The 72,089-nt window shown below is 39.2% G+C and overlaps 2 protein-coding genes and 2 long non-coding RNA genes across 10 annotated transcripts in view; 1 reads left to right on the top strand and 3 right to left on the bottom strand.

Moving 5' to 3' along the window:
* The window catches only part of LOC131253500 (putative wall-associated receptor kinase-like 16), a 9,294-nt gene extending 1,086 nt beyond the window's left edge, over positions 1 to 8,208 (top strand). Inside the window, exons 2-3 of the mRNA XM_058254526.1 lie at positions 203 to 364; positions 6,971 to 8,208. Coding sequence (XP_058110509.1) covers positions 203 to 364; positions 6,971 to 8,160 — 1,352 coding nt within the window. The 3' untranslated portion in view covers positions 8,161 to 8,208. The remainder of the gene's footprint in view (positions 1 to 202; positions 365 to 6,970) is intronic.
* Positions 8,209 to 16,322: 8,114 nt separating this feature from the next.
* LOC131253498 (aspartate--tRNA ligase, chloroplastic/mitochondrial-like) lies at positions 16,323 to 19,484 on the bottom strand. Of its 5 annotated transcripts, none has more exons than XM_058254522.1 (7): positions 19,080 to 19,484; positions 18,700 to 18,778; positions 18,483 to 18,580; positions 18,180 to 18,258; positions 16,801 to 16,857; positions 16,550 to 16,621; positions 16,323 to 16,459 (listed from the first exon to the last, which is right to left on the bottom strand). In XM_058254522.1, coding segments are annotated over exons 3-7 (267 nt in total). In that variant the 5' UTR covers positions 18,485 to 18,580; positions 18,700 to 18,778; positions 19,080 to 19,484; the 3' UTR covers positions 16,323 to 16,402. The 5 variants fall into 5 exon arrangements, 3 of the variants coding, with proteins under 3 accessions (XP_058110505.1, XP_058110506.1, XP_058110508.1); XM_058254523.1 differs by having other exon boundaries at positions 18,483 to 18,778; positions 19,080 to 19,149; positions 19,409 to 19,480; XR_009175213.1 differs by having other exon boundaries at positions 16,801 to 16,912; positions 18,483 to 18,778.
* Positions 19,485 to 19,979: 495 nt separating this feature from the next.
* On the bottom strand, positions 19,980 to 29,006 carry LOC131253499 (uncharacterized). 2 transcript variants are annotated; one of them, XR_009175216.1, is made up of 4 exons: positions 28,841 to 29,006; positions 21,504 to 21,577; positions 20,201 to 21,424; positions 19,980 to 20,100 (listed from the first exon to the last, which is right to left on the bottom strand). It is a non-coding gene; the product is annotated as an uncharacterized LOC131253499 (long non-coding RNA). The 2 variants fall into 2 exon arrangements; XR_009175215.1 differs by having other exon boundaries at positions 20,201 to 21,577.
* Positions 29,007 to 29,708: 702 nt separating this feature from the next.
* LOC131254085 (uncharacterized) lies at positions 29,709 to 31,443 on the bottom strand. 2 transcript variants are annotated; one of them, XR_009175488.1, is made up of 3 exons: positions 31,020 to 31,408; positions 30,133 to 30,880; positions 29,709 to 30,018 (listed from the first exon to the last, which is right to left on the bottom strand). It is a non-coding gene; the product is annotated as an uncharacterized LOC131254085 (long non-coding RNA). The 2 variants fall into 2 exon arrangements; XR_009175487.1 differs by having other exon boundaries at positions 29,709 to 30,880; positions 31,020 to 31,443.
* Between the last annotated feature and the right edge of the window lie 40,646 nt (positions 31,444 to 72,089).

Below are 72,089 nucleotides of genomic sequence, written 5' to 3'. Positions count from 1 at the left end.
TTGATCAGATTGTTCTAACAATCTAATCAATAGCTTTAAAAGCTTACATTTTAGATACAAACTAGATGTTCCAAACAGTGGACCCAACCTCAAGATTGTCAATATCTCATACAAGTTGCTTTGATCTAACAATCCTAACCATCCAATTAGCATAATGTAAATTATTAACCTTTTCTTATTGCTTGTGATGGCTGGTTTGCAGATATCAACGAGTGTGAGGAGAATCACGAGAAGAAACTTTGTGAGCATAATTGCATAAATTCGCCAGGAGGTTACCATTGTTCCTGTAAAAAGGGCTACAAAGTACTCCAGGATGATGAAAGATACTGCACAAAAAAGTCACACGAAGTGGCCCTTGTTCTAGGTAATCCCTCAATTTCATAATAGTTCAAGAACTTGCGGGTCAGCTAGAATCGTCGAGACAACTCTGCTTGAGTTAATATCTATCGACTCAACAAGTATTCTGTTTTATTTCAATTTGTTTAGTTTGTTGTTGAGATTTTCTTTTCTTTTAGTTGTTCTCGAGTTGAGTAGTATTTCATGAATTCTTTTTCTTTTTCTTTTTACTTGATTTTTCAAAGTGTCATTTTATAGATTTATTTCAATGAAAACCCATGCACTCTTTGGTCTAATTAGATAGAACCACCCAAAATAATAGTTAAATAAATAAATAAATAAAGTAAAAGAAGCAAGCACCCATTATTGGGAGGTTTTTACTTTATTTTACGAACATCTGCTGGTTGGTTGGTAACCAGTCGTTACTGAGCTTTTTCTTTTTCTTTTCTGATTTTTCTGACAACATCTGATTCGCTGGTGTGCCCCACCACCTGCATAAGTGGTGCGTTGACATCACCAACTTCTGTGGGCCCCACCATGATGTTTGTGTTATATTCACACCGTTCAATCATTTTACGATATCATCCATGCCCTAAAATGAGGCAAATCCAAAGCTTAAGTAGACCACACCACATAAAGTAGTGGAGATTGAAGATCTACGATTGAAAATTTCATATAGTACTCTGAAAGTCTTTCGATTTTTGGAAGGCACGGAGAATCCCACCTGATCATTATAAACTTTTACAAGCGTGACCGATCTTCTTATATTCCGGTCATACCCGATGTATCTGCTTATTTTGACACCTAGGTTAAAGTTGTTCGATTTGAACTGAGCCCTTACATGGTTCCAACACGCTTACATAATAAATAAATAAATAAATAAAACTGACCAGTTAACACCAATAGAGTCAGCTGTTGATATTCCAGTACCAACAGCTACTCCAACAAACATCACACCCATGTGAAATCAGCAGTAGAAAAATAGAAAAGGGAAGAAAATTTTACAAATTAGTACCTCATTAACATAATATTAAAATCCTAGTGCCTCTTTAAATAATTTTTTTATTAAGCATTCAATTTGTTATCAAATGGATACTTTCCTTTGGTTTTCTCAAGCGTTTAAAGAATGATCGTTCTTTAAATGATGAAAGTGTTCGCTAATTAATAAGGTTTCTTAATAAAAATTAAATAGGCACCTATATGTAAATATCATTAATTATGTATTATAAAAAAAAAAAACGAAAAAAAAAATAAATCTGTGCAAATGTAGGGATGTAGTCACTGGTTGGTGTTCTGTGGGACTCACCATGATGTATCCATGCCATCCATCCATTTTTCCAAACCAATTTAGGGCATGAGTTAAAATAAAAATTTAAAAAAAAAAAAAAAAAATTTAAAATAAATCCATATCTCAGGTGGATCACACCATAGGAAACAGTTGTGATTGAACAATCACCATTAAAAACTTCCCACGGCTCACCTTAGTGCACACCATAATGTCTACTTTCCATTCAAATCTGTTGGTTAGATCACAGCAGACCTGGATGAAGGAAAAAAAAAAACAGAAAAAACAAATATGGGCTTGATTCCCAACTTTTGTAGCCCACCTTTCATCACCATTGTTTCTTGCGCGCGCGGTTGTCCACCTGAGATTTGGATCTACCTTATCTTTAGTTTCATGCCCTAACAGGATCTAGAGAATTCGATATACGCTGTGGATTAAACATATAGATCATGGTGAGGGCCACAACATAGTACGCAATCCAAGTTAAAGGCACCGCTTTGGCGTCCGTACCTGATTCGGATTGCCTCTGCCATCGTTGGCAGTTGGGAAATAATGTAGGGCCCATAGAAATGCCTGTCACAAATCCACTCCGTCCATCAGTTTTGCAAGACGAAAATAGGGTATGATCCAAGTAGATTCAAAATTCATGTGACCCATACCACATAAAACAGTGGAAATGCAAACTTCCACCCTCGAAACCTTCCTGGAACCGACACGATGTTTATAGGTTAACCAAACAGTTCGTAGTGTTATTGCCACTCAAATAAACTATAGGCACAAATATCAACTGATGAAAAACTTCAGTGGCCCCTACAAAGTTTCCAATAGTGGGCGTTCAGCTCCACTCTTTTGTATGGTGTGGCCCATATGAGTTTTCAATCTATCTGATTTTTAGAATATTACCCTAATCTTGTCTTGCAAAACTGACGAACAGAGTGGATTCCTTATGAAAATCTCTTTGGGCCCCACAGATTACGACTACAGAGAGTCCCGGGAGCATAGGCAATCCGCGTGCATCTTTACTGCAATTTAAAGATTTCTTAGTTAGGTGCGACTTCGGCTTCACCCAAAATGGTGCGTACTTAACATCGGACCTACTTTTATGTGTGTATTGTATATCCATGCCGTCCATCCATTTTTTAGGCTCCCTTTAAGTCGTGAACCCAAAATTTAAGCAGATTTAAATCTCAGGTGGACCATACCCTAGGAAATGGTGCTAATTGAATGCCCACCACTAAAAACTTCCTAGGGCCCACCTTAACGTTTACTTGCCATCTAACCGGTTGATAAGGACACACGGACCTGAAGGGGAAAAAGAAAATATCACCTTGAAGTTTTTAATGGTGGGTTTTCATCACCACTGTTTTTAATGATGAATCAGGAAATTAACAGTAGTGATGAAAGGTCCACCTGCAGGGAAACAATGGGAATGAAAGTTTTGGATCAAGTTGATATTAGCTTCTTTTTTCTTCTTTTTTCTTTTTTTCCTTTCATCCAGGACTACTTGAGCATTGGATCCGCCTCATTTTTGTGCTGATGCCTTAAATAATATGAGAAAAGGGATAGACTTCTTGGATGTACAGATACATCATGGTGGGCCTGCCCACAGAACTGCCCGTTCGGAGCTAGGGATGGGTGGATGAAAAATTATTATTATAGTGGGCATCGTGGTGGGCCCGCAAAGTTTTTAATTGTGGGCATTTAATCAGCCCCGCTTCCTATGGAATGGCCCACCTGAGATTTATATCTGTTTAACTTTTGCGTTCATGGCCTAAAAAGAGCCAACAAAAGTACGGATGGGCAGCACGGATATACATACGTCAAGGTGGGCCCATGGTTAGGGCAATGGCGACTAATCTATAAAGCTTTAACGTGAGGGGAAGACATGCGGATTGCCTGTGCTCCCGGGACTTCATGTAGTCTAATCTGTTGTGCCCACATAGATTTCTGTAACAAATCCACTCCGTTGGTCAGTCTTGCAAGACAACAATTCGATAAAAATTAAAAATTATGTTGATCCAAAATTCAAGTGGGCCACACCACACGAAACAGTAGGGATTGGACGCCTACCATTGAAAATGTTGTGGGGGCACAAGTTTTGCATCAAAATGATATTTGTGCCTATGAATGGTTTGAATAGCCTACAAACTTCATGGTCGAGTCCAAGAAAGTTTGGACAGTGAACATTTGCGTTCCCACTATTTAATGTGGCGAGGCCCACATGAGTTTTGTATACGCCTGAATCATGCCCTGTTGTGGTCTCGCAAAACTGATGGAGGGAGTGGATTTGCGACTGACATCTTTGTGAGCCAGCATCGTTCGCCACTACATGAACTGTGACCGAGGGCACAAGCGATTCGCGTTCCACAAAGACACCAACGCGGAGCCTTTAACTTGGATTGCATGCCGTTTTGTACAATGATCTATGTACGTGTCTAATCCACACCATCTATCCATTTTCCCCGATCATTTTAGGAATGATCCCAAAAAAAAATGAGGCAGATCTAAATCTCAGGTGAACCACACTGCGTGAAACAGTTGTGATGAAAGCCTGCCATTAAAAACTTTTCGTAAGCTACAAAAGTTATGGATAAGGCTGTTTTTTGTCTTTTCCCTTCATTTAGATCCATGTGACCTAATCAATAGGTTTGGATGGAAAATAAACATTATGTTGGGCATTAAGGTGGGCCCTAGGAAGCTTTTAATGGTGGCCATTTGATGTAGAGTGGGTCACAGACACTTTCATGGCCAAGATGGACCAAAGAAGGCCCGATTTGAGGTGGAAGTGATCCGAACCGTCAGAACATTAAAACAATTGTATCTCACATACCAGAACGAGTTTTTCGATGTTCCATATATGATTTTGGGGTAGGAGAAGCTACTTTAGTCAACCAACACAGCTATGTTGGGTTGCCCATGCTCGACTTGGGAGATTACAACGGATCGACGGTCAAAAGTCTATTTTATTTTTGCTTTTACAATAAATAGAAAGTTTTAATTTGATCAAGTTTTATCAAGTTTTAGGAGTCTTGCCCAACATGAAAAGGGCTTAGAAATAGGAGAATAACGTGGTTAGGCCAAATTGAACACTTACTATTTTTGTTGAAAACCAAGAAATCTAGTAGGAATCATGACCATCTATTCATAGTAAGTCACGTTTTCAAGGTGTTTGAGTCTGAAACTTCGTCTTGTGCTTGAGTTCCCTATTTAAAGGATTGTAATTTCATTTTTTTATCATCAATCAATTTATTTCAAATTATTAAAAATTATTTCTATTTTCTTCCCCCTCTTTTTGACTCTGACTCTCCCACTCCAGTCGTTGCTTTTCTTTATGTTACTTCGAAAGTAGCTACTTCAGCTTCAGCCACTTGAATTTTCAATATTCCTTTTTATTTCTCATCAAACAAATGGCATCTTCTTCTTCTGGAAATCCTAGCTATTCTTAGCATCTCTGTGGGAGTCTAGAGAAGCTCCGTGGATTTGAAGTAGTTATCCATGAGGAAGATGGTGATGATCCTCATCACATCCTTGCCTACATCATTGTTCAGTCCCCACTGTTTCCTATGTGGTCCACCTGAGATTTAGATTTGCCTCACTTTTGGGTTCATAACCTAAAATGATAAGGAAAAATGGATATATGGTGTGGATTAATGGGTCCCACGAAGCATCGACCAATAAGACATCAATAATGATATTTTGCTCTAGTTTCCTATTTAAATCTTATTAAGCAATCAAATTAATTGGTGAGCATTTTCATCATTTTTGGATTAAATCATTATTTAAACTTATGAGATAGAGAAAACTAACCAAAGGTATCCATTTGACAATAACTTCATTATTAAGGTAGCTTAACAAAAACTTAATTAAAAGAGTTACTAGGATGTGAATATCATATTAATGAAGTACTATTTTGTAAAATTTTTGAAAAGAAAATAATTATTTATCAAATATTTTGTTAAGCAAACGGAAGAAAATTATGGACAAAAATATTTAATGTTCTTTGTTTTTTTTAGATATTAACATTATCATCGTTATCGTCCAAAGTTGGATAAGCTTGCGGTTGCACTTGTAGGCACTTCGTATACTTGCACCAGTAAAGAGGTATAGGATCACGAGGGCGCCAGTGTTAGTCGGGGACCCTCCAATGCCCAAGTTAGTTGCATCGGTTTATCGCAAGAATAGCACCTGAGTCAGGAATTTTTGTGCAAACCTTCCTCCCAATGCAGGAGGTGTAAATATACGATGCTTAGGTGGTTTTTGCATCTCAGTGGGACTTGTCAGATACGTTGGAGGGTCCGAATTTGATTAGGACCTACCCCCAAGATTATTATTTTTTTCAAACATTTTTTTCTATTTCATAAGAGGGGCAACACCGAGCTGTACAACTCTAAAACTAATTCGGGCTGAGCCACCGACAAAAAATAAAAAGGTCGGCCTACCTATCTTGTAGGACTGAAAAGAGAGGGAAAAGAAAGACAACGGGAGGCGATTAAACCTCATGAAGGTAGCCTAATCCTACCTTGTTTAGAAACTGCTGGCCCTTGACGATCGTTGGAAGGGAGTCCTTCACTCGAAAGAATCTTTCTATTTGGGTTCCACTACCCAGACAGGCGAGCCCATTTGCAACCGAGTTGGCCTCCCTTGGGGTGTGGGTGATACGAACCTCCACGGTTCATCTCAAAGCTTTTATCCTCTTCCTCCAGTACCACAGGGGCCAGGACCCTTAGATCTCCTTAGCGAGGGCTGCTACAACCGAACTCGAGTCGGTGAAGACATCCAAGAATATGATATCATCTCAATCGGCATGATCTTCGGCTAGGATCTAGTCGAGTCTATCCTTACTCGGTATGATGCGGGATTTTTTCCGGATATCCCTCGTCCGAGGTCGAGACCGGTCTGATCCGCTCGGTCGGTAAGTTCTGTCACTGAGCTCTGAATTCAAGCAGTTTATCTCAGCAGGTGAGTCTCTCCTCGAAGCTCATTTTTGGGGTTTACCCTTGGAGCTCAGCTCAGCTCACCTATGTGGTCATATGTTGGTGGTTCAAGGAGCCTATTCAAGAGATTCTTCACCACATTAGTACGTCAGTTTGGTTTTCCCCGTAACAATCACCATCATCACTAATAATTGGGATCAGCTAAAGACCATTTTACGAATAATTTATAGTGTAGCAACAAAATAGCTATTTCCTTTCACTTTTACATTTCTTGCATCTATAATTATAATTTTATTTTTAGTTTTTTTTTGTATTTTTTGTATTTGTATATTTTACAATGTTTAAGTCTCTACTTTGGAGATTTTTTAAGTTTTCGGCCAGTTGTCTAAGTGAATTATTTTGAGTGTGAATGCAGGCATTGGCTTAGGCCTCTTGTTTCTACTCGTTGGTGTTTGTTTGTTGTACTGGTTGTGGAGGGAAAGAAAACTCATCGAACTCAGAGAAAAATTCTTTAAGCAAAATGGAGGTTTGTTGTTACAAGAAAAGATATCTTCCCACCAAAATTTTGCTGAGACATTCAAGATCTTTACCTTAGATGAGCTTAAAAAGGCAACGGATAACTACCATGAAAGCCGAATTCTAGGACAGGGAGGTCAAGGTACAGTTTATAAAGGAATTTTACCGGATCATAAAATAGTCGCCATTAAAAAGTCCAAAATAGTGGACAAGGCCCAAATTGAGCAGTTTATAAATGAGATCCACATCTTATTCCAGATCAACCATAGGAATGTGGTGAAGCTCTTGGGGTGCTGTTTAGAGGCCGAAGTTCCCTTATTAGTATATGAATTTATTTCCAATAAAACCCTTTCTCACCATATCCATGACAAGAGCCATGGGTCATTAATTTCCTGGGAAAACCGTCTAAGGATTGCTGCAGAAGCTGCAGGAGCACTTTACTATTTGCACTCTTCAACCATGACACCAATCTTCCACAGAGACGTCAAGTCTGCAAACATACTCTTGGATGATAGTTTAACGGCAAAAGTGTCTGACTTTGGAACATCTATATTCGCACAGTTGGATCAGTCTCAACTTGCCATGCTAGTGCCTTGCACGCGAGGGTACTTAGACCCGGAGTGCCTTGTTACAGGCCAACTAACAGAAAAGAGCGATGTATATAGTTTTGGAGTAGTTCTTATGGAGCTCTTGACAGGGAAGAAGCCTGATTCTTCCACTCCATCCAAAGAAATAAGGACTCCGCTCATGTATTTCCTTTTATCGATGAAAGAGAATCGCCTCTTTGAGGTTTTGGAAGAACAAGTTCGGAACGAAGGGGAACATGAACAGCTCATGGCAGTTGCTCAGCTTGCTAGGAGATGCTTGAAACTTAAGGGAGAAGACCGGCCCACAATGAAGGAAGTGGTGATGGAGCTCGAATCGCTTAGAGGGTCTTATGAACATCCTTGGAATCCAGAGAATCATGAAGAGACTGAGATCTTGCTAGCCGAACCTGTGCAAGGTTATGCTAGCAATGCGACCGACGAATACAATACAGACAGCCACTTTGTATCAGCAATGGAGATCGCCACATTTCAATTACGATAGATTGGTATGGTATTTTGTTCAAGTAAGATTAGTGTTCCATGGCTAGCACTTTCCCTATTTGTTTTGATAATTGAAGCAGAACATTTATGCTATGCTTATTTCAGTTTCTAAAATGGAAAATTAGTTTATGCAAATTAACAAATTGTGGGTAAAAATATGGGTGCCTCTTATAATATATGATATTTGAATTGTAATGAATGTTTTATAAAGAGCAGTGGTATATTGTATCAAGGAACATACCGTTTTTGTACTATATATGATATAGGAAGTGGCACGTCAGATGGTTATAATTGAAATTTTGAACTAGTTTTACTGTGAGCATTATCTGAGCCATCATAGTCCACAAATCAGGTTTTGGGAGTGACTGTACACAGTGTCCTTTCATTGAATCATGGGACATGTGATAGATGGTGGAGGGTGTGGCTCTTGCTTCAAGTACACTCATATTAGGGGCACGATGGTCCTGATTGGTGATTTAAATATCGATATTAGTATTGATCAATACACTGTCCAGTATCACATCCTGACCATACAAAATCAAGGGGGAATAATCAAAATCTCCTCGATCGCCTCAAGTCTCGTTGAAAAATTCAATCAAATTTCCAATGTTTTTCAAATTTATTTTTTTTTTCCAAAATAACTATACCTTTTATGATACAAGATATTTCTCATGTGATACGAACATATTTCTATATCCTAAGGGTGCAATATATGCATGTTTATGTATTATTATAAGGGTGGGATACATGTGTGCAATACATGCATCAATATTGATATTTAAATCACTAATCCTAATAATAATTGAAAGATTCGGAACCAAGCTATTACAACTAGCTTTCTTCGCACTCTCAGCATTCCGGGGATCAAAGTCCCTCCACCCAAGCAGCCTATTTCGGAGGTAGTGAGGTGGTCTACACTCCAGTTGGGGTGGATCAAACTTGATGTGGACGGATCCTTGAGAGGGAACCCGGGCCAATCAAGTGAGGGAGGCATGGGAAGAAACCATCATGGGGACTTTTCGCCATCAGGTTTGGCGCTGGGTCTTCAGGGCGGAGATGAGGGCAATTCTGGATGGTATAACACAGGCTGCCTGCTTGGGCTTCTCGAGAGTGGAGGTGGCTAGCGACTCCAACTCGATCGGTAGTGACTGCCCTATCGAGTAGTCGAAGTGACGGATCATGTGGTACTGGAGGAGGAGAATAGAAGCCTTGAGAAGATGTTGGAAGTTAGAATCTCTCATGTTCCTAGCGAAGCCAACGTGGTGGCTGATGGGCTGGCAAGAATGGCCAGCTTGTACCAGACGAAATCCATTTTCAGTTCACTTCAGTTCCTTCTGTCCCCTTCTAGAGGCCAGCTCTTCCTTGATAAAGTGGGATTGGGCTACCTTCGGGAGGCCTAACAGCTCCTTATTCTGTCAATTTCTCTTTTCGTACATGATAGGGGAGCCGGCTTCCTTTTGTCGCTGGCCCTCCCGAACCACGCATTGTACAGCGTTGTGCTCATTTCCTCGTGAAATAGAAGCAGTCTTAGTTTGTTAAAATAAATAAATAAATAAATAATAACGAGCAGATGGTTGAGATTGAGATGAAAAATAGTCAAAAGTTTGAAATGAAAATACAAATTGATAAAATTAAAAATTTTAAATAAATAAAATAAAATAAAATAAGCTACCACAACTAGCAGTATTGTTCAAAAAATGCTTTTCGGTTCAACCAGAGCTATAAACACCATATGTGTGCAACCAGCAATTGCGTACACTCCCAACAATTGCTTGAAAGAAAATTAGAAAAAATAAACCAAATAATAAAAATGTACCAACACAATCACAATCCACAAACGACAAGATCTAAGTGGTTCACCACAATAGATTACATTCACCAGCAAAACAATAAGCAAATAAATATTGGGGAGTGTGAAGCACGCAAAAATGAATCAAGCAAAGTATTCCAATTGCACAATCAAGTCTAATCACAAACACACTAAATTTAACGTGGAAAAACTCTTGTGGGAAAAATAAAACCAGTCACAAAGCAACAATTATGCACTATGAAAGCAGAAATTACAAGAGATATAGATTACCCGATTTGAACAAGCCTCGAATCTCCCAAAGATATACCCTTGAAACCCTAAAAGGAATTAGAAAGCTCTCTTATACCCCAAATCCTGATTACGCCCATATATATAGCATATACAGGAATCATAGTCGAAATTGGAAACAAATCCCACACTTACGCAATTTAGCGTGCGTGCTCGATGGCATCGACAGACTGTTGATGGCATCAAACACTCTCGACATCTTCGAGTAAGACACCAAAACATTTCAGCAACTAAACATAGATTGTTCAAATTTTTCGAATGGTATCGAACCCCTTCGATGCCATTGAGTAGGATAGCACAAATTGTTCAACAACCAACACAGGATTTTCGGATTTTTTTTCAATGGCATCGAGTAGCTGTTTGATGGCATAGAGCAGTTGTCGATGGAATCAAATGGTGTGTCAATGACATCGACAGACACTGTTGCTGAAAGAAATATTTGAGACATCAACAACAATCTCCACCATGTCTTCAATCTTCATTCTTCTTAACTCCTTGTCCTCATTTCTAATTATGCCTTGCATCATAGTTCTACCATCGTTTCTCGTGCATCGAGCCATCTTTGATTTTCTTCGATTGCATCGAGCCATCTTCGATGGCATCGAAAAAGTGCCTAGTTAGTCCAACGACCAATTGGAGAAATCTAGAAATTATTGATGGGATCGAGCATTGTTCAATGTCATCGAAGGTGGCATCGAACAGTTTGTCGATGTCATCAACAGGCCCCATACCTGACTCGATTTAAGACGTCAAAAACAGCAGTATTCAAGTGTAAAAATCTTCTCACCTAAGTGTAAAATTGTATTTTATTTTTTTATGTCCTTTTTTTACCTCGAGAAAAATGAACCTCGGATGACTCCCACATAAAACACACACAGACGTACACAAAAAATAAGAGGAAGAAGAAGAAGCAATCCAGCAACAATTTCCCTCAAAGCAGAGCCTAGCAAGACCCTGCAATACAATCACCCACGCTCCCTACAACTTACGCTAACCCCAGAGTGGCCAAGCCTTAGGCCTAGCTACTTTGAGAGTTTGGGTCTATAACTTACGCTAACCCCAAAGTGGCCAAGCCTCAGGCCTAACTACTTTGAGAGGTGACCCAACCTTGGATGATCTACTTTCTTTATGAACAGATAATTTTTGGTGCATGCATCTGATCTCCCGTGCATTTCATTACCGCTCACCGACACATTAAGTCTAGACCTTGAGATAGCATCTGAGACCACAATGGCACAGATCTACCCCTCCACACCAATCACTAGTTTTTATCCATTCCTCTCGTATATCGTCATGACACCCTTAATGATAGGTTTTGAAAAACACTTTTCATGCCATTCCCATTTAGGTCCGATTCGGATCCCTCCGTTGTTTCATTTTCCTCCTGAACCTTTTCCTTGAAATGAGAAAGAAGATGGTACACTCGAATTTTATTATTTAAGTGCTTATTGCTTGCCAAAGATCCTACTTCTACAATTGGTAAGACGTAATCCATGTCCTCTGCCACCTCCCTCGAAGAGCGTGGAAAAACCTGAAGTTAAAATGCGACTTAAGTCTATTGATTTCCCTTGTGCGATACTGAAAAGCCTACGAAGTAAAGCCATGAGCATGTGATATAGCATCAATGATAATGTTAAGGTCAGACTCGACAATGACATTAGTCAAGCCCCTTCAACACCTGTTGTAAAACAGATGTCTTAAATCTTGTTTACCACGCTACTCGACCAGTCGAGGGACTAGCTCGACTAATCGAAGGTCACTTCAACTGGTCGAAGCCCGTTCGACTCGAAGTCCAGCAACAATGTATTTGGGAATTCCGGGATGCTCGACCAGTCGAAGGGTCCTTCGACAATCGAGGGACAGGCTCGACCAGTCGAAGCCCAGGCTCGACCAGTCAAGGGTTACGCAGACGGTGCGTGGTTTATGCGCGGACTGCATAAATTTGAGACAGTTTCTAAGGAGGTGCGTAAGTGGGGTTTCCCCATTTATAAATAGAAGTCCCTAGGGCCATTCTCAGGCATGTTAAGGTTTCCTAAAGGGGTTCCAAGGGTTCGTAAAAGGGTTTTAGAATTATCAAAGGGTGTAGCAAGGGTGAGATTCGAGGTTGTTCAAATTGGGTAAACCCTTTCTCTTTGTAATTTAAGCTTTCATAGTGGAATTCTATCGCTTTGTGCCGTGGTTTTTTTCCCGCAAGGGTTTTCCACATTAAATCTTTATGTTCTCTTGTGATTGCTTAGTGCTCTTGGATTGTTATCCTAGATCCATATCTGTGTGATTTCGCAGCACAAATCCCAACAAGTGGTATCAAAGCAATTGTTGGGGCACAGATCTGAATTTGAGGGATAAGCAATAATGGTAAGCACTATTGAGAAGTACTCAGGGAAAAATAACTTTGAGTTATGGAAGATCAAGATGATCGGTTCCTTAATCAAGCAAGGTGATGTTTTGTCTGTGTTTACGATCAGACACTTTTATGATGATAGTAAGGGTGAGTAAATTCTAGACACAGGGGCATCCTTTCACATGACTCCTCATCAAAGTTGTTTCGCCGGCTACAGGGAGTGCGATGTTGGACGAGTGTTTATGGGCAATGGCATTGCCTGTAAGGTTGTGGCTATTGGTATAATACGCATCAAGATGTTTGATGGGGTGGAGCGTACCTTGACTGATGTCAGGCATGTTCCTGATTTAAAGAAGAATCTGATTTCTCTTGGTGTACTTGAGGCAATGGGCTGCAAGTTCACAGGTATTAATGGTGCTCTTAAAGTATCTAAGGGGGCACGGGTAATCATGAAAACGTAATGACTTGGTAATCTTTACAGGTTGATCGGGAGCACTTTAAAAGATGGAGCTGCAGTGGCTGTAGCGGATTCCACCTCTGCACGTGTGTGGCATGTTGAGCATGGCCACATGAGCGGGCAGGGTAGGAAGGCTAAGACGCACGGACAATGATACAGAGCAGGTGGAGCAGCCACCTTTGAGAAGAATCACACAGCATAATCGCAGGATATCGGCGAGGTATATGGATGACTCCAATATCGCATATGCTCTCGTTACAGACGAGAGGGATCTGTCTACTATTCAGGTGGGTCTTGGTGAGCCTGGTGCTGAAAAGTGAAAGATGATTATGGACAATGGGGTGGACTTGTTGTACTAGATCGACATATGGGAGCTGGTGGAGCTTCCAGTGGGCCAGAACGCGGTTGGATGCAGGTGGATCTTCAAGAGGATACAGCATAGATGCAGAGCGAGGTTGGTAGCGAAGGGTTATGTTCAAAGAGAAGGGATCGACTTCTCAGAGATATTCGCGCCAATGGTATAGCAGGTGTCTATTAAATTCGTGATTGGCACTGGTTGGCCAATGCGATCTTGAGTTAGAAAGGATGGATGTGGAGTCTGAACTTCTGTAAGGGAAATTGGAAGAGTGGATTTACATGAAGCAACCAGAGGGCTTTGAAGTTTAAAGGGGCTAAGAAAAAAGTTTGCAGGAGATCGTGGTACTACCTATCGCCTAGGCAGTAGTTTGATTCCTTCATGATGAGTTAGGAATTGTATGCTAATGACATGCAAATTGTCAATTATGACATGTCTAAAATCAATGTACTAAAGACTCGGTTAAGTGGGACATTCAGGATAAAGGATTGGGGGCTGCAAAGGTGGTTATCGACATTGAGACTAAAAGAGGAGTAGGTTTTGGTAATCACAAGTAGAATACCTTGTGTAGGTATTGATCAAGGATGTGACAAACCAGACAAAGCTGGAGAACGTTCCCTATGCATCTTTCCTCAAGTTTTCTTCAGGACATGTCCCAAAACAGATGAGGAAAAGAAGGATATGTCTCATGGGCCTTATTCGAATGCGATTGGCAATGCATGCCATGGTCCATATTAGACCGGTTATTTCACAGACTATCGGTATTGTGAGCAAATACCCCGACAAGCAATATTGGGTAGTGGTGAGATGGTAAGAAGACTACATCTTTACTTTTGGGAAGATAGTGACAAAGTTGGTTAGATATGTGGATTCAGATTATACATGAATTCCAGAAAGTCGACTTCAGGTTACTCGTTTGTGCTAGCGAGTGGAGCAATTAGTTGGATGTCCATGTTATCCGAAAGGTACTTGAGGAATGAGGCGTAACTCTAGAAAAGATTCACACCAGCATGAATTTGGAAGGCATGATCACAAAGGTCGTTCCTGTAGAGAAGTTTAAGTTTTGTGCGACTTCTTTGGGCTTGGCGATGGCGTAAAAGAAAGACGGAGATACATCAGAAGCATTGATTGAAGCTATGATGCAATGCAGAGATAAGAGAAGAGATCAAGAAACTACATGGTTAAAGATTGAAGACATGGTAGAGATTGTTGTAAAACAGATGTCTTAAATCTTGTTTACTGCGCTGCTTGACTAGTTAAGGGACTGACTCGACTACCTTTGACTGGTCGAAGCCCGTTCGACTCGAAGTTCAGGAACGATGTATTTGAAAATTCCAGGATGCTCGACCAGTCGAGGGACATGCTCGACCAATCACGGGTTACGCAGACGGTGCATGGTTTATGCGTGGACTGCGTAAATTTGAGGTGATTTCTAGGGAGGTGCGTAAATGGGGTTTCCCCATCTATAAATAGGAGTCCCTATGGCCATTCTCAGGCATGCTAAGGTTTCCTAAGGGGGTTCTAAGGGTTCCTAAAAGGGTTTTAAGGTTATCAAAGGGTGTAGCAAGGGTGAGATTTGACATTGTTCGAATCGGATAAGTCCTTTCTCTTTGTAATTTAAGCTTTCATAGTGGAATTTTGTCGCTTTGTGCCGTGATTTTTTCCCACAAGGATTTTTCACATTAAATCTTTGTGTTCTCTTGTGATTGCTTGGTGCTCTTGGATTGTTATCCTAGATCCATATCTGTGTGATTCCGCAGCACAAATCCCAACAATATCATCATCCTATCCAACATTGCTCAAGCTTCCACTACTATGTTAAAGACTCGCTCGTAAGTGTCCCAACCTGCCTCTAAAAACTCTAGCTCACTTGAGTTAATCGCTGAGTCAAAGGTGCAACTCAAGTGTGGATGATACAAAAGTAGTTTACAACACCACATACAATATTCAAGCCATAATAACCAATATAATTATCAAATAATTATTATCAACCATCTAATAATCATCCATCCCAAAATGAAAATATTTGAGTGCAGTCATCCATATCGCCACATTTACGCATATATAACCATAAATATTATTCAAAGCAAAAATAAAAATAACATTCTTTATTCAAACATCCAATCAACAGGAGTATGCTTCTCAAATGCATTAGTTTGCTTTCGAAGTCTCCAAGTCTTTTCCAGAACTTGGATAATTTTTCAATCAACAACATAAGCTAACAGCCCAACAAGTAGTTATGTGCATGATTTATAACAAGATTAATATACAAAAATAATATCATATAAATCATTATGTCAATTACTAAGGTACAACTACAAGTTGAATGACCAAGGCCATGACCGCGCACAGTGTCTAGTTTGTTAGCACCCATTTAACTGAGACCTACACAAATTCATTACATATAAGAGCATACTCGTAAGATACTACAAGACAATACAGTTTTCCCGGCGGCCAAAACCGCAGGTAAGAGCCCACCAAAATGCCAGTATAGATCCTTACCGGCGCTAGACAAGCGCCAAGAGAAGGATATGTCGGCAAATGTTTTGCGCCGCTAAGTCATTATTACCGGCACTTGTCCGAGCGAAGGTAATTGTGGAGTCTTTCTCGACGGGCTCTCTGGTTTCACCGACGCTTTTGCTGGACGCTGGTATTTCTGACAGAAGCGCCGGTAAAAGAAGCGTTCGACACTCTAAGCACGGAAAAGCGCCGAAGAGCTCTATATAAGCGCCGGTAAAAATCTTTGTACAGAATTCAAAGGCCCCTAAGCCAATAATTTTTTTATTATACATAATTTAATTGAAACCTGTATTTTTTTAATATCTGAAACATAAAAAATGTTGCAATACAATTTAAACAAAATCCATATTACTTCACAATAAAAATATATATATATATATATTATTTATTACAATAAATTGAAAATGGTCTTAAATATTATTATTTTTAAAAAAATAAAATCCTCTATATGGTACTCCCAGCACGAGTGGCGTCAAAAGGCTGAAGTGCTAGTTTGTAGGCCTAAATTTAGGCACAATTGATTAAAATCCTGCACACAAGGAAAACAAAATCATAAAGTAGCATTCAACAAAAGAGCTCTAAGGAAAATAATGGAAGGTATAGAGAAAACCTCAAATACCTGAACTCGTGAAGGTACAAGGTAATCTCGAGCACCTTCAGGTGTAGATCTAGATAGGATTGTAGTCTCAATCTACCTTACAACCATGAGAAACTCGGGTCAAGAGAATGCAACATTAACCTTCCCAAGTAAAATAACAAGGCATAAAGCTCCAGTAAGAAAAATGGAAGACCACTAAAGCATATACCACAGCTGCAATGCAATATGATAAATTCAATTTTTCAAATACAAGAAAGTTCGGGAGACAATACCTCCACAAAATCATGCACATCCTCTAGATACCGTCGGATGAGCTTGACCACACTATGCTGCAACAAAAGGTTGGAGAGCATTGGCCACCGGCGTATATCAAGGTATTGACATCTAGAATCATTAGCAATGCACGTTGAATCAAGTAAAGCAAGTGATCACAATGCATGATTTGCAACATGCAAATAGAAGATTTTAAACCATTTTTCAAAGAAGACAGAACCTGCAAATAGATGAGTTTAAAGGACGGCAAGAGAAACCCCCGACCAAAGCTCATGGCATGTATCTTGTCTATTCTGTTTCTGCAGATAGCCAAAATCTAATGTTTGATAACATGGTTGCACGGTGTGGCTATTAACTTTGTGCAGAGCGATGACATTAGGATTCTAAGGGACATAGAGCAGTATTACAGCACTCAAATTGAAGAGATGCCTATGAACGTGGCTGACCCGATATGAGATCCAGCTGGTTTTCAATTAAACAAGGGCCTGGCTCCTATTTACTGCCATGGATAGTGTGGAAGGCTTGTCTTTTTTGTGCTTTTATTGACTAGGGGTTGTGAATTTGGTGATGGAGATAGGTAAGAAGATCAGAATTGGGTTTGTGATTTGATGCTTTAGCCAGGTTGATGATTCTGGTACTACTACTATTACTCTCCTTCTCTGGTGTGTAAAACAAAAGGAAAAGAGCATAGTGATTATCCAATGATGGATTCCCACAACTGTGGATTCCATTTTTAGGGTCTTGTTTGAATAGTAGGTGGAAATCTGATTTTTATAGACATGATTCCATTTTTGGGGTCTTGTTTTAATAGCAGGTGGAAATTTGATTTTTGTGAGATGATGCTCACCTTGTGTCATCCTGCCAGTGTTTTCCACTATGGAGTGGTGGCTTGAAAATCACAATGATTCACAGTTGAAATTATATAACCTTGAACGTTGAGCATGGCCTACACTAGCCTGACTTGTGTAGGCAAACAGGTTGTGCCTACTGTCTAACTCAAGGGCACGTTGTGGATAATGTGCAACATCCACCCGTTTGTCAGGTGTGTTGCCTCATTTTCATCACCCTTTTACTAAAAATTGAAGGCTGCTAATTAATTCATTTTTCCCTCTTTCATGAAATTTCTCATCACCGATCATAAATAGATAAATGAATCTTATGTGAAATATAAGAGTGCCGAGTGCATTTCAATCATGGCCAATCATGGCAGCGGTTTTAGATAGTGACTTGCCTAAACAACAGAACCAATACGATTCCCCCCTACTCTTTCTGTTTTGGTCCATTCCTGGTCTACTGATTCATTTCAGATGATATATAGAAACATGGATTGAATAATAGAGTGAGATCCACTGGTATAATGCCAAAAGGGGGTCCATACCTTTTCAAGACAACCATGAGATGTCACTTCCACAAAAAGGCGATGCAGGTCGAGTGCCTTTCCTCCTAAAGTCGGCACCCTACAAGCAAAAAACAGAAAAAGGAAACAAGAAGGAAATGAAATAAATATTGATTCAGATATTCACAAATTCAGATCGAGATAAATTTGAAGAGAAGTCGGTATAGACATCTCCAAGGATTTCAAGAGGCACTGCCATGTGAAAAGGAACCTAGGGTTTCAAAAGAGCGAATGATCTACAGATCAAATAGATGAGAACTGAAATTTCTAAGAAAGCATGCTTACATTTATATCACAGACGTGCTCACATGTGTGCCCATCCATATGCCCTTTCCCATGCATGCACATTTGCATTGTGCAGGAGCAAGTGTGAGAGCAAAAGCCTAAACAAAGAGCAGAAAATAAGGAGTTTTAAGACCCGAAACATCTAGAAATCACAAAATTCCAAAATGGGAAAAGCACATTATATAGAGAAGCCATGCAACTATAAATAGACAGTTACATGCTCATTAGTAATAGATTCACACAAAACTCCACGATATTATAGATTGGTCATATCTCCACTTGAGGACTTCCAAAAGCTGCATATTACCAAAAAGACAGTTTTAGCATACAGGATGCAAGAGCTTTAGGGAAAAAGTGATTTTACTTGTGATTGGATATCGCCAACTATCAAATCTCTATAATAGTTGAGAATCACTGCAAGACATGGATTGGTGGAAGTGTGTTTAAGTGGCATAGTTTCGTGGGCCATACCATGGTGTATGTGTTATATCCACCGTTATCCATCTTACATGATCATTTTTTTATTTTTATTTTTGCTTGTAATAGAATTTGGTGGTCACAGTTTCCATCTATCTCTATAGAGTGAGAACCATTTACCTCCTCCGTCAACACCAAGAGCAACAGGACTGCCCTGCAGAGACCACAGCAGCAGAACCACTAGAAGAACCTGAGAAAACATAACATGATCAGGAATACAGCTGTATAGATTGATTTATAGACATTACATGGTTAAGAAAATGAGGGTTAGGGCTTTTTAGAAGGGTATTTATATGGGATCGTTATCCGGCGCCTGATTTTAGTTAGCGCCGGAAAACTAGCCCCCCAAAGCGTCAGCTCTACCTGCTTTTGTTGTAGTGATAGTGTGGTCCTCCAGCACCATGTATGAAGAGAAGAAATGTGTGACAATATGGATGTGAGCAACTTACTTGTAAACGACAATTAATTGGCAGTGAGCTATTGCTGCCTCCGATAAATCAGCAGATATTTCGGAAAACCCTGAACACGAAAGTAAGGTGTAAGTAGAGTCTGTGAAAACAGCCCACCATATTAATCACAGTATCGAAAACAACAGAACACAAGATCTGTGAAGATCAAAAAGAGGAGATAAGGGAGAGTTAGTAATGAATTAAACTACATAAAACCATGGACATCGAACCTAACTTGAACTGTTGGGCAGCTGCCTACAATGCAAGGGAACTATAGGCAAATGGTGCAATAAAATTTGGGGGAGAAAATCTGTCAGAATGGCAAAAAGAGACATTTTAAGGCTCCTTTGTCAACACATTAGGATACTTCATGCAACGACTCAATGATACACAGATTTTCTGCATTTCAACAACTTTAAAAGGACAGTAAAAAAACAGGTATGGAAGAGTAAAAATCAAAATTACATTAGTCTCCATGCATCTCAACCAAATGCTACAAAAGTCTACATGCATGTCTGTTTATCTATTGAATTAGCAAACCTTTACAAGAAGGGTGTAGCCATGAAAGATGAAAGGTTTCCTCCAAAATGGAAGACGAGAGCCAAAAGAACAACAGTTGGAATTCCCACAATGTAGAAAGTTCTGAGGTTAATGAGAGCACCAGTCTTTTGCCACCTGCATCCTATAACAGGCTGTGACTGATTCAAATTGAGAATCTTCACAAACATGAAAGTGAAAATGCCTAAAAGCTACTATAAATATGATTGTCGTGAGCATAAATCCAGAACTCACTAAGTCGACTCAGTTGAATTCCCACATTGATGATCAAAGTTTGAAATTCCAAGGGAAATAAAGAAGCAGTTGGAAGCTGAAAACTACAACAATTCTTCCAAAGCATCACCAAAAAACAGAGGCTAGAAAAGAACATTCACTTTGTCTCCAACGCAATGTCTGACATTCAAAAACCAATTTAGAATATCAATATTTTCTTCTGGGCAAACCACTCTTGTAAAAAAATAGAACAAACTGTATATCAAATGAAATGAAACTCTGACAGAACACTTAATAATCTATCTGAAACACATCCTCAGCAAAGTAATTAAGGTCAGGGGTGCTAAGTAAGAATGGATGCCATGTCAGTTGTACCTATTGCAGAAACACCACTGAACCTTTCTTACAAAATAATAAGTGAGAGAATTCTAGGTACTTAAACAATAAATCTTGTATTGAAAGAAGCCAGGCCAATGGTTACAGTATATTTCAGGGAACTTTTTAGCGTATGCTGGGTGTTTGGCACTCATATCAGCTGACTTCGGTTATCCTTGATATCAAACCGTAATGTCGTGCATTCAATAAGAAAGAAGTATGCTAGAACTCCCCACAATACTGACTCTTCCAATCTTTAGTAGGATATTCTCTTGATATGATGCACATGCATGCACATGAACTGATTTAGTCAAAACTGCTAAACAATACTAAATTTTGGCATCCTTAGGCAATAATTTTATGATATGACATCAGTGAAAAACATCAGTCACTTTATGTTTTAAAAATAAAAAAGAACAGTCACTAAAAGTGAATCACATGTCAAGGGACAAAGCCAGGTGAGAGCATACATGCGACAGACTGATTCAACCCCACGTTGCTTTTTGCTATTTACAGGACATGGTTTTAACCATGCTGAGTAGATTCAACCTTGTTTGTTAGTGGTGGTTAGAACTTCTTTTTCTTAATAGATAAACCCATTTCTATTATTTGGAAATATAACCACTACATTACTCAAAGTATAAAGGGTGGGGAAGTATAGAAAGCATAGTTTAAAAGCTTTAAAAGCCGTCTCCAGCTTATTATTAGAGCTGATAGAGATAGTGTCGTGTGTATAAGTGATTCAGAATTCAATCCTGATTGTCTTACCATGTAAAACTTACTCCCTTTGAAGCACTCAAAGCTAAAGAAAAAAGTAAATAAATAGAAACCTTGAAGAGCTACCAGGTTTCAGATTTCATCGGGACTAATCTGCATAAAAAATTGATTTGATCACAACTCAGTCAAGACGGTGGAAAAACTCTGAAAAACTAAATGAAGGCTCCCAAACCTTTGAACTGAAGAGCTTTAACTTCAGTTCCAGGTCACAATATCACCAGCAAGCTTGCAAGGAACAATGGCCAGCTGCAAAAAGATGAACTCAATTAAGAGCGAAAGCTTTTCAACCTCTCATTGTGCGGGCATGGTCGTGTGAGATTAGATGAACTCAATTAAGAATAAAAAAAATTATTAGAAAGAATTACAACTTCTTTTCTACCCAATCAATTAATCTAGAAAATTGCAAATCACCAAAATCACTCTTTCAAGTTTCAATACGAGATTCCCAAAATGCAAATAGAAGAAACAACCCTGTTGAAGACCTCCAACTGATCAATAGAAGCATCCTACAAAAGAAATTTTGAAAGATATTTTCATGCATGATAATGTTTCTCTGCAACATTAGCAGAATAAGCTTATTCTACAACTAGGCAGATTCCTCTGTGACATTTGTAGAATAAGCTTATTCTACAATATGTGTGGAGCCCATCATGATCTGTGCAAGGTTCCACTGTCCATCATGTGTGCCCCCCTCATTTTCCTTTTGGAGGACAAAAATCAGGCTGACCCAAAACTCAGTATTGGAAATGCAAAGAAACATCAAGTGCCCTACCACCTGCTGCACATTGGGATAGAACTCAAGTGTCCCACAATCTGATGCACATTGGGATAGAATGCGTCCATCCACCACAAAGCCAAAACACTCAAACATACCAATTCATAATATTTTTCTCAAAATTATACTGATTAATCGTTAAATATCATGAAGTTTCTTGATGATAAAGATTTTGAAAGGAAAAGGACTTACCAAAAAATGAAGAAATTCTGATTCTTCTTTCCTACTCCCTCCAACTAACAACAGCTGAAAAAAAGAGGGAGTGCATATGGGTCCCACACGTAGATGTAAAATAAGCTTATTCTACAATAGTTGTAAAGGAACAAGTCGCAATGAAAAACAGAACTGAATCAATCAAAACACTATCTTCAAAATACCTGCAGCTAAAAAATGTTCACACATTCTTTTTTCTCCTTACACAAGTCACAATTGTGCAGCAATCATACATGCTAGTGTAAAACGAATGTCGGAAATAATCTGATAAAAAACTATTTTCCGCAATTTTAATCTTACAGCAATGTACAAAAATATCCGGCTTTCGCCATAATGGGTGAGGTACTCACTTAGAACCGGGTGCATGCTTCCCATTTGAGTTAAAGAATTTGTCCCCATTTCAGCCATGTGCTTGGATAACCAAGCATGATAACTTGACCTTTCCACCAAGCATGATAACCAAAAATGTGTGGTCTGAATAATGAACGGATTGAGGCAGGCTCACCTGATGAGTGGACCGGAAGAATCGGCACAGTCCACTCACTAATTTCACAAAAGAACAGGCTGTAAATAATCAGGAAATCCTCACCTTCCGGCCATGACAGAGGCGGAGTTATGGGTACCCTTGTACATTTAGTTCCAAGGGAGAAGGCAATGTCAGGCAAGCTGCACCACTGCCAAGTGCAGCAACTCACCCACCATACATATGACATACAAGCATATGCTAATCCAGATCATCCAAATCAGCACTATTGTGGATGGAGCATGACTCTTCCTCCCTCCACCAGATCATCCAAATCAGCACTATTGTGGAGGGAGCCTGTCCCTCCCTTTCTCTCTGCAGATGGCTAAGAATCTTAAGACTATCCATTCAGTGTGATTGTCCAGCTTTGCTCTAGCCAAAATGCAGCACACAAGTTGGATAGCCCAAACTTATCATCCATGTGCGCCACCTGGATGGTGAACGAGTTCTACAGCTAAGCAAGTTGTGATTTGCCTGACATCACCCAGACACTTAATTTCAAATTCATACTTACAATTGCAGAAACAAATTATTCTAAATTTTAAAACAAAATCGGGAAACATCCCCATACTGAAAGGTGTCTGGAAAAAAAAAATTGAAAAAAGGAAGACTAATTACAAATATCAAGCAACTGATCAAAATATTTCTCCAGTTAGAAATGTCATTTGTCTCCTGATATTGTTACAATCATTTCCATTTCAAGTCCACCCTAAAATGACTGTAATTACAGTTGGGGACTTGTTATTCACTCCAAACAGAGAGTGGCCAATTCAAGCTCTGAGCAATTAACTTCCTTCCAATTTAATCATGATCTAAGTCAATCACATCCACAACAACCTAGAAAAAAGAAAAAATGATGTCCAATAAAATTATAACCACCGTTATCCACATCACCATGGTTGCATGTGGATATGCTAGTGAATTGGATTGCAATAACTAGAGCAATAGAGAGAGAGGAATGACCAACATTTTACCAGTTCTCTCAGTGTTTAAAACAAGCATCCCTCAAATGACCAGCATGTAATTAGTTCTGTTAGCATTCAAAACAAAGTACCATGAAATTGCAGTTGCATCCCTTTCAAGTCCAACATGCAATTGGGTAAGTATTCCTTCAATACGAGTACTAATGAATGTAATTGGAATTTCATTTCTCCCACTGCATGAACTAACCCATATCACGAAATTCTGCCGATTGCCAAAAAAAAAAAAAGATCCAAAAATTCCAATTTCATACAGATTAGGAGCGATCCATCAACCCATTTCCTATTTTACAAAGGACTTCATTGAATCATATTATTCTGAAGCTTCAGCAAATCCAAATCGTAATATCTTACGGCATACATACATACATATTCATTGATCTAGACCATTCTTATTAATGAGGCCAAATTTTGGTGGGCATAGGATGAAAATTACACAGATGTAAGTAACTATCCTAACCATTCATTTGGTGGGTATCAAGTATTTGGATAGAAATAAATTAGTTAATGGTCCATGTTCATAGGAAGAAATCATCTAACTAGCATTGTCCAACCAATTGAAACCTACTAATTCGATAAAACAAAATTAGTTTAAACCTGCTGTGATAAACTCACATTCCATGTTGTACCTCCCATCATAAGGAAAAAAACCCTAGAAATCGAACAAATGATGCTGATAAGAATGATGATAACTATAGATCATGTACCTTCCCTTCTATGCAAAGCAGAGCATAGAAAAAACAAAACCCTAGAAATCCAAGGAAGCAAATGATCCAGTGAATCTCCTCCTGTAAAACCCCAAATCCAAACAAGTAAACAAAACCATTAAAGATTCAAAAAGAGAGATAGAGAGAGAGAGAGAAAAAAAAAAACCATCGAGACCTTCTTTGCTTGCCGCTCTCTCAAAACCTGGAGCAATCTCTTCAGTTCAAGCAGCCTTAGGTAGAGAAGATTTCAAATAGAGAGTTGGGTTTTAGGAGATTTGTGAGAGGCAGAGAGAGAGAGAGAGAGAGAGAGAGAGAGAGAGAGAGAGAGAGAGAGAGAGAGAGAGAGATGGAAGGGAATCAGGGGAGTAGAGGGTCGGGGAGAGAGAGAGAGAGAGAGAGAGAGAGAGAGAGAGAGAGAGAGAGAGAGAGAGAGGAGAGGAGAGACGCTTCTTGGGACCAAGTCGGGAGAACGAAAGAAGAAAGTGGAATGTAATTGGTGGAGAGATCGACGGAGGGCCAGACAGGGGCTGGGAGAGGGATGGGAGAGAGAGAGAGAGAGAGAGAGAGAGAGAGAGAGAGAGAGAGAGAGAGAGAGAGTCGGGGTGGGGAGAGTGAGAGTCAGGCGGGGAGCTGCTAGGTTTTTATATATATATGTATATAGCATATGCTTGCCAGCGCCCGTTATTACCCAGCACCAGTAGAAGATAATCTCCATCGTCGTCTATGCCCCATATTCTTGTAGTGAGACTTGCTTGTGGTTTCTCTTGTACAATGTGTGACTATACAATCTGGCGATAAGTGACCTACTTAGAAGTTATCCATTCTTCCCCAACCTTGACCTCAGTCGAAAGAGGCCCTATTGGTACCAACTCGGGTCTAGTTAGATACTCGCCCAAGAATTTTAAGGACATTCATTCTCCTAGTTGTTTGGTATTCTAAAGAATCAAACATCGTATAAGGCAGTTGCATACTTAGTAGATATCAATAATAATCAAAGGTAAAGAAATACATGTACATGATATACTATGGGATGTATAAGGAAAAAATCCATCCATGTAAGTGACTACTTACCCAACATGTCCACTTTTTTTACCACTTAGGCTTCTTAATCATCTCTCCTAATGATCTGTCAGCTAGATTTCGATTTTCTTTCTTTCGATAATTTTCTCTTTTGATTCATGCATAAAATTAAATGATCTAGTCAATGCACTACCTATTTAAAGACTTCCATACTATACCATAAACAAAATCTACAATTATCAATAATCTAATTGTTGATCAGCAAGGCTGACCCCTGATCATTAGATCCATGCTAAAGACGATCCATTCTACTAACAATATATCTTCTTTATTATAATATGAACCGTTCATTAAGTCTAAAACTTACAGTTGGGTCAAGATCTTGCTTTAAGATATTTTGGATGCTAAGATCCATCCGATCCGACCATTGTATTTCATGATTCTCCTCAATTTGCATTTATTGCTTTGGAATTTATGTGTTAGGTCAGGTGGATCTTACTTTCCTTATATTAAACCTCCCCAATAGATGTCTACACTTATATTAAAAAGTTGGATTAGGCCCACTTGAAATATTAACGGTCCAAGTTGTTCATTTTGTCTCTTTTTTTAATTTCCATGGCTTACATCTAAGATCGGTCTTGTGATTGTGGTGGTCACAGCCAAAACATGATCTTATATGATTTAAATCACAAGACAATTTTAATTAGATATCCAAATCTATCATTGGAACTTAGCGTAGGCAGTGGGGCCCACTTTTGATGTTCAATTTAAAGTGGAGTCCACTGATCTATCACTGGATCATTGGTAGGTGATGTAGGAGGTGGTACAGATACATTCCTAGCATGGTTGGACCAAAAGAAAGCGGATTGTAAATTGATCATAAATTTTGATCTGGGTATCGTTACGGGCGCACCTGACCGAGTATTATGAACTGAAGCAGAACGAGAACTTGAGGACAAGTTCATTTTTGAAGTAGAGGGGACTGATGTAGAGCAGTTCGCAGACACTTTCATGTCCAAGAAGGACCAGAGAAGGCCCGATCGAAGGCAAAAGTCATTAAAACCATCAGAACCTTAAAACAAGCATATCTCGCAAACCGGAATGAGTTACTCGACGTACCATATATCATTTTGGGGTAGGGTGAGCTACTTTACCCAACCGAATTTGTGAGATTCATCAAATCGACGGTTGAATTTTCTGTTTATTTCCGTTTTTACTATTTTTAGTAAGTTTTGGTTTGATTGTAACTCTTCATCCATTGGGCTTTAGGAGTTGTGTCCAACATGAAAAGTGTTTAGAAAAATTAGGAGAATAACGTGGTTAAGCCACATAGGACACTATAAATAGCAGATTTACTATTTATAGTAAGTTACGAATTTTAAGGAATTTTAGTTATAGTTTAATTTTGAAACTTCTTCCAAGGCTTGGTATCCCTATTTAAAAGGTTGTAGACTCATTTATTTCATCAATCAATCAATTTATGAATTTTCATGAATATTATTTCTATTTTCTTTCTTTTTCCTCCTAGATTAGAGAAGTCTCTATGAGGAGTCTAAAGAAGCTTCGTGGATTCGAAGTAGTTATCCTTGAGGAAGACGGTGATTGACCTCATCACGTTCACCCATACATCAATTAACTGATGTAGGGCAGGTCGCGGACACTTTCATGTCCAGGATGGACCAAAGAAGGCCTGATCGGATGTAGAAGTCATCAAGACCGTCAAAACTTTAAAACATGCATATCTCGAAAACCGGAATGAGTTATTCAAGGTACCATGTATGATTTTGGGGTAGGATGAGATACTTTATCCAACATAGTTGGGTTGCCACGCCGAATTTGCGAGATTCCATCAGATTGATGGTCGAATTCCCTATTTATTTCCGTTTTTACTATTTTTAGTAAGTTTTGGTTTGATTGTAACTCTTCATCCGTTGGGCTCTAAGAGTTGTTTCCAACATGAAAAGTGTTTAGAAAAATTAAGAGAATAATGTGGTTAAGCCACATAGGACACTATAAATATTAAATTTAATATTTATAGTAAGTTACGAATTTTAAGGAATTTTAGTTATAGTTTCATTTTGAAGCTTCTTCCAAGGCTTGGTATCGCTATTTAAAGGGTTGTAGACTTGTTTATTTCATCAATCAATCAATTTATGAATTTTCATGAATATTATTTCTATTTTCTTGCTTTTTCCTCGTGGATTCGAGAAGTCTCTGTGCGGAGTCCAGAAAAGCTTCATGGATTCGAAGTAGTTATCGTTGATTCTTAGATTAAAGTTAGATTTCAAATCTCATTTTGGTTTTCAAATCTAAACTCAAAAGTAGAGTCCACCTGAATTAAAATGCACAATATCAAAGGATTATATTCAAGGACACAAATTGGTTATCAATCAAAACATCATATCTTGCACCACCTTAATCTTAACAAAATCATATCTATTAAATCCAACAAAACTTATAGTGGAGCCCTTTAAGATGGTAGTGATCACACAAGCCCACACAATCATTATGTCTCAGAATCTCAAATGATCAAACATATACTTTATATAATCACGTTTCACGTGTCTAATAGTTGATGTTATGGTGGGTCATCCACTAAATCCACAGGCTGATTAGTTAATCTTAACATTTGGGTAATCCAAATACGTAGAATGAATTGGGTTTTCTACTTTCACAATGTGAAGCCCATCAATAAGATCGGTGTTGATCCATACCATTAATCAATGGCCAAAATCTCATATCTATCCAGATCTACCTTAAATCACAATCTCATATCCACATGAACAAAATACTTTAACATATACAAATTAACATATACATACTAATCATCATATTTTCATCTCAAGATCATGTGGTGGGGCCCATTACAGGATTAGATCCAAATGGGTCCCACTACATCAAATCCACCATCTATGCAAACAATCCTACTGTCCAAATTGATTCTAAATCCATGCTTTATAGTCTACATGCATGATTTGATTATTCAAAAATCAGACATGGCCCACGAGATCTTGGAAAACACATATCTAATACACGAGAAGCACATATTACATTATCCACCCAAGATATATCAAAAGATCAAGTCAATTAAGGAACGGGTCCCCCAACATCACAAAGAAAAGCACCCCTTTTTGTAGTCAAGAGATGGGGTATAAGTGGGGCCCACTGCTAATGTGGTAGCACCCTAAAAGAGGCTACTCACATGGCCCGTGTGGGGCGCAAAAGGGTACGGAGCTTGGGAGATTTCAAGAGATTCTAGCCATTGGATGATAAAAGAACTCAGGATAATACCTCTTTGGAATGTAGGGAAGATGATGGACAGTTCTATCTTTATAATGAGGTCTGGCGCAAAAGGGTATGGAGCTTGGGAGATTTCAAGAGATTCTCTCTTGGTAACGAATGGAGAGAGTAGATTTAGGAGAGATCTTATTGATGGGAGGATTTAGGAGATATCTTAGTGATGAGAGGGATTTTAGGTATAGTGTAGGGTAGGGTGTAGTTTAGTGTATATGTACATGTCATTCTTAAAGTGGGTCCCATATAGGTGGTCACCGGACTCACCATCATCTGAAACGTCCATCTCCACTCTAGAGATGTTTACAACTTACTAAATTTCATCTTATAGTCAAATTAACTCAAGAAGATATGGATCATAAACCATTCAAAGTTCTGACCCATAGCAAGGGTACTCACTCAATCCTATAAGTGAAAGAACATACACATGTGTGCGCGTGCCATTCATGTGAATGTTAGGTAACTGTAATTTAACCTAATCAGAGAGTGTCATCTCGATGCTCATGATGCCAATGCTTAGGAAAAAAGACTTTGGTAACTCAAAAGTATACTATGGATGATAAAATTAAGGGTCATAATGATGAGTCAAGCACATGGAAATGGTCAATCGTCATTTAGGAATGGTTTCAAACCGTTCCTAAATGAGGCGTCGCGCAAAACAGGAATGGTACAACCGTTTTGAGTACCGTTTGAAACGAAATTTTAGGAACGGTTTTAAACCGTTCTGGTGCCAACGGTCACATTTCAAGCACAATTTTTAGAAACGTTTTTGAATGCCTATTAATGTTGCCAACGGTCAGATTTTAGGACGGAATATTAAGAACAATTTTAAACCCCTTTGTTCATTGTATGAGAGAGAGTGGGGTATGTAATCTACTTGTATTATATGCCAAATAATTACACAAATAAAAGAAAAAGACAATAGAATGATTCACACAATAATCTTTTCCTTCTTTTCTAGTACACATTTCAATTTCAATTGAACATTTCATTTCCAGGCTTCTATAATCCAACGATTCCTTGCTCTTTTCTAGAATGATCACTGCCTTCAGAAATGACATCCGCTACAAATCCTCCTCTTCAATGTCTTCTCATCCATCCCCCACAACCCGATCGATCACTTCCGCCAGCTTGACCTGCACATCCTGATGCTTCACCAGGCTCGCCATGATCCACTCCAAGAGACTAAAAGCCCCAAAAATAGTTACAATGACAAACCACCATATATGAACTAAAATAACCAAAAAACAAAAACGATAAACAAGAGGAGAGAGAGGGCTCCTACTGACCTTGTAACACCTCCATACTGTGATGTTCTCTGCCCAAATGTTTCAATGGACTTCCTATGAACTAGCTTCTTCTGGCCCACCTCCCCACCCCCTCTCTTCTTTGTGTTCATGGCTACAAAATCAGCCCCACCATGTGATAGCTACTGTGCAGCAGCTGTAACACAGCTAGATTGAGAACCAGGGCTCATAGACAAGCTCAAGGACTGCAAATCACCATACCCCATTGCACCACCAATAGACCCTGGTCCATTATTCTATCTATTGGGACTACTACTAGCTGAGTCACATTCGATCGTCTCATTGTGAAGATTCTCCTGCACCTGTTAGGAGAGAGTTGGTTCAAGGCTCTAAAAAGGCAATAGGAAGGCCCAGAAGGATGTGAGTGGAGCGTGTGAGAGAAAAGACTTGCTGACCTACAGTTTAACTAACGATATGGTCCTTGATCGAGTGAATGGCAGAACAGGATTCATGTAGCCAAACCCAATTAGTTGGGATAAGGTTTAGACAATGATGATTGGCATTATGTCATTCCTGGCACCTATTGACTGCAATATACATCTTTAACTCAAAACAGACAAGCACCAAACAACCTGCTACAGTGGTATTTATTGTCTCCATCCAAGATTTCAGTAGCCGTAAATTGTGCAAGTGCTTCTTCAAGAGTTCCAATATCCCCATGTATCTCAACAGTTAGATCCATCATCCGTTCATGCTTCTCAGACTTGCCTTGGCACTTCATGCACCTTATCTGCAATAACCATTCAACTTTCCAGCAGCTATTCAGTACTCGATACAAAATTTTGTTGCAGAAACCACGATGACTCAAACTAAAAAAGAATACAAAGATCTGATGAAAATGCTCTCGATCTCGAGGACCATGGACGTACCTTAGATCGAAGGTAACCCCCGAAAATCAGTTGTATAAGAGTAGTTTCCCCTGCTAAAGGGTCCGTTGCAATAATAAGTGAATACTAAGTGAACTTGAAATAACTTGCAATGCTCTCCATTTAACACTATCATCCTGCACAAAAGATTTCATTTAAGCTTGACGTAATGTGATTCATACAAGTATCAAGCTATCGAGTTTACAGTAAAGTTTCAAGCAGCACTATAGCTCTCTGACGAATTTCTCATTCAAAATACCAAGACAACTTTTCAGCCAACTCTTGAGGATCTAAGAAAGCCTACATGCACACTTTTCAGGACATATTTCAGCCAAACTTGATTCAGATGGAAATTTACAAGACTTCACTGGGTTTATTTTGCTGCATGACCAGCATAATGAAGCAGCATACGATATGACAGTTAACATCTATCCATCACAATCTGTTTGTGACCTAATACAGTGGCACCTGGAAATAATTGGCAACCCAGTAGAAACTAACACCCGAGAGAAATAAGACATTATAGTAACACAAATGAATCCAACGAAAGAGTACAAACAGAAAATAATCAAAAGATATTCATGGCAAATCAATGCAATACCATCCACATAAGTGTTACAACTTGTATAAACAAAGAAACGAGGATAAAAACTTCCCACGCCCCCACCTCTTCAATGAAAAGAAAACGAATAATATCCTTCTAAATCGTTTCTTTTCTTACCCTCTCCATGACTATTGGACTTCTTCTCTCCTCTCTCTCTACCCCCCCCCTTTTATGGGGTGAAAAAGAGAAAAGAACCCCATTCAGTGAATATTTTTTCCTATTTCGACCCTACTTTCTCTATTGAAGGGTCCCACACTACAAAAATGACAGCCCCAAAAGGTCTCCAAACTTCACTTGGAGCTTCTTTTCCCCCGAAATAGAACGTAAAATCCCGTAACTCCTCTTCCTAAAATGAGTTATTGTTTTGTTGCCTGGACTCCCTTCCAGAACCACTTCTTCTAATCTATCTCATTTTTTGTCATTAAACATCCCTAAATGACTTCTCCACTCACATGACACTTGTACATGACATCAACCTCCCAATAAACAGCACACCACATGTCAGCCCTGTAATCTCACCCAGACAGAAAATAAGAATAACAAGGATATTCCATAAATGTTGATTCAAAAGAAAAGAAGAAAATGTTTATACAGTTCTTAGAGTTAGTGAGGATGCATGATGTCCTACAGGTTTGAGTTAGTGAGGATAATCTTTCTTCTACGTTTTGTTCCATAAATATTCCTTTTGACTCTTGGTCATTCCCACATTTATTGATTAAAGAAACAGAGAATAGAAGTAAACCCCCAAAGTTCCTCCGTTCTCAATTTCTTTCATTGGATTAGCGTATTCCTGATTTTACAATGGCAGAAAAGATCCATTTCCTACAAAGGAGAACAAACCCACCAGTGCAAAGTTCTTTAATTCATGTTGAAGAACCATTTAAGAATAGGGATGGATGGCAATTTACACCCCATGATTAAATAACTTACCAGCCAACTCAGAATGGTTGAACAAAACCCAATTCCAAGAAAATGTTCCCTGATAAAAGCATGCTGATGCACATGAGTCACCTTCTTATTCACAACTGCACAAATATTGCCACCTGGTAAGAAAAATCAGACAAAAAAGAAACAAAGATGGCTCTCTCCAGCTCCTTAGTTGTCCAGCAATTCAGCATCAAAAGAGTTTTCAGAATCCAAAAGCATTACCCTTGTCTTGATCATATTTATCTTTCTTAATAGAATCCTCCCAAAGTTTCCATTGACATATCTACATCGCGATAAAGAGGAAAAAAATGCTCTTAAGTAATCATACACCACTACCGATGATAGACAAAAAGATAAAACAGTTCAAGTTAGAATGTTAGGACAACAAGGGCTCTGACATGACATGACAAAAAGATAAAATTCAGAATTTCAATCAAACTAGCAAGGCTTTAGCACTAGCACTAGCACTAGAACATGTAGAGAAGGGCTTTAGCACTAGCACTAGCACATGTAGAGAAGGGCTTTACTCGGAAATCTCTGGTGGAGTTGTTACTGCTACTGTTATTGTTACTGCTCAAACTTCAAGCGTAGGCTATCAAGAACATGAGATTTACAGTGGATAGAATTGAATTGTGCTGGTATTGGTAATGTGTTGCAAAAAAAAAATTGTATGGTGTTCAAATGATAATTTGAACCCTGACTACAACTGCCTATTTTCAATATCAAAAATGCTTTTAGAACAAACCTCTTATAATGACAAAAGAAGTCCAAATCTGAGTATTTGCATCAGTGTAACATAAACTTAAGGAATAACCTAACACTTAAAATGACAGACAGTGTTGGCTTACCTGTGCAAAGTGCTCGAAAATTCTCTACAGCAATGACAAAAACAAATAGAGATTAGGTGACATCCAAAAGCCATATGAGAAAGCACTGGAAGTGGAACAATCAACAAAATGGCAATGGGTTGCAACTTGCAAGGAAAACAAAATTGCAGAACAAAAGTAAATGAACTGAAAAACTTGAAGACCATGTCTTCCAAAAACTAGTGTACGTGCTAATTTAAGCACAATTTTACCAAAATCTAAGCTGCCCATCAACTAGACCATCGTGTAGATCTTCTGGCCAAATTTCAGGCTGGTCGATTCATGGTGGTTCATAGTGTACAAAATAGTGGATTGCTAAGATTAAAAAAAAATAAAATCTTTCTTTCTCTCTCTAGCTACGCATTAGTTTTATGACATGCATTTGCCCTTTTTTTTATTGTGCAAAAAGAATGCACTGCATTTCGTAAAAACTATTTCATTTTAACCATTCTGCAGCTTGCTAGAAATTGGATTGTTAGGATGTGTGCAGTAACTTACAAATAAATGGTTTTGAACATCAAGAGATTCATGCATGGTGGAGAGGAAAAAATCAGAAGTAGTCAATAATGGGAATATGAACTAATACAGATGGGCAACCGCACATACTCAAATGACGACGGAAATCGTTTCAGAATTTGACTTATTTCAGCTAACTACAATACCATGCCAGCCAAATTACATAGCATGTTCGTTTGTTATTCCCGAATTACACCCCATGCCTCATAAAATCCCATATGTCATTTTCATCAAAATCTAAACCGTTCAATCAGTTGGATCCATCTGGAGAAAACGTAATAGAAAAAGTTGAATTGATCCACTCATCAAACAGTCTAAATCATAGGAAAAATGGAAAAACGTCAATATGGTATAAAGTATATGAATGGCCCACCTGATGAGTATATGAATATAGAAGTTTTGGAGTATGATTACCATAGTCTCGATCACCTTTGAACGGGTTGGATTTGTATACACATGAAATCTAGGGAATTATGAGCAAGTTAGAAAGCAACACAATCGCCTAACTAGTTTGTGCAGGAGACCTTAAAAAAATAAAAGAACTGAAGGCAGTTCAAATCCACACCTTGATTTCATTCACTTTAAAAGAAATGTCAGTATCAAATCCACGTAGTACTTGCAAAGAAGATTCGAACTCGTCCGCCATACCCATTTTGGCCTAGACAACGAATCCCAGCACCTGTTAAGGTGTTTACTAATAAGACTCACCAGCCAACAGGGGATTCGGTGATGAAAAACAGACCAGGTATCAAATATGTACAGGGTAATATTCCTGCAGATAAAAAAGGGTGTAAGTTTGATTGACTTGTAATGAACAAAATCACTTGATCAAGTCAAATCAAATTGAGTCAGTCAATACTTGCAGCAAGCTAACTTGGGTTTCTCTAAAGCTGAAGGACCTAGTCAAAAATACTTTAGCATTTTGATCAATAGCTGAAAAATTCAAAAGAGTACTCAAAGCCTAGATTAGTTAGTAGGGTAAAACAACAATCTGTAGCCATTTGAAAACCAGCCAATCGTGCTAAAATTGTTCACGTTATTGCAGAAGGCACAATACACCTCAGGATGCATGCTCACTCTGATTTCTCCATCAAACCAGCTCAAAATGGCATGTGTGCTCAATGTGCAATAGCTGAATTGAACTCATTATTTATTTGAGCTAGTGCCTACTCTGCTCTAGCATAAGCTTTATAGAGAAAGAAAAAAAAAAGTATCAGTCAAATAGTCGAGCATATTGTGGGCATGGAATTTACATAAAATGTGGACATCTGATTACTAAATGCATAGATAAAGAGCTTTGACAGAAGCTTCAATGTCCTCTACATCCAGCCTCACCTAAATGCTAAAGGTGTTTTACCTTTTCTAAAAGTGACTCTCTGTTTTGGTGTCCACCGTGCAGCTATAAATGCTAATTGCTACCATTGGCAGCAATGGGGCCTTTTACTCTTTGAACCCAACTCCAAATTTAAAAGAAAACACTTTGACTCAGTGATCAGTTAACTCAGTGAGTCATGGTGCTATGATGGCCTAACTACTAATTACTAATTAACAAACAGGGCAAGCATATTGGCCTAAATACTAATTAACAATGTCAGTTAACAAAGAATCATAAGCATAAACATTTAAAGAATAAATATCGAAATATATAAGAAAAAGAATGAGATTAAGTTCTCTGCTATTATCTACCATATCAAACCAGCTTTTGCAAGTGCTGGCTGTTTGAAGTTTCTTCAATTTGTTTATTATTTATCCTCACACAACTGTGTAATAATATTTACAAAATAATTAAATTAATTATTAGTTATGGGTTGAGTCAAGTAAAGATTTGCCTGGGTTGAGTCAAGGAAAGACCCACATGAGTTGAGTCAACAAGACCCGGCTGAACATCGAATCTAAGTTCTTGAGTTTTTGAACATGTTAGAGTTTCTCTGATGGCAACTCACTATTAGGATTTTATAATGAGGATGGTGTTAGTAGCTTCCATTGGCCTTCCATGTATACTCAACAGTCCCATGAGTTATGTGATTTGACCTATTCTCAAAAATCCAAGTTGACTTGGATTTTGTGTCATATCTTGGATTTTTTATTTTTATTTTTATTTTTTATTTTTTATTTTTTTTATTTTTTTGTCACTAGGCAGTTAGCATGTGCATAAGCATGTATGGCTTACCCGATTTACCCTCAGATCAGCAAGCATGTGGACCACCACAAGTGTTTGGCAAATGCATTGAAGTGCTTCATGCAAGAGTGTATTTGAGTGACATGGAGGAAATTTCTGCTAAAGTTGAAACTCACTCTTTTTTTGTAGTTTAGAAAAGCGGTGGGTATATGACCTCTTTGGCAGGTCCATGTGCATGCATAATTGTATGTGCCATGGTCTGATAATCATGCCGTTGTGGTTGTTGGGTGGGCCACAGGTGTACAATAAAGTGGATGGTTAGAAGAAAACGACCAGCGGTCCACATTAAATGCATAGCATCGATGATTCTAATAGCTAGACCATCCTGTTTTTTCTAACCATGATGCATACAAGGTAGGACAGATCTGCATGAATGGCTTGGATTTCAAATGCACACGTTACATTGGCACGGGGTGAGAGTAGGATTGACAATCTTACTCTCATTGAGCATCCTCAGCAGGTCAAACAAGTTTCATTGAAACCTTTTTTTTAACAGCTGTATCATTGTAACTATACTTCAAATATTTTGACACCCAGATGACTGAATGACTGAATATCTCACTTTGTTGGAGTGTAATGACTGAATGCCACTGCCTATTTCACTCTAATTGATGATTGTTTCATCTCTATTCTTCAACCTAATTGTGATTTTATTTCTATTTCTATAGTGCTGCGGTGAATGCAGAGATGCATGAAGAGGTTGCAATTAAAAAGATCAGTAATGCATTTGACAATAGAATTGATGCCAAAAGGACATTAAAAGAAATTAAGCTTCTCCGCTACATGGATCATGAAAACATGAGTTCAGTTAACCTGTAGTTTTCAAGAGCCTTTTCATAGAATTTCAACATCATTTTTTTTCCCTGCTCGTAATCTTGTATCATTTATCATTGGTTTGATTACTTTCGAGTGTTTACGTCAGTTCGGGTATTTTGCTTTGGTTTCAATAAAAATATTTCTTCTCTCATCCTATCCTTTCCTTTGCTGCCTGTTCGGATTCAGTGTGAACTAGGGGAATGCAAGGGAAATTGAAATTGTGACATAAGTGTATAATAAACTGACATCAGCACTAGCGGAAGGAAATCCCTTGCACCTGTTTGTTTTCCTACAGAAACTATGAAAGTAAAGTGCTTTACCTTTGCACTTTTCATTGTTTCGGTTGCAATTTTCTTGGGGAAACCTTTTTTCCCTCTCATTTTGCCATTTAAAACTCAATGTGGATGAACTGAGAGCAAAGATCCTTGACCTTTTCAAACTCAACCCGGATGCTGATTTCACAATGAAGATGGTGATGCTGTAACACTTGTGGATGATGATGATCTGTGTGATGCTGTTGTAACTCAGCGCTTGAATCCCTTGAGGATAAATGTGCTGTTGAGCACTAATAGAATTAGGACACCTGGCACCAAATCACTTGCAGAGAGTTCAACTCCTACAAGGTCTCCAAGTGTTGGGATTCAACTGCCTCCTCGCGTCAGTGTGGTGTGTATGAAGCTTTGGGATCTATGCCACAGCCATTTCACGACGCACTTTTAAAGCTCTCTGGTGATATGACGACGAAGGCTGCATCATCTGCACCAGCACTCACTGATCTTGTCTAATATTTCTCAAAGTTGGGAAAGTCAAACCGCCAGACCTGTTAAACAGAACGAGAGGGAGATCGAGAGAGGGAGGGAGAGTGAGAGGGAGGGAGAGAAAGAGGGTTGAGATCAGGAGAGGTAGATCGAGAGAGAGGGTTGAGATCGGGAGAGGGAGATCAAGGGAGGAGGAGGGAGAGTGAGAGGGAGATCGAGAGAGAGGGTTGAGATCGGAAGATCGAAAGAGAGGGAGAGGGAGAGGGAGAGGGAGAGGGAGAGACAGAGATGCAAAATGAGGAATTCAGGGATTTTGGCGTACGAAAAGGGTTAAAACCCATCGGTAGTCTGCGGCAGATAGAGTAATGTGCCTCTAGGGCCTTGTGGGGTCCACTCAGAGGTTTTTAATCGAATCCATTCCGTCCATTTGTTTCAAAATAAAAACAATAAAATAATATAAGAATAAATAAGAATATCCAACACTCAATTGGGACACAACAATAAAATAGTTGAAAGAACAATGTATAACACAATGAATCTAATACGGTTTCTAACCGTTTCAAATCAGGAGCGGCTGAAAGCCGTTTCTTAACCAAAATCTGAACCGTACCAGTTCAATGATTTTGGTGTAGTGGTAATCATAATTTCACATGCTTTAAACAAGATCTAATCAATTGAATTTATAGATTTAAGTAATACAAATATATTTGCAAGATTCAATTATATATTGGTCCACTAGATCAAGCTAAAAATTCAATAAATCATAACTGTCCATAATCTTAGCCTAAGATTAAGAGTTATATTTAGAATAAAATCATGGAAATCATATTATTTTAAAGATAATGACAAGAAAAATAAGATGCATGGTTAACATTAGATAGGTCACGAGCTAAATTAATCAATTTCAACAATTTAATTGATTCATCCATTCTTTTGGTAACTTTCATCATTCGAATGTCAATCCGAAGATCAAACATTAGTTTAGATGGTTTGGATGGATGATCCATAGTGCCAATTGGTATTTTAAAGGACCGGTCATCATAAATCTAGGTCAAAATGATTAGATGGCCCACCTAATGATCATTTTGGTCAATATTTTTGAAAAACATATTGTACTCCTAAAATTTTGTCAAGAGTATTACAGTAGATGTGGTGGAAAGCAAATATAACTTCATCCAAGTAATTTCTACAAACACCATCCCTACCATCTTCTCCTAGATTTTCATGGGAGGATCCATCAATATTTAGTTTAACCCATTCTAGGCTTGGCCTCTTTCTCTATATTGAAAGTGTCCATCCATTTTTTCCATATCATTTTGGAACTTGAGCCTAAAAATGAAGTGATCCAATTCTCAAGTGAAACATACTATGGGATACAGGGAAGCAATTTGTGTCCTGCCCCCTATTTGGATGCATTAAATGCTTAATGCGTCCTAGCAGGAGTTTTGTGAGGCCCATCATGATGTATGGGTTTTATCCACACTGTCCATTCATTTTTTAGATTATTTTAGGGTATGAGTCTAAACATTAGTCACGTCTAATGCTCAAGTGCACTACAAGAAGTATCTGCGGTAATGAAACTCACCATTGAAACCTTCATAGTGGTCATTATGATATTTATTTTCCATCCAACCGATTCATAAGGTCATATAGACTTGGATAAAGGGAAAACACAAATATTAGATTGATCCAAAACTTCTGCTGCTCACATGAAGTTTTTAATGGTGGGAATTCAATCCCCACTGTGTGGTCCACTTGAGCCTTGGATCTGCCTCATTTTTGGGTTCATATCCTAAAATGATCTTAAAAAATGGATGGACGGTATAAATAAAATTCATACATAATGGCGGGCCCCACAGAGGCCTGTCTAGATAGATTATCCTCCATGCAGGAGCAGGACGTGATCCATTTCAAGGATCCAGTGGTGATTGTCCATTTATAGGCTATAAAAGTTTTGGATCAAGCTTATATATATATATTCTCTTCATATAGGTCTATGCAGCCTTATCAGCAGGTTGAATGGCAAATAAACATTATGAAAACATTGAATCTCGATCCTCTGCTTGGGATTTCTTACTTTCCAGCATCGTGATTGGTCCACAACGTTTTAGCTGTGTTAAATTAAATGCAATTTGTGGTGATGTGGCATAATCACATTACAATGAACTTGAATTTTCTGTTTGTGACAAGTAGATGATTCGGATTCTAGCACACTACAATGGGCCTTAGGAAGTTTTTAATGGTAGGGTGCTCAATTACAACTCTTTCCTATGGTATGGTCTACCTGAGGCTTGGATAGTCTTCATTTTTAGGCTCATGCCTTAAAATAATATGTGAATGGATGGACAGTGTGGATTAGAACAAAGACATCAAGGTGGGCCTATGATAAGGGGCCGCACCGTCTTTGGAGAGGCATCGGCCACACCTTATCGGTCCAACCATTCACACACCCAGATAGTATGAACGGTGACTGAAAAGTCAAGTTAATTTGCATATTTCATCACTCTTGAGTAGGACAGTACACAAGTCGAGCTAGCTCGAACAGCTCGCTCGACTTAGCTCGAGTCAGCTCAGATTGACTCAGCTTGAAGGGCTGACTCGGGGTGAGTCAAGCTCATTTTTTAAAGCTCAAGCCAAGTTCAAGCATGGTGCATATCAACTCGACTTGACTCGAAGCTCGATCTCAACTGGGCTCGATTATTATATATTAATATTATATTATATTATATTATATTATATATATATATATAACAAATGTAACAGCCCGAAATTATATTATATATATTTTATATATATAATGTATAACTTTTTTTAAAAAGTAAAAATAAATTAACAAATGTAACAGCCCGAAATTTCATGGCTAGAGTTTATACTCGTGCCCCAGAAAGTCGGGTGTTAATAATGTAAAACTTGGATGCTTTGAAAATCGTACCATTTTTTTTCTCGTTTAAATTACATTCAGATACATTTATGAAGGTAGCATTCACAAGAATAAGTTCAACTATATTGATTATATTTCATCAGAGTAAAAAGAACAATCAAATGCCCTTTCAATGGGAGCTTATTACATTTATCGAGTTCGCAACGGAAATATAAAACTAAATCATAAATTATCTTCTTATTCTTTCAACATGATCTTTCTTGGAGAGATTTGTTTGCTAAGTCTTTAATCTGTACGTCACATGTATAATCTTTACAGTTGGGAGAGTGTCAATGCTCTACTCATAGTGATGGTTATCCTTAAAGATTAACAGTAATTCAAGAGATTTATAAAATAATATAAAAGTTCTGATACATCAAGTACTCCACACTACAAGAGGTATCAATGCACAAGCAATCTATATGAGATGCATGCCTAGCAAAGTATATGCGGTGTATTACACTTAGCGATTGCCATAATATAGAATATGATCATAGTTATCCAACTCGCCATGCATCCCATAGTATGGAGATTTGCCGGTGTGTCCCACGCTTAACATGGTTTTACACGGTTATCCCAAGACGGACACAACACATGACCGAGTGAATACGCCCTCAGAGATTGAAGCGACTATTTGCGACAACCAACCCCCTCATAGAAAGGAATTGACGTACTGCGTATACAGAACGACTCACGTACACTAACCAGGGCATCAACCCAAGAAACATGGAATTATGTGTCGCCCTAGGGCCGCTACCAAAAATGCATTACGTCCACAATATTTAATTGATCGCTAGAGGAGATGTAAGACCCGTATTCTAGCCCGTACCGTCCCGTAGGCTTCCGTGGTCCTCCTGGTAGAATTCCGGCGACCCGTGATCTTTTATTGGCAGTTGCGCGCGACCCCGAGTGGTATCCCGTATTCCAGAGTCAGCTCGACCCGAGACCTATACCCTTACGACTGCGCAGTCGCTGCGATTCCGACGCCGCATCTCGCTCGCCGAGGCGATACTCAGGCCAGGAAATGTGGGCCAGCGTTCGGTTCGAGAAAACACCGCGCGTCGCAATTTCCAAGAGAATCTCTAGCCTAAATGTCACATCAATCATTAATCAAGTCTAAGTACATAACCTTACTTAGCCACTCCCTTTTCACCAACAAGGTATGGCACCCACTTCTTTTTCACCCAAAAGTCAACATGCACCATCCCTCTCTCCCATCACCCATCTCTTTCTCACTCCTCTCTCTCTCTCATTCTCTCTCTCATTTTTTTTGCAAGCATGGAACCGTCCATGGCATTCCATGGGAGAGAAACTAGTGTGGCCCCCTTCCTACCACTCAATCCAACCCTTGGATCATCATCTCAACCGTCGAAATTGTTCTCTTGGGGTTCTAGATTGCATAGGTAGAAGAAGGAATAGAAGATCAAAGGTGGGTGCTCATTTCTTTCTCCTTCTTATTTTTTTGTGATGTGTGGCCCACTTGGATGAACCCCACCTTGAGGTATGTTTTATCCAAACCGTACAAGTCATGTGGACTTTATCTTATAATGGTGGAAACACATAAATATCAAGCTGATTCAATTATGGTGGGCCACGTTCATGTGGGACCCAACTTGGTGACACGTGGGCCACCTACACGTGGGACCCACCATGATGATTGTGTTATATTCAGACTGTCCAACGTCCAAGGGACGCTGGACAGGGAGTGCTAACGTGGTGTGCGTGTACTGACATGGTGGTGCACTAACAACCAAAGAGAGGAAGAAGAATAGTATTTTAAGGTGGGCCACTCATGTAGGCCCCACCTTGATGTATGTAATAAATCCATGCCGCCCATTTCACTTCTCATCTCATTTTAGGCGTTGAGCCAAAAGATGAGGCTGATCTGACAATCAAGCGGGCCATACCGTAGGAAATGGTAATTTTTACCATTGAAAACTCACCCAACGATTCTACACGCTGAAAAATACTCAATATTGATCTTGCTTGGTCAATATTGAGCCGTGAGATGCAATGGTCAGGATAGATTTTCCTGATGAGGGCCCCATCTAAGAAATTCCCGAGAAAATTGGATTTAGAAAAAAAAAAAAAAAAAACACAAAACCAAGAGGCAGCGCTGTCAGAAGACTGCATGGGCGGGCGGACGGCCTGGCTGGACCTCACGGCTCCAGCCGTGGGCCCCATGTGATGCGTTTTGAACATCGAAACCGTGCATTTGATGGGTCCTCATGGACCAGCCGTCCATCCCAAAACTTAGCTGTATACGGAACTCAGGTGGGCCATACCATCTAAAAACATGTGTTAACATGCCTAAAAATATAAAATCATCTAGTGGGGCCTTCTTGAGTTTTGGATGTGATTGAAACTTGGTTTGGACCCCTAATTATATGGGACACCTATAATGGACGGAGTGGATCTGATTAATGTGGGTCCCACCTAGTATAAAAAAAGAAAAAAATATATATATGCATGCATGTACATTGACGTCCAGACTCGACGTCCAACGTTAAGTAGGGAGGGTCCCATTGGCCCCAATGGTGGACCCTACCATGATGTATGTTCTACATCCATGCCATTCATTTAATAGGTCCCTTTTTTTGGTACGTTGGTTCTAAAAATCAGTCATAAAAAGTTCTCGTATGACCCACACCATCACCTTTCATGCGGTGGTATGTCAAGCCACATGGAATCAACTGCTGGGGTCCACATGCAGCTTGGATCTACCTGAAACTCGGTTTGGACCCTTAAATTGGTGGGACACACATAATGAGTGGGTTGGATTTATGAACTACATCACGGTGGACCCCCAGGACCACATAACCATACCAAAAAAATAAAATTTGGTGGACAAATAAATATTACAGTGGGCTAAAGGCCCACCTGACCTTATAAACTGGTTGTATGGTAAGTAAACATTGCAGTGGGCCCCTGGCCCATGCGACTTTATCAACAGATTGGATGCAAGTAAACATTCCAGTGGGCCCCATGATCGTGTGACCCTATCATCAGGTTGAAAATATATATATATATATATATATATATATATATATAATAAATAAATAAATAAATAAATAAAATGTTGTAGTGGGCCCCATGTCTGTATGACCTTATCAACAAGTTGGATGCAAATAAATATTACAGTGGGCCCTAGGCCCATGTGACCCTATGACCAGTTTGGATAAAATAATAATAATAAACATCATGTTGGCCCCAGTTTGGATGGACAGTATGTTGGGCCCTAGGTTGGGTGGAAAGTAAACATTTTGGTGGGTCTTGCTTAAGACCCATTTATGTATGTTTTGTGTCCACAATTGTGGACCTCCATCACAGAATATGTGACTTATCTATACCTTCCATCCCTATGGGACCCACCATGATGCATGTGTTTCATCCAACCGTCCAACCATTTTTTTAGAAAATGATTTTTAGGTTTGGGACGAAAATAAGACAGATTTATTTATCAAGTAGACCATAGTGCACGGTGAGGATTGAACGACTATCTTTGAAATCTTTGAGATCTTAGGATTAGATTGAATGAGAAATAAATGTCATGGCGGGCCTTGGAAATTTTAGTAGTGGAAATCATTATCACCATTTATATTTGAGTGTGGCTCATTTAATATACGCGTGGCCATGTGATGTGGCCCACTTACCATATTTATGGCCCATTGTTAAGGCCCACCTTGTTATATACGAGGTCCCTGTGATGCGGCCCATTATATGTATTTGGGGCTCATGGGTCGAGGCCCAATATGATGTATATAAGGACCTTTTCAATGTGTGATTCCGCCATAATAAATGTAGTGTATACCCGCACCGTCTACCCGACTTGATAGCGCAGGGCCCACTTGCTGCATGTGCTGGGCCTGCCTACACTGTACAGGTCCACCATGCTGTGTGTACTTCACCCACACCATCCACTTGTGCGGCCCGCCTAGATGTTTGTATTTGGTATCCACCCCGTCCATAATGTTGGGATAGTGCTGGACAATGTTTGGTTGGCGCCGATTTACATGGATATGTTTGTACCAGTGCGAATCATCATACGTGGGCCATGGGTGTAGTGATACACATATTATACCTACAACTATTGAAATGATTTTTGGTGCGGCCCATGTAAAGAGGCCCACCTTGATGTATTAGTGCGGCCCATTGCGACGTATTTCTGGCCGTATGGCGTGGCCTATCGTGATATATTTCCGATCCATTTATTGAGGCCCGACTTGAATTGCATGAGGCCCATTGGTGCGGCCCAATGATGCGACCCACCATGATGTGTATATTAGGCCCAATGGTAAGGCCCAGTGTATCGACCTACCGTGATGTGTAGGCCCACGTGCTATATGTGTAAGGCCCACCTGTGATGACTGTTTGAGGCCCACTTGTTGGATATTTGGGCCCATCTTATGTTTGACTCTATGTGGACCACTCCTTGGGAGTAATGTTGGTTAAATGTCCACATTGCTGGGTAGTGATGGTTAGATGTCCACATTGTGACCCTTCCTTAGGCCTTATCAGGCTCATTCTCATCATTCTCTTAGTGGGTCAACCCAAATAAGTGGGCCCCATTTACTATGGACGGATGGCTCCATGCTACCAGATTTGATATAACTATGGCTGAGGGCTGATCTTTATATTATGAATGATCAGATGCTCATCTATGGACCCAGTCTTGTCTATGTGACCAGTCATCGGTGTTGATTATCGAGGCTGATTGTCGGTGCTAATTATCGATGTAGATTATCGGTGTCGATTTGTCGAGGTCGATTGTATTGGCCGGTTCCGGTTGTCGAGGCCGATTCTGAGTATCGAATTCGATTGCCAAGGCCGATTGTCGAGACCTACATGATGTATATGTGAGCCGTAGTTGAGGGCCATTGTGATATGTATTAAGCCTATGATGCATGATCCATTTAATGTATTCAAGACCCATGTGTAGGGCCCACATGTCCTGTGTTTGAGGCCCATGGGCAAGGCCCATTGTGATGTATTCATGGCCCATGGGCAAGGCCCATTGTGATATGTATTAGACCCATGAGCAGGGTCCACCTGTTGTGTATATGTGGCCCTTGAGTAAGACCCATTGTGTTGTATATTAGGCCCTTGTGTGAGGCCGTGGGCCCATTATAAGTTTGACTCTATGTAGGTCATTCCTTGGGGGCAATGTTGGTTAAATGTCCACATGGTCGAGGTCGATTATCGATGCTGGTTGTGGATACCGGTTATGAGTATGTGTCAGCATAGCATCATGATACATGCCCATGCACATCATCTGCATGCTTGTTATGAGAGGTGGTTGATCATTGCATATGTCATTGAGCATGTTGTTATGAGACTCCGTGATAGGTGGAGGTTATCTCACACGAGCACACGGTATGTGCAAGATTAATGCATGACTGAATTGTATGACTTTATGCATCTTGCATTATGATTACTGTACGCCCTAGCGACATCAGGGACGTAGCCTCCACAGGCTTATCGTGGATGGCTAAACGGGACACTGAAAATTTTTTCTAGCATCGGGCTGCAATAGATGGACCTGGGTGAAAGTCTTTAAACCTCCGTGGCCAGGAGACGTTCCAACATCGAGACCGAGTGGATATATGAGCGCCCGAGTGTCGAATACCAGTAAGCCGCGTCTCCCACTGTGTCGTGGTAAGTTGGGAAGGGGTGTAGCCTTACTCGCCCGAGGGTAGGGGGCATAGCTAGGTTGAGTTTGACTAGCTCGTGATTGGGTCCGCTATCGACGTGCCGGATAGGTATTGGCAGACTATTGGCAAGGCGGATAGTGAGGTTTCTTATGCTCACTTGGACTGTGCGGCTGGGAGAGCGGCAGTGCCATTTGGAGTGTACTAAACCCCGGTGATGATCCCAGAGAGGAACTGTACTGATATGTGGATTTAGTGAGTAGGAGTTGCATACTCATTCATGCACTCATTCATTCACTATCCACTTGGGTTGGTGGTGCGCAACTATTTGTTACGAGTGCTTTCGCAATGGCCAGAATTTCGGTTGGGGCGCGCGACTAACCTGAGATCAGGAGTTTACCACATTGAGTCTAACTATCCAAATTTAGGTATGGGACTGGTTTGGATAGAAGTCCCTTGTGATGGACCCCATAGCCTGCGATACTACGTACCATCATCCCGACTTCACACACCAATAGGGTCATTCCATAATCACCACATATTGAATAACATTCGCGGCAAATGGCATATTGCGCAATTGTGTCTCAGCCTGGAAAAGGTTTAGGTATGGTTGACGCTATTTGTGTTACTCATTAGGAATGTATATTGTATTGTATCCTCTGCATCTGATATTTAGCTATCTATGATTCCTCATTTGTATAGTAATTCTATATTGCATATTCTGACATTGATTGACTAATGGACTTTCCGTATTTTTGCTTACTCTGTTATCATATGATCTTGTCAATATTCCTGCTTACTCTGATAATTCATGATCTTATCAACATTTCTGCTTATTCCGATATTGTATGATTTATGGATTACCAGTATTTCTGGTCTTATATGATGATGTCATTATGTTGAATACTTGGCACTTACCTTCTACGCACTTACACCACCCTCTAAGCTTTCTATAAGCTTATGCACGATAGATGCGTGCAGGCGATGTTAGGTTGCAGCAATGCTGAGCTTGGAGCGTGCGGCGGTCTTCCGGAGCTTGGTTTTTAATTATGTATTTCCTTTCAGTATTGTACCCAAATGATTATATTAGTGGATATGTGATGATGATGTTGCCTTTGTGAATTGGGTAATCTTGTGGTTATGCTTATTACGGGTTAAATGTATATAAAAAAAAAAAAAAACCCTCCTTGTAGGACCCCAGGATCGGAATCTGGCATATGAACGCTAGGAGCCGAGAAGGGGGTACTATGGAGGCTGTCAGCACTGGATTCGGCAATCGGGATTCCTGTGAATCCGATTTCAGGGTTTGGGGCGTGACAGGAGAGATTCCCAACATAGTACTTGCATCAAGAAGTAATCCTTAATCCATGGAAGGTTAAGAATATCAAGACACATGTCGAGCCCTTAAGGAAAAAATGTGAGTGACAATAACCAACTCGAATAAGAGGCGAGTGATAAAGGTCAACTTAAATATGAGGAAAGTGGTTAAAGCCAACTCAAAAAATAGAAGAGCAGCACGAACGATTCTTTAAGAAGGGTGGCAATGACCAACTCCATAAGTAGAAGAGCGACCACCGTCGATTCTTAACTACGGAGAGTGGCAGAGCCAAATAATTGGTAAGGCAAGAGCAAGGCTTGTATCCATAGCCTCCCGTGAATTCAGGAAGGCTCCTTACAATGGATATTATGTAAAAATCTCAAAGGGCCAATAATTGATGATAACAAATTTAAAATGAAAACAGCGGGAAAGTAATATAAATCTGAGGACAGGTAGAAGGCATGTAAAGGACAAGTGTAAAGGCAAGATAAAATGCATCAACTTAATTAAGACAAAAGGTATGTAAAAGGCGTGATAAAATAGCATGAAGGCATAAAAGGGCAGGATAAATATATCAACTTAAATTAACGTAAGCTTAAGGATAAAACCCTTACCTTAGGTTGTATCTTGGTATCTCTCTTTTTGTGTTTACCTCGTAGAATTGACTTCTATCGTGATTTTAAACAATTTGGAATGGTTAGTCTTACCTGGTTAAGATCAACTATTAGGATTTGGCTTCAAATCTAGGTTCAGAACTTAGTTGATCAAAGAAACCCATAAGCACGTACTCCATGGGTGAAAGGACGTAATCTGATTAACAATAGTATGAACTAGGTCAGGTTCTCACCCCTAGCCAGATTTTTCTCACCGAGCTGACTCGGTTAGGCTGGATTATTACGTGTTTGCTAGAAATTCAAGAATTTAGCAGGGAGGGGATCGTGCATCCGTACCTTGGGACGTCTGAGAGGTCCGGAGCGTGCTCCGGCAACTTTGCGAGTTGTTAGATCTTCTTGTTTTCTTCCTTTCTTCTCCTCTTTCTCTCTTTTTCTTTTCTTTCTCCTTCCTTTCCTTTCTCGTTCCTGGCTTTTCCCCCTCGGCTCTCTCCTTCTTTTATAATCGTGCGGCCAACAAGTCAGTTGGAGAATTCTGGACGCCGACTCTGTTGTGCAGTGCAAACCGGACGGCATCTGTCTGCGACAAGCGCTCTGGCTGACTGGTAATCCCCATGTTTCTGAGGTAGTTTTCATCAGTTCTAGAGGTTGTCTTTGTGTGGCCACAGAACGGATGGCCCTGATTGCACATTCCGAAATGCACGGTCAGAGATCCTCCATCCACGCAACTCTGTTGATGCGGAGACCGTTTACTACAACGATGGGGTATGTTGGACTTCTCTGGTCAAGATTTCTTCTAGAGGTGTTTCAGTGGGGCCATTGTATCCGATGAACAGCTCAGATTCACGCCATTTTCCTTGGTAGTAAGCCCCACCGAATCCCTGAACAGATCTGATTTGAATAGGTGCACGCGGGAAGAGGAGTACGTAAATAGAGCCTTAAAACTGGTCTGGTTGTGAACCGATTTGTGTCTATGTGAAATGTTTCCTAGGTGTGAAACCAGCTAGGGTAGGGTCAAATCCATCCTCTGGACGTGATAGACGGTCCAGATCTTCCTGTCCGATCACAGGGGTGGACCGAAACAATTCCCACAAATGTGTCTGTTTGCGTGTGCGGTGGAAATCCCACCGGTTTCGGGATTTCACGAATTTGAGTGTGAAACGTATTCTGGTGCGGTATGGTGTATGTGCACCTCGTGTGCATGCAACTGATCGGGAGGTCCCGGTGTTCCTGTGCAGATCCGTCCCGACCGTTGGTTTAGTCTGGCGGTTATTAGGGTCCGTGTCAGAAATGAGGAACTAGGGTTGGTCCTATGTGGGCCATTTCATCGATTGTTATGTTTAGTTACCGATCTTGATGATCCAACGACTGAATCTTTGGTATGTACGGTCAATTAGGGTGATTAGTCTTGATATACGGTTTTACATTATTCGGATCATGGGAACCATGTGTTTCATAATTTAAAGGTCTAAGGTGATGGCGTTTTCATAATTATCACTGATCTATGAGTTTTGTGAAATCTAATGGTTCTACCTGGCTGTAGACATGTTTCTAAGTAATTCTTACAAAAGAACTTACATCTAAATTATTATAGATAAAGAGTTATTCACTGATTTAGTCAAAAGAAGGTACCTATATCAAATCACATGATCAACGGTCTAATGACTTGGTCTATGGATGGGGATCCTTCTTAACAGTCAGATGAAGTTATAGACTAGGTGTAAAGTGAAGATTATTAGGTCAGTATTGTACACGTGTACATTTTACGTTAAATTATTGGTAACACTCGAGGACTTTCGATGCTTGAGTATCGAAAAGTTCGGGGCGTTACAACAAACCCTACCTAACCCAACTCGACTCCCCATTCCCTCTCTTTCCCTTACCATACCCAGCCCGCCACAGCCTGTCGGTTGCCATCTCCACCCGCCTGAGAAGCTCTCTGCCCCTCTCTATCTCTCTCTATCTCTCTCTCTCTTATTCTCCTTGATCTCCTCTCCCTTATCCGCGCCCAAGTCCTAACCCGATTCGAATCAGCCCACTCGACGTCTTCTCTCAACCCGCACCCAACCCGACTCGTCTCAGGCTCAGCCCATTCGGCCACCACAAAGGTATGTGATTAATATTATATAAATATATATATATATGGATTAGTATGAGTGGAGATTTTTTTAATTTTTATTTTTTTTATTTGGGTTGGGTCCTGGCTTGGGTTGGGCGCTGGGTTGGGTTAGGTTGGGTTGGGTTGGGTTGGGCAGTGGGTTGAGTCGGGTTGGGGTTTGGGTTGGGTCAAGTTTGGGTACTAAGTTGAGTTGGGTGCGGGTTTGGGTCGGGGTGAGGGCTGGGTTGGGTCGGGTCAGGTACTAGGTTGAGTCGGGTGCAAGGTTGGGTCGGGTTGGGCGCTGGGTTGGGTAGGGTGCCGGTTTGGGTTGGGTTGGGTTTAGCCGTTTAGGATTCTTCATTTATTTGGACCACTAAAAATCAGATGGGTTTATAAATCTAAATTTTGGGTCACTTTTTAGTTTTTATCTCCATAACAAATAAGGGAAGAGTACCTCACAAGGAAAAATGCGAGATGGACCTGGCACGATTAATGAGCACCACACTCGAACACTTCACACAATGTACACATCGATTAGCTTAACATATTAATAAAATAGTAATAATGATTTTTATATAAAAAAAAAATTGTTTATAATAATAATATAAATGGTGTGCAACAATGTCTTCAGATAATTTATCCACCAATATTTGGGATTATGGATCCCAAGTTTACTCCCCAGACTCTGGAAGAATGAAGATTTAATGTAATTTGTGTGGGGCCAAATTTGTTAACAAAACAAACTAGCTTAGACTACACTTATCAGGTCGAGGGGAGATGCAAAATCGTGTTCCAAAGCATCAGAGGAGGTATGAATTTTATTTCAGGCTCTTGTAGACTCCAACAAGAAGCCTTCCACCCCCTCCCCCACACCGAATACAACTAGCCACAAGATATACCATAACAGACCTGTTCTAATCAACGAAGAATCTGAAATAGAGAATGTAAAGAGAATTAATAGGGAAGAGGAAGATGAGAATGAAGCTATATTAAAAAGACTCGAAGAAGAGCAATTACAAATAGTCTTGAAGTTAAGCAAGGAAGAGGCAGATGTATTAAGATATCAACGATGTGCTCCTCAACAACATGACACAGAAGCAGGATTAAGCTCAATAAGCAAGAAGCCATCAAAGTATATTTCCAAACTCACCTCATTTTACAAGACTTTGGGTATTCCATATAAACCAGCTCATAAAAAAAATTTGAAAAAAATAGTGGAATCTATACAAGAGCATGGTAGAAAAGTCTCCTTACCTTCTGATTAAGGAGAGGTTAATGAGCATATTGAAGAGGATACCACCAGCCTAAGCTTGGATGACGAAAATTATGGATCTGATCTAAAATAAGAAGAATATTAAAACTTAACTTTGATGTATTAAGTTTTTAAGTTATAGACTTGTAGTTGTATGGAGTAAATACATTAACTTAACTTTCCTACTATAATGCACTAACTTAATTTGTCTACCATAAATACATTATCTTCTTATTTGTTCTTAAAGTTTTTACGTGTAGACTTGTAGTTGTATGAAGAAACTTTTTCTTATATATTTCAATATTTGTTCTTTAAATATTGATGCTTATGATTCTTTATCAGCTGATGTTGTTAATTAGTATTTAGGCCACCTAGTGGTTTAGCAATATACCATCCATTTAGGAATTTATATTGAACAAGTACAATCATTCGGCTGAAAATACTTGTTCTTTATGGATTCCTGAATTGTCTCATTTTGGACAGTTCGGTACCATACCATGTACTTAGGTTGTCCTCATTCAATTTATACATAGTTGAAATTTCAGTAGTGTTTCCCTATATTTTCTCCGGATATGTGGTTCTTTACTAGTTGGTTTCCACTACATGTGTAATGGATTACATGCGGGTGTGGCAACTAATTAGTATTGAATTTTACATATATCTGGACAATATAAGGAGGTATTGCTGAAATTTCAGCTCACATGAAAATTATATGGGGACAGTACATGATATGTTACCAAATGGGATAGAAATAATTAACACCTCTAGATAGAGACAAGTAGGAATATATGAGATATTTAGAGACAATTAGTAAACAAAATTTGAAACAATTATGGACAATTTATAGTTATGCATATGTATCCCGGTGGATTTATTTATTAGGAGACTATTTGAGACACTTGTGTCTTGCAATTTATGAAGGGGCTTGATATTGTTTGTATTATATATTTATATATACGTATAAATGTGATTGACTGATTACTTCAACCTATAAAAGCTCTAATCTTACCCTACTTTTATTATCTTTTGATTTTTAAATGACTAGTGAAGAAAACCCAAAAACCCCTGGTCCAAGTGCGTCAATCACATCTCATTTTATCGTAGAGAGAGACAAATTAGAAAACAAGGTTGAAACGATTCAGGTTCGGTGAAAGGGAAAAAAGATCAGCGATATGGGAATCTTTTGTTAAGATCACGCAATTAGATGGTTCAATCAAGATTAGATGCAAGCTTTGTAAAATTCTTTAGAGCAAATATTATGGTTCTTTTACAACTTACTATCAGAGACATCTTGATAAATATATGAAGAGACCAAGAACATTGAAGGGTGGAGTCCAGCAACTGTGTTCATTAACCATTTCTGAAGATAACGACTCTAAAGCTACACTCTCCACATATAAGTATGATCCGGAAAAGATAAAAGAGTGGTATACAAGGTTCGTGATAGTTAATGAGAATCCATTTAGCATAGTAAAATCAAAGTTTTCAGGGAATTTTACAAATTTATAAATCCCAAATGTGAGAAAGCCTTTTGTATTACTGTGAAAAGAGAGTGCGTAAAGATGTATGCAATTGAGAAATCAAACTTAAAAGCTCTTCTAGCATCCATATCCAGAATAAATTTGACTTTGAATATGTGGAAGGCATCGAATCAAAGAAATGGATATATATCATTGACCACACACTTCATTGATGCGGATTGGAAACTACAAACAAAGATTATAAATTTTGTTGGTTGGATATCTTTGATAGATCACTTTCAGCAAATTGCATGGATTGGGAGATCCTAGCCACCAAGATGATGGATTATTTGCAATATTGTAGACCATTTTGCCAACATTCCTCAAAAACCAACCATTACACTGATTGGATGCATCAGCAGGAATTCCCAACCGGGACCCCACCAAATGATTGCTCCAGGTCACTGTGTTGATGTCCAATTTGAGTGAGCAGTTCACATTCAAGGAAACCTAGTACTTTGTGTACAGGCCAGGTCTCCTATTTTTCAAGTAGTTCTTGCCAAATTGAGATTCAAGCTCACAGCATAACCCATTGATGAAATTTCGAGATTGTTTCCAATTGATTACCCCACAGTTCTTGCTTGGATCAGCCTATATAATGAAGCAACCATTGTTTAAGCAGCTTGCATAGCAGCCTTTGCTGGTGATGACGAAAGCAAGGGTTACATCACAAAGCAACAGGTAACATTGCTCTGTTGTTTTCCCGTAACAAGCTTTTTGCCCCCTTGTTTCTGATCCTATTGTGTGCACAGTTAGGAGATGCCATCCATTCTGCAATGCCGAGCATGAATGATGATAAGGTATACAAGAGACATTATTATAATTTCTGTCAGGGCATGTACTACGATGCTAAGAAATACAATAAGTATAATTTCAACATTTTTTAAAAATATAGGATAAAGCTACGGCTATTAACCGTAGCTATTTATCGAGAAGCCGTACTTATATGTATCTTTGAGTTATCGACATATGGCTACGGATTTAACCCGTTGCTTGCTAAAGACGATAATTGTAGCCTTATCTCTTTAGTTACGGTTTATACGTACGCTTTGCCCCTTTTTCTAGCAGTGAGTTAATACATTGTTTCAAAATTTGTATTTTTGATTTCATATTTTTGGGGCACCTTTGGGCGTCTGTGGTGGGCCCCACGTACATGATATGTTGGGGGCCATGACTTTAAATTTCTAAACTATACATATTTCTAGAAAAATGATATTTTACTTTGGCCAAAATGGGATCCATGTGATCCGGAATCATATCCCAAAACGGGACAAGTTGAAGTTGTGCAGAAATTTCAAGATTCACTGCACTTCTAGCACAGTTTCTCCATGAGCCCACGTTTTGGCTTTTGCTATAATTTGTAGACAAAAACACAAAAATCACATGTCGCCATCCCAACTCTATGCTGTGGTGTGGGTCAGCTAAACGCCGGATCAGCCAGATTTTATTTTATTTTTATGAAGGAGAACACTAACGAACACACTTGATGGACGAATTGGATGTCACCAAAACATCATGATGGGCCCCACACATCGATTTGTATGTTAAGCTTTTCCTATAAAACATTTGCATTGGATCCAACCTCACTGCAATTTCATTCAGTTGAACATCCAAACGCAACCTCCTACTGAATCATATTAGTGTAATTGCACTCAATAAACAGAAATGTGTCAAGGCTCCTGTTAGGAACGTACTCATACACTAGCAGCTTCTCTTCTCCTTCGAAGCAACAACCCAAGAGCCTAACCAGATTCCTGCATTGAAGTTTGGCAATCAGTACAATCTCATTCTTCAACTCATCCATTCCTTGTCCTGAATTCCTCGAAAGCCTTTTCACCGCTATTTCCCGCCCATTCAGCAGTTCACCCCACAAGCACATCAAGAAGCGTTACTAAAATTATGAAAATTCCATAAGGCTTTATCTGGGCTCTGAGCCATTTTATCTGCCAGTGATTCAGGTAATCAGTTTAGTTCCAATTTAGTAGTAGGCCTGGACTAGCCCAAGTATGAAAGCTTTTAACCTGATCCCTGGATGAAGCTCAGGCCCACTTCCAATTATGACTATTAGTGGCATGAGTCAGGTTAGATCAGCACAAGCATGACCTGTTTACTAAATGGGCTGAGAATTACATTTTGCAAGATTCACCTTGTGGTTTTGAATCATATGCACAAGAATAGTAGAAGGTTATTTTACTTTGCCAAATTTGGGTGCTACATCCAACCCACAAATGCAACATCCACAATAAGAAATACATGATTAAGGAATTAAAATTTACATTTATTGTCATACAATTCAATGTATCAAGGACACATTCAAGAAGTAGCTAATTACAATGATCTTGTAAAACAAGGAAAATTAATAATAATAATAATAAATAACAAAGTCTCTACATATTGCCCCGGTTAATCAACATTGGTTGCCATCCCATATTCCGAATCAACATTTCAAGGAACCACCATCATTCTTCTGTCACCGAAAGAGAATCTCAAGTTAATAAACCTTGGCAACAAGACCATCATTCATGCTTCTGCTTTGTTTGTGGACATCCCTATGAAGAATGTGTTTTATTAACACTAGTTTGGGAAATAGGATCCACATGATTGAATTTGTCACACCTAGCCATTCATGCTTCACTGTCTTTTTATTGGAAAAAGGTCTTTCCAGGCAGCTAATAATGTTTGAATGACATCTTAAAGGTAGGATGGCAGTACTCTACGTTGATATCTACTGTGTTCTATTTATAGAGATTTCAAAACAAACGTGTGTTTTTATAAAAATATTATTTTTATCCTACATTGGCTAAGAGAATTTTAACTCTTTCATAAGAAAAGGGTCTCACATACAAGCTTGTGCCCCTTTTAGAATTATGCTTTGAGTTAGATGGGGTGTGTGTCATGGGCGCGGCTTCAGTGGATCCCTGGATCTGCCGAGGTGGGTGGGACCCCTGATTGTAGGACCCACTGTGATGTATGTGACTGCATCCATGCCTAAAATTAAAATCTAATTTCAATTAATCATAATTATGTGTTAGATATTAGATTGTTGGTTATTGAGATTTTCAATCCCTGAGAAGAGGAAATATAATCTTGTTCCTTATCCATAGCTCAAGTGGTAGACTAAGTTAATATACCCTTGTTTCAACATTGAGGTCTTGGCATCGATTCCCTAGTGAGGGTGGCTAACAGCAAAGTGTGTGCTGACAGTAGGGTGTGGGCTAACAAGCTAACCCGAAAATAAAAAGAAAAAAAATAAAAAATCTCTAAATGACATCATAAGCATTAAATTCCTGTCGTGCCCTGAGTTTGTACATGTGGGGCCATGGTTCAACCAAGCCATTCATATGATGGCTCCTATCACTGAGGGACATGCGCAAAACATGTCCTCAGCTGGTCCACTCTAACCTTTCCATCATCCGCGTACAAATACACAGTTAAGAAAAAAACAAAGGACCCAACAATCCATACACAATGGAGAAAAGGGTAAAAGTTAAATGGCTAGGATCTTCCAATTCTGGATTTTTTTTGACATTTTCCATCCACAGATTGATGGCTTGGATAAACCAACTGTGGGTCCCACATGTACTAACTTGGTGCAAAATTTCAGTTGTCCTCCATAGATTATATTTGAAAATCTTAATAACCAACAATCATGAATCATGATCTCTAATACATAATTTTGATTAACAAAATGAGGTTGACTAATTTTTAAGTGGCGCCCAAAACAGGCCTTAAAATGTAACCGTAGATTTTGCCTGGGTTATATAACATGGAACACTTCTTAAGATGTTATAAATCAATGAATTTCACAAAATAACCTGAGTTGCCTATCCCTCTCAAAAATCACTTCAATCAGATAACCTGACCAGACATGAAGATAGGGCCCACATTTGATTTTCCAACCTCTAAAAAACAACCTCAATCCAATATCCGGAAACCCATTTGTTTCATCCGCGTTCAAATACAATGCGCCACCTGCAAACCCATTTGTATTTGTTTTTGTTTCTAAAAGAACAACAAAAACAAAAGCAAAGACAGATAAAAATAATAATAATAATAATGATAAATAAAATAAAAAACTCATAACGATGATGTGTTATCCGGATGCAATTGCTCATGATGTAAAATAGAAACCATACCAAAAACAGAGGCCTTACCTGACTACGTGGTGGTAGGGAGAGAGAGAGAGAGAGAGAGAGAGAGAGAGAGAGAGAGAGAGAGAGAGAGAGAGAGAGAGGTGAAGCCGGCTGAACAGCGGTGTGGCTGGTGGTAGGAATTGAGGGAGAGAGAAGGGCTACACAGGGATGCAGATGCCGGACCAAATCCAGGAAGAGAGAGAGATGGTTGCACGGCCAGGGCTTCAAAGGGGTAAAAAATTCCTATTTAGATGGCCGTGTACACGCTCGGCCGTAATGAAACCGGTTTCACCGGTTTCCCACTTTCAAGTGACGTTAAAACATTAGCCGTTGAATGCAACCGCCTCCATCCGTCGGCCAGCAATTTGACAGCGCTCGACCTTACGGAATGCTTTGGTAAGGTCGAGCGTACAGAACCTTTTCCATATATATATATATATATAGTATATCCATGTCGTTGTTCTAGGTAAATTTAGGGCACGAGCCCAAAATTAAAATAAATCCAAATCTCAGGAAGACATGCTGTAGGAGTCAGTAGGGATTGACCATTAAATTTTTATTTGTCGGCCACCAAAGTTTTGGATCAGTTGATATATATATATTATTTTTTCATCTGTTCTTTTATGGCCTTATCTACAGGTGCGATGGGAAATTAACATTAGGAAAAATTAAGGTAGGCTCCCAGAAGATTTTAGTGGGGATTGACCATTAAATTTTTATTTGTGGGCCACCTGAGATTTGGATCTACTTCAATTTTTAACTCATGCCTAAAATTATCTTTTTCTTCTTCTTTTTGGCTAATGCCTAAAATTATTTGACAACAGGGAAGGACCGCATGAGTATAGCGCTGACAGTCTTGGGTGAGGCAGGCCGCACTGAATCTGCTTCCAAAAATTAAATGCAAGCCGTCGACTGACCACTGCGAGTCATGCGACTCATGCCCCCATGTATTCACACTTTATAAGGTACTGAGTAAACTCTGTGGGGCCCACCATGATGTAAATCTTATCTACACCATTCATCGATTTTAGAAGTTCATTTTAGTGGAGACTTGTAAAATTAAAACATATCCAAAGGTCAAGTGGACAACACCACAGGAAAAATAAATAAATTGGAGATAATAACATTCACCATTGGAAACCTTTCTAAGGTGCAGAGTGATGTTTAATTGTCATCGAACCTGTTCATAAGCTCATACAGACATGAACGAAAGGAAAATATAAATATCAGCTTGATCCAAAACTTCTGTGCCCCCAAGAAGTTTTTAACTGTAATCGTTCAATTCCCACCGTTTCCTGTGGTGTGGCCCACTTGAGCTCCGGATATGCTTCAGTTTTGGGCTCATGCTCTAATATTAGCTGATAAAATGGATAGACTGGCGTGGATAAGAATACATGTACACAGTGGGCCCCACAGAGTTTACTCCGTACGCTTCCGTCTACTGGATTCCGAGGTGCACGCAAGCCTACTTATGTGGGCATGAATCCAGTGCTCAATAGGACGAATGCCTCAGATCCACCCCGTCCATCACGTGCGTTGCTACATTTTAACCATGTATTATAAGAGTAGTTTCAATCCAAAAATTTGTTGGACCACAACATAGGTTTAGGTGTAAAAGCATGGCTAATTCACATAGTGTGGCCCACGTGAGTCCTGGAATGCCCTTCATCCTCGTGGGGTGCATCAAATGAATAGAGTAGATGGCATAATAAACCATAGTGGCCCAACACAATTCGGACGATTTTAATGGCAGGACTTCCCATCTCAACTATTCCCCAAGGTGTGGCCAACGTACATTTTAAATTATTCTTATTTATAGGAAACAGTCCAAACATAGGGTGGCGCACCAGATTGATGGCTTGGATCTCATTAAACCGCCCCCTGTATATTCGTACAGAAGTCACGCCAGGGTTTTGTGTTCTTAAACCACGAAGGGAAAGAGAAATTTACGACTGTGGACCTCACCTTTTATCCAGTGGTTTTTACGAAGCAATACAAACTTAACATACGCACACCTCCTCGTACGGACCCCGAATTTGAGGACGAAAATACCCCTGCCTTCCTCGTGCAGGCGTGCAGAGACGAGCGCTGACGGACGGTCCGGCGATGGGAACTCAGGTGGGACCCACTGTGATGTTTGTAAGAAATCCTCCCCGGCTAAGTTCATTCATAGGGTCACAAAGACCTGTATGAAGAGGAAAAACAAATTTCATAATGATCCAAAACTTCTGTAAACCCTAAAAGGGTTTCAATGGTGGAGGTTCAATTCCCCACTGCCTTTTACAGTGTGGTCCCCTTGCTAGCTAGATCTGTCTTATTTTTCATCTCAAGCCTTAATACGAGTTCGTCAAATAGATGAACAGTTTGGATATAACACATAGCTCATAATGAGACCTACAAAAATCAATGGGGATTACAAAGGAAAAAAAAAGAAGAAGAAGAAGAAGAAGAAGAAAAAAAGAAGCCAGCGTGTTCAGAGCTTGGCCTATGGCTACGGATTATAACCGTAGCCATAACTATAATGCTATATACTTTTTTCTCTTTTTTTTTTATTTTTTTTTATTTTTATTTTTTACATGGAGAACTTTTTCCCCCTTACATTTTTCTCTAATACATAATTATGTAAATATGTATATATAAGTATATAAAAATATTTTTCTATCTTTTAATTCATTTCTTTGTTTATTTATTTAACAAGCATATCTCCTAAACTAGAGTGATTTACTTAACTTACCGCATATGATTTTGAGGTAGGAGAAGCTAATTTAGTCAACCAACCTAGTTATTTTCTAATATTCCATCAGATTTGAAAACTTCTTTTGACTCTTCTTTTCAACTATAAACGATGGAATTCTCCATTGCGATATATAAAAAACGATCGCTTTGAGAAAACATTGAGTGGGACAAATTAGAAAATTGATCGAGGGAAACATGAAATTTAGCAGGGAAAACATGAACACACACCCCCACACACTCACTCTAGTGGAATTTCACCACCTATGGATACTCGAACGCTTGACCGGGTGTTGAAACTCCTAAGAGTCTACCACCCAAGCGAGGCAAACTGAAATATGAGTCGGGCAAACTAGAAAAACTGCGGGACAAGCTAAAGTATGAGCGAGACAAACTAGAAAAATAGCAGGGCAAACTGCATTATGAGCAGAGCAAACTAGAAAAACAAAAGGGCAAACTGAAATATGAGCGGGGCAAACTAGAAAAACAGCGGGGCAAACTGAATTATGAGCGGGGCAAACTTAAAAAACAGCAGGGCAAACTGAAATTTGAGCAAGACAAACTAGAAAAACAGCGGGGCAAACTTAAGTATGAACGGGGCAAACTAGAAAAATAGCGGGGCAAACTGAAATATAAGCGGGGCAAACTAGAAAAACAGCGGGGCAAACTGAATTATGAGCGGGGCAAACTAGAAAAACAGCGGGGCAAACTGAATTATGAGCGAGGCAAACTAGAAAAACAGCGAGGCAAACTGAAATATGAGCGGGACAAATTAGAAAAACAGCGGGGCAAACTAAATTATAAGCGAGGCAAACTAGAAAAACAGTGGGGCAAACTGAAATATGAGCGGGGCAAACTAGAAAAACAGCGGGGCAAACTTAAGTATGAGCGGGGTAAACTAGAAAAACAGCGGGGCAAACTGAAATATGAGCGGGGCAAACTAGAAAAACAACGGGGCAAACTGAATTATGAGCGGGGCAAACTGCATTATGAGCGGGGCAAACTAGAAAAACAGCGGGGCAAACTGAATTATGAGCGGGGCAAACTAGAAAAACAGCAGGGCAAACTGCATTATGAGGGGGGCAAACTAAAAAAACATCAATCAAACGAAAGGAAAAACTCACCATCAGTCAATAGGAGCAACTGCAAGATTGTGTCTCTTGAAAGGACTACGTGATATTGGATAAAGATCAAATCCAATGTATGAGTGTATATTTGGATTACAACTAAATATTATAACTAAGAATTATCGCTATTGGATTATTGTTATTTCTAGGATAAGCTGGAATAAAAGTAAATGGATAGATTGGTTAGTTTTTTTATTGTATTGTGCTTGGATATTGCATTTTTTTCTCTGTTGGATTCCTCTGCTATTTATAGAGTTTTCTTGTAGCTTGTTCTTTCCAAATCCTTCTCTCATTACTACAGTGGTTTGTTCAATAGACTTTTGAATAACTCAGCCATATCACTTTGTCGACCATTTACTAATGTGTAAAATTGAACTTATGCCAGCTATAATTCTACAAAAAGCGCTCCACATATCTTGAAGATCGTTTCATCCATATCATATTTCTCATACAATGCCATATGTTGCTCTCCTATTGGATTTTTCCAAAATGGCCAGAAATAAGCTACATCATTTCCCCCACGTCAGTTCGCCTTTGGTAAAAAGGTGAAAGCGACATTTTTCCGTTGTCCGATACAATAAATGTAATCGATCATTGTTCCACATATTGTTTGCTCATTCATTCTACCTGACTGAAACTATACCGAAAGATATCCTTTGCCTCATCCTTTTGAGTTGTACATGTGACACATCATATAAAATCGTATCGTACGAGGAGTCATGATCATCCTTTCATTAATGCACACGTATTGTCGCCGATACATAAACAAGACTAAGTCTGTGCGCCTCTTCTTTTACCTTTGCTTCTTCTCTCTTGCATCAAAATTTTCCAATTTCCTTATCTCAATGGCCACATCTTCTTCTTCATCTGCTCTAGCTTTCTATCTAGAGTCATTCATCAAATATCTAGATGTGCTGTTGTCGGGACTGGTCAATGACCTCATGTTCAACACTCCGATCTAATTAGACAAGGCACCGTTGACACTCGGTCCAACTTTTCATCCTATAGTCACTCATGAACAATTGCAGGAAATCGAACCAAGTTTCCCAAAGTGTCCTAATGAAGTCCTTTTGGTTCAATCCAACACATTTCTAGATCTCTCTAACGCATTTAAATCTCCAATTGCATGTATGTTTGGCTATGGTTTTTTTTACTGATTTTTTATTCTTTTTCTTTTTTAAACTTCCAAAGATATTGAAAAGTATAAGTTGGGAGACTTTAAATCTTTTCTCTATCTTAACTAATCGAATTGCTACGAGCTTGTTGGTGTAGCAACTATAAAACAGGAAAAATATCAGTTGAACAGGCCATATCATGAGTTAATCTATATCTGCTTAAAGAGTTACCTCAACATCATGAATACTCAAAATTCCAAAACCACTAACATTGGCATAAAGACGCCTATGTTGAGTGTGGGGTGTCTTTTATTTTGGGCCAGAAACTATTACCTGAAAGGGTTAAGATGGTCATTTTTTTACTTAAATATTGTTGATTTTGTTTTCTATTGGAAAAGAAGTCTGATGGTTGGATGGCTGGGATTCTTTTATGGGGGAGATTTTTGATCCATCACCAATCCATGAAGAGGCACATGAGATAAACTATCTAGAACACTTAAAGATTCTTTTTCGGGAATTCATGCTTGTTGTTGGAAGTAAGAGAATTTCATTCCTTGTATCCAAACATGCCTAATGTTAATCTGTGATATTCGATTTTGTTAGATTCTATGTGTGAGTGTTTAGAGCTTTTGTTTTTCTACAGTATTTTGAGATATTATTTCTGAAAAAAAATGTTATTTTGTGATAATTCAGTTTACCCCGCTCATAATTCAGTTTGCCCCGCTGTTTTTCTAGTTTGCCCTGCTCATAATTCAGTTTGCCCCGCTATTTCTCTAGTTTGCCCCGCTGTTTCTCTAATTTGCCCCGCTCATAATGTAGTTTGCCCCGCTGTTTTTCTAGTTTGCCCCGCTCATAATTCAGTTTGCCCCACTGTTTCTCTAGTTTGCCCCGCTATTTTTCTAGTTTGCCCCGCTCATAATGTAGTTTGCCCCGCTCATAATTTAGTTTGTCCTGCTGTTTTTCTAGTTTGCCCCACTCATAATTCAGTTTGCCCCGCTGTTTCTCTAGTTTACCTCGCTGTTTTTCTAGTTTGCCCTGTTCATAATTCAGTTTGCCCAGCTATTTTTCTAGTTTGCCCCACTCATAATTTAGTTTGCCCCGCTATTTTTCTAGTTTGCCATGCTCATAATGCAGTTTGCCCCGCTCATAATTCAGTTTGCCCCGCTGTTTCTCTAATTTGCCCCGCTCATAATACAGTTTACCCTGCTGTTTTTCTAGTTTGCCCCGCTCATAATTCAGTTTGCAGTGCTATTTTTCTAGTTTGCCCCGCTCATAATTCAGTTTGCCCCGCTGTTTTTCTAGTTTGCCACGCTCATACTTAAGTTTGCCCGTTGTTTTTCTAGTTTGCCCCGCTCATACTTAAGTTTGCCCACTGTTTTTCTAGTTTGCCCCGCTGTTTTTCTAGTTTGCCCCACAATTTGGATGCTCTACATAGTAAAAAGGGCCCTTAATGACACGTGAAGGGCTACTACATGTGCGAAGGGCTACCTACATAAAGGGCTATACAAACACCAACCCGATAAAACTTAGGTTGGGCTTGGGTTGAGGTCTCAGGTTGCCCGACCCAACCCGAACCCGATCAATATATTAGTTAATTATAAATTATAATTGAGTGTGGATTGTTTCTGTAGAAGGTACGCTAGTGATGTCGGGTCTCATTTGTCCACGTCATTTCCAAGGACTCACACTAACAATATATGCCGGATTTCTCTCTCCCAAATAGATTGCGTGCTATGCTACATGACTTTTTAAAGGAGTAGTCCTATATTTTAGCTTGGTTTTTAAAAGAAAAAAATGAAGTTCTTTATAATGAATAATCACATATATAATTAATAAAATCATAGATACAAAAAATAAGTCCTATATTGAAATATAATAAACTAATGTAATAACGAAAATATTAGCACATATACACCCGACCAACCAAATCAACTTGTCGAGCCCTCTTGGGTTGGGCTTGGGTTGAAAATTTCCAACCCAAGATTGGGTTGGGTTGGGTTAGGTCAAGGTTTAGGTATAGGAACCTTGGGTTGGGTTAGGGTTGAGCACTAACCCGAACCAACCCACCCAACTTTCAACTCGATCCAACCCAACCGCGAAGTGATTGAAATTGACCACGAAATGAATGAAATAGATTTTCGACCATCGACCCAATGGAATCTTGGAAAATAACTAGGTTGGTTGGCTAAATTAGCTTCTCCTACCCCAAAATCATATGCAGTAAGTTAAGTAAATCACTCTAGTTTAGGAGATATGCTTGTTAAATAAATAGACAAAGAAATGAATTAAAAGATAGAAAAATATTTTTATATACTTATATATACATATTTACATAATTATGTATTATAGAAAAATGTAAGGGAGAAAATGTTCTCCATGTAAAAAATAAAAAAAAATAAAAAAGAGAAAAAAGTGTATAGCTCTACAGTTATGGCTACGGTTATAATCCGTAGCCATAGGCCAAGCTCTGACCCGGTCGACTGGATCCCAACCTGGTCGACCTCAACTCGCTAGCTGCGTATTTTTATTTTTATTTTTGTTCTCTGACCCGGTCGACCCCAACTCGCTGGCTTCGTTTTTGTTTTTGTTTTTTTTTTTCTGTTGTAATCCCCTTCGATTTTTGTGGGTCCCATTATGAGATATGTGTTATATTCAAACCGTCCATCTATTTGGCGAACTCGTATTAATGCTTGAGGTGAAAAATAAGACAAATCTAGCTTTCAAGTGGACCACACTATAAAATAAGACACTGTTTCGTGTAATGTGGTACACTTAAGATTTGGATATACCTCATTTTTTATCTCATAACATAAAATGATTCGGAAAAAATATATGGACGACATGGATGAAAAGCATACATCATGGTGGGGCCCACAGACCACTGACGACCCAGTCCGTTTCTGTGAAAAGGAGGGGTATTTTCATCCTGAAATTTGTCGTCCGTACGAGGAGGTCTAAGTGGATCATACCACGGGAAACAATGGGCATAATGATTTCTACCACCGAAACCATAATTGGCCTAACAGTGATGTTTGTTTGTTATCAAACCTATTCATAAGATCATACATATATGGATTAATAGAAAACACAATTATAAGCTTGATCCAAAACTTCTGTGGCCCCTAAGAAATGATCAACATTAGAAGTTCAATTCAAAATTTCATTTGGTGTGGTCCATTTGAACATTAGATATGTTTAGATTTTTCGGCTCAAGCCACGAAATTATTTGTTAAGTTTGCCTTGCTCATTTTCATGTTTGCCCCGCTGATTTTTCAATTTCCCCCGCTGATTTTCTAGTTTCCCCCGCTGATTTTCCAGTTTCCCCCGCTCCCCGCTAATTTCCTAGTTTGCCCCACTGATCTTCTAGTTTCCCCCGCTAATTTTCCAGTTTGCCCCACTGAATTTAATGATTTGCCCTGCTGAATCTCATGTTTCCCCTGCTGAATATCAAGTTTGCCCCGATCAATTTCATATTTTCCCCACTGAATTTCATGTTTTCCCTGCAGAATTTAATGTCTCCCTTGCTGAATTTCATGTTTATCCCGCTGAATGTTTAGGTTCCCTCCCTCAATGTCTAGGTTCCCTTCCACATATGAGGTTTTGGTGTATACATATTGCGATGAAAACGGAAGGGTATTACATAATCCGATGAACATGATGTATTACAAATAAAACACTATTGTGGGGTGTAGCAAGCGTAATCGGATTGCGTACTAAGTTAGTCAGTATGCTCCCATTGTACTAAGTAAACTCAGTTGGGCCCACATTGAATGTATGTAGTATATCCACGTTGTCCATCCGTTTTTCCATTTATTTTAAGGGGTTTAGCCCCCAAATTGAAGCATATCAAAAGATTAAGTGGATCATACCACGGGAAATTGAGCAAGGCAAACTAGAAATTCAGCGGAGCAAACATGAAAATGAGTTAGGCAACCATGAAAACAACGGGGCAAACAGAAATATGAGCAGGGCAAACTAGAAAAACAGTGGGGCAAACTGAAATATGAGCGGGACAAACTAGAAAAACAGCGGGGCAAACCGAAATATGAGCAAGGTAAACTAGAAAAATAGCGAGTCAAATTGAAATATGAGCGGGGCAAACTAGAAAAATAACGGGGCAAACTAGAAAAACAGCGGGGCAAATTGAAATATGAGCGGGGAAAACTAGAAAAACAACGGGGCAAACTGAAATATGAGCGGGACAAACTGAATTATGAGCGGGGCGAACTAAAAAAACAGTGGGGCAAACTGAATTATGAGCGGCGCAAACTAGAAAAACAGCGGGATAAACTGAATTATGAGTGAGGCAAACTAGAAAAATAGCGGAGCAAATTGAAATATGAGCAGGGCAAACTAGAAAAATAGCGGGGCAAACTGAAATATGAGCGGGGCAAACTAGAAAAACAGCGGGGCAAACTGAAACATGAGCGGGGCAAACTAGAAAAACAGCGGGGCAAACTGAAATATGAGCGGGGCAAACTAGAAAAATAACGGGACAAACTGAAACATGAGCATGACAAACAAGAAAAACAATGGGGCAAACTGAAATATGAGTGGGGCAAGCTAGAAAAACAGCGAAACAAACTGAAATATGAGCGGGGCAAACAAGAAAAATACCGGGGCAAATGTCGGGTCTCATTTGTCCACGTCATTTCCAAGGACTCAAGCTAACAAGATATGCCGGATTTCTCTCTCCCAAATAGATTGCGTGCTATGCTACATGACTTTTTAAAGGAGTAGTCCTATATTTTAGCTTAGTTTTTTAAAGAAAAAAATGAAATTCTTTATGATGAATAATCACGTATATAATTAATAAAATCATAGATAACAAAAATAAGTCCTATATTGAAATATAATAAACTAATGTAATAACAAAAATATTAGCACGTAATGGATTAGCACATAATTGAAAAAACAAACTAATATAATAACAAAAATATTAGCATGTAATTGAAATATAATAAACTAATGTAATAAGTCCTATTTTGAAATATAATAAAAATGAAGTTCTTTCTAGTTTTCCCCGCTCAATTTCATGTTTGCCTTACTCAATTTCATGTTTGCCCTGCTGAATTTCTAGTTTGACCACGTAGTGATTCAAATTGACCACCAACTGAATGAAATGGATTTTCGACCAATGACCCGATGGAATCTTAGAAAATAACTAGGTTGATTGGCTAAATTAGCTTCTTCTACCCTAAAATCATATGTGGTAAGTTAAGTAAATCATTCTAGTTTAAGAGATATGCTTGTTAAATAAATAGACAATGAAATGAATTAAAAGATAGAAAAATATTTTTATATACTTATATATACATATTTACATAATTATGTATTATAGAAAAATGTAAGGGAGAAAACGTTCTCCATGTAAAAAAGAAAAAGAAAAAAAAGAAAAAAGTGCATAGCACTACAGTTTTGGCTACAGTTATAATCCGTAGCGATAGACTCAGATCTGACCTGGTCAACCGGGTCCCAACCCGGTCGACCCCAACTCGCTGGCTTCCTTCTTCTTCTTCTTTTTTTTCCCTTCTTTTTCCTTGTTGTAATCCCCACCGATTTTTGTGGGTCCCATTATGAGGTATGTGCCGTCCATCTATTTGGCGAATTTGAATTAAGGCTTGAGGTAAAATATAAGACAAATCTAGCTATCAAGTGGACCACACTGTAAAAGGTAGTGGGGAATTGAATGTCTACCATTGAAACCCTTTTAGGGGTTACACAAGTTTTGGATCATTATGAAATTTGTTTTTCATCTTCATCCAGGTCTTTGTGACCCTATGAATGAACTTAGACGGGGAGGATTTCTCACAAACATCACAGTGGGCCCCAACTTAGATGGGGGAGGATTTCTAATGGTTGACGCTCATTCAACACTGTTTCCTGTAATGTGGTACACTTAAGATTTAGATATACCTCATTTTTTGTCTCATACCATAAAATAATCCGGAAAAATATATGGACGGCATGGATGAAAAGCATAAATTATGGTGGGGCCCACAGGCCACGACGATCTGCCATTGGCGGTTGGCAGGCGGAGTAGCCAATCCGTTTCTGTGAAAAGGAGGGGTATTTTCGTCCTGGAATTTGTCGTCCGTACGAGGAGGTCTAATTGAGTATGTTAAGTTTGTTTTGTTTCAAGAATATCCAATGGATAAAAGGTGGGGTCCACAGTCGTAGATTTCTCGAAGGGAAACTAGGACCGGAATGGGTGAACTGTGTACATGTATGTTTAACGCAGTGCATGAAACGCACACGATCTCTCGGGCCACCATGATTAAATCCACTCCGCCCATCAGATGAGAACCCTCATGTTCACAGTAATTACTAAAAAATCAGCTCCATGAAGAACCATATACAGTCATCAATGGTGGGAACGACATAAAATTGTGCCTAAAACGTTCACGTGGTTTGGCCAGACTAAGTTTTATATCAGGTTGATCTTTATATATTCATTTCATTGTTGTGAGTCACACCTGATGAACGGATTTGATGGAAGGTAGACACCATACTATCCTCACTAACAAACATATGGTTGATGAACCAACCCTACTGTTTCATGTGTTGTGGTCCACCTGATTTGTGTATCCATAAGATTTCTTGGCCCATTTCTTAGGGATTGTACCTGATGGATGGAGTGGATTTCACATAGACAACATCACCGGCCCACTTATATTGATTGTTGAATGGGTTGTCTAAAACAGGTCTTGTGGAGCGGGTTCATCTCCAAGTCACCGTGGAACAAGTGTTGTGGAGCGGGTCCCTACTCATGACTGTACAGTGTGCGTTTCCGGGCGCGGATTGGATACTGACAAGGTCAGTATCCAAATCGCTACTGAAGGGACGTCACCAAGCTCTGTGGGCCGCACCATGATGCATGTGTTATATCCATACCGTCCATCCATTCGGACAGATCGTTTTATGGCATGATAAAAATAATGAGATAGATCTAAAGCTCAAGTGGACCCCACCATAAAAAACAGTGGGGACAGTAACATCCACTGTTCAAAACTTCTTAGGGGCCACAGAAGCTTCTGATCAAGCTTATATTTTTGTTTTCACTCCATCCATCTCTATGTTAATTTATGAATAGGTTGGATCTAAAAAATACATCATGGTGCACCCTATAAATGTTTCAACGATGGATGTGACTGATCCTACGGTTTTCTGTGGTGGGTCCACTTGAACTTTAGATCTATATCATTCTTTTTCTAATGACATAAAACGATCTCTACAAATGGTTGGACGGTATGGATACAACACATGCATCATGGTGGGGTCCACAGAGCTTGGTGACGTCACTTCAGTAGCGATTTGGCTACTGACGTTGTCAGTATCTAATCCGCGCCCTGCGTTTCCACACTGAGGTCATGAGTACGGGGCCCACCGTATGTTTGTGTAAGGAATCAACCCTCTGAGAGTTGGATATGCACCATAAATCAGGTATATCCAGCCATTCGTGTAGGTCATGTTTTTGGACGGTTGTTAGTTGTTTTATATGTTGTGGTAGACCTAATAATCAGATCTCCTTCATATTTGGGGCATTCACGGTAGGGTTACTTGATGTGTTGTTGGATGGTTCCCACGCAACATAGCGGCGCGACATAGTTGTAAGCATTTCTATAAAAGCAAGATGAGCAGATGAATACAAAAGGTGAAGATGTCATCTCTATAGCTGTAGCTTAGAGAGCGAACAGTACTCCTTTGCTACCGGGCTTGCTACTGTTGTATTCCATACGCAAGAGTTTTTCATATAAAAATATTGTATATGTCTTTATATTTCTTTGGATTTTTTATTCTCTATTGCCTGTTTGATTTGATATGAGGTTGCTTCCGTGATACTTAATCAATATGCGTATTAGGCCCACGGATCTATCTGTGCATAGGACATGTAGATCGATGGTTCAGATGGCTTATCTAAGTGAGATGCCAATACTGAGAATAAGAATACCAGAATATTTATAGAGCTTAGGATCTTCCTCTCCTTCACACCCTTTCTGCAACTCAAAAGATGAGACTCGAATTCTGTCGTGGTGTAGGATCGGGGACCCAGCTCTCTTATATAGAGTCTGTGGAGAGGGAGTTTAAAACTCATCAAAACACTCTCTTCCACAGTCCACATTGCTGTGTCGTAGTTTGACTCAGGTTACCTTGCTTAAGGCTATAGCATTACACTCCAAATACACATTGCTGCGCAGATAGACTGTGCAGCGCGTCACCTTAAGTGGGGCCCACTGGTTAACTCAATCAAACCGTTCAATTAGAGTACAATGCAGACCGTTGATCAGTAAGGCCCACTACATAGAGTTCTAACATTCTCTCACTTGGGCCTCATTGAGCAATGTCAATGATTGTCATATATAATAATTTTGAAAAACAAGTTTTGATCTTTTAAGAAATTATTCAAATGGTTAACCAATGAAATAGTTGGATAATATCAGGAATGTTATTCAATCTGGTCTATCAAGACTATCAGTACTGAAACGCGGTAATCGTCACAACATTTAATTTAGGCAAAGTGAGGCTAAGCGCAATCATAAGTACCTTCAACCTTAACGACATAAATCAAGAGCTATGCAATGTGGTATAAGGATTACACACTTAAGTATGATGATATGTGCCTATCCTTAAGAGGTCCTGAAACTTTTATCTGTCTCCAACGAGACACGACTAGAGATCTACTTATTCAAAATTTGCCTATATATAAAGAAGTGGAAATAAATCTTTATATCAAAATCATCTAAAAACAAACTATATAAAAAATGATATCTCTAAATGTCTGTGGAAAAAAAAAACAAAGTATGCTTAATTCCCACTAACTGAAAACATCTGTGGGATCAATGACTCTCATGAATGTTACATGCTCCTGAAATGGCATGATAGAGAGCCCTTCAGTGAGCGGATCCTCAATCATCTGCTTAGTGTCGATGAATTCCACGGATACTTAATGATTCTGAACTCTTTCCTTTACAATAAGATACTTGATGTCGATATGCCTCGACCTTGACGAGTGCTTGTTGTTATTAGAGAAGGAAATAACAGCCGAATTATCGCAAAATATTCTTAATGGTTTCGGGATATGCTCCAGTACTCGCAAACATGAGAAGAAATTCTGTAACCATAATGCCTAATTATATACCTCATGGCAAGCAATAAATTCTACTTCCATAGTGGATGATGCTGTGGTAGATTGTTTCATACTTTTCCATGATACAGCTCCTCCCACGATCATGAAGATGTATCCCGAAGTAGACTTCTTATTAGCAACGCAGCCTGCGAAGTCTGCATCTGAATATTCGATTAACTCAAAGTGGTTAGATCCTCTGTATGTGAGTCCGAAGTCTTTCGTTCTCTGAAGATACCGTAATACTTTTTTTTTGCAGCTATCTAATGTTGCATTCCTGGATTAGATAGATATCTTCCCATCATTCCAACAATAAAGGCAATGTCTGGTCGCGTACAGACTTAAGTATGCATGATGCTCCCTACCACTAATGCATACGGAAATTCTTTTATTCGATTCTTTTCCAAATCATTCTTTGGACACTAAAATAAACTAAATTTGTATGTCATACCTTTCGAGTACCCTAGTAATATAGGCCCTCTGTGATAAGCTGAGCAGTCCAAGTGTTCTGTCACCGTGAATCTCAATGCCGATGACGTAAGAAGCTTCACCAAGATCTTTCATTTTAAATCTTTGAGATAAAAATTTCTTGGTGTCGCTCAACATCCTGGTATCACTGCTAGCCAACAAAATGTCATCAACATACAAAATCATCATAACGAACATACTCCCACTAGTTTCAATGTAGATGCATTCATCTGCAGTGTTTTCTACAAAGCCATATAAGGAAATTACTTCAAGAAACTTTAGGTACCACTGTCGCGATGCCTGTTTCAACCTATATATAGATTTCTTTAGTTTACAAACC

This window comes from Magnolia sinica, chromosome 8 (genome assembly GCF_029962835.1).
Source record: "Magnolia sinica isolate HGM2019 chromosome 8, MsV1, whole genome shotgun sequence".
NCBI lineage: Eukaryota > Viridiplantae > Streptophyta > Magnoliopsida > Magnoliales > Magnoliaceae > Magnolia > Magnolia sinica.
This window is presented reverse-complemented; position numbering and strand designations above follow the sequence as displayed.

Bases quoted from the DNA above. Each gene is read 5' to 3' on its own strand.
- LOC131253498 (XM_058254522.1), bottom strand. The intron at 16,622-16,800 runs GTATTGTCTCCC...GTTGTAAGGTAG, and splicing joins ATGTGCATGATTTTGTGGAG to ATTGAGACTACAATCCTATC. The intron at 16,460-16,549 runs GTATTTGAGGTT...CCTTGTGTGCAG, and splicing joins TTGTACCTTCACGAGTTCAG to GATTTTAATCAATTGTGCCT.